Raw genomic sequence first — 72,089 nt, 5'->3', positions numbered from 1 at the left:
CAACATTGTTGCAAGCTTTCTTGGACAACTCCTCTCACAGCTTCATAGCCATGGTGGTGCAACTCAATATCCTGCAAGCACACTCACACACTCTCTCTCTATCACACACACTAGGAAGAGGATAAGAGAACAAGAGGCACACAAGAGCTCTAAGATTGCACAAGGGAAGTGTGTGTTCTCATTCCTTACATTGTTATTTATACAAAAATTATAAGTGGTTGGGCACCTAAACTTGGGTAGCTATTGTGTAAAAATGAGAACTGTGTGTGTATCTCTACACCTACTAGTGTACATGTGTATGTGATGCTGACATTACACTTAGCTTGGACATCCCTTGTTTACATCGTGATGCGCTTATTTGATTAGAAAAAGTCCGTAAAATGTTACATGAAGTGCTGAAAAAACCCGCTCAAGTAGTTCAAAAATTACAAGTGACTCTTTTGAATAGCTTGACAACCACTTGCTTTGCTTAGAAGGCCTTTGAAAAATATGTTGGTGGGCATGCCTAAGCCAATTGCCTAGTTAACCGTCGCCATTGGAAATGCGGTTAACAATGGGATTGATCATGGTGATTATTAGCAACATAGATTACACATAAACTAAGGTGGGTTATACCACACCAAGAACTCCATGTGTGGGTGTGTGTGAGAGAGAGAGAGAGAGAGTAGCACACTAAACACACAATCTCTATTACATATGCTATTATGAACCATACAAATGAAAGGCTTCTGATATAGATAGCCATTGACCCAATCTCCTTTACAAATCATCATGCCATGTGGCAATCTCTATCCAACATCTTCTTGTGTGACTCTCATAAATCACATCCCACATTATATCTTATCTCACACATAAGATGTTTTCCCACATAAACATAAGCATAAACATAAACTCACACATCAAAATCTGATGCAATATTACATTGCACATTTAAACACTGAGATCCGCATAGAGGAGGGTGCATTTTCGTCATACCGAGGATGTAGTGCATCAAGTAGGATTGCGGACTGGAGTGCCTGCAAAGCAATCCACAGAGATTGCTAATCTCCTCAAGGACCTCAAGCCGCTGAGCTTTGCTCTACTCACCAGAGGGGGATTACAGGGGACTTGGTTCTTTATTTGGAGTCAAAGCAGTCAGCCTTTGCAAAGCAAAGGGGGCAGCCTCTTTGTGGCTTGCATGTCGTGATAGAGAATTCTAGTAGTAGAGGTGCAATTCCAAGGTATGGCTCCTTGGAGTTCTTCAATTTTCATATCCTCATCACTACCTCATTAATGAAAGAGCCGCCTCACAAAGTTTTCCTTTTCTTGTTGGGGGTTTTGCCATTTTAAAGCTTTGTTGAAAATCCAGTCAAGATGTTCACATCGGCTTGAGTTGTCTTGTATGGTTTGTAGAATGATAGATATGTATATATAAGGCTTTTGCTAGTGGTCTTGAAGTTGTCACTCTTCTTAAGCCAGGGTGTTGATCTTTTTGTCCGAGTCCTTGTTCATTGTTGGTAGATTTAGCACCTACTAGATTAGATCTAGTGTGATCTTGATAAGATGTTTTTCTACTTCTATTTTCAAAAGAACTTATGGCCACACATTTTGTTATTCTGGTTGTAAGTGGCAATTGCCTCGCAACACCTTTAAAGGTCCATGCCCCATGGTGGAAACTCTAAGATAGGCAACATTCCTATCTTGTCCAAAGCTTGCATTGTCTACTAGTTCTCAAGTGCTAGTTTCTTGCACTCTAGTGTAGGCACACAACATACATAGTTGAGATGGGTGAGGGGATCCCAAAAGTGGAATGTGAGGATGTTGCCCCCCACCGCTTATTATAAGCTTTCTTTGTCTATGTAACTCTCCTTGGTTTCAATGAGTTACATAATGCTGTAAGGTTCTACATTGGATTCCTAGAGCTTCTTTTTCCCCTTTTGGGGTGTGGGCCGGATCCCAAGGCCGTAGTGTGGGGATTTGTAATCCTTAATCATACAATACAATGCAATCTTCTTTGACTCACCTACAAATTAATTTCTAATTGCCAAGGCATGCAACCTACAACTTCCTTTGCTGATTCAATGCAAATACCCTTTTCAAATATTGGTCTGTAGATAAGAATTTGGCTTGTAACTGCTCAATCCTTGCCAGACATGTAATAGGATGGCAATGCAACACAATGTTTACTGCTGCAAGAAGAATTTCAAGCGCATTTTTATTAGAATGTAATGCACTCGCTATCTTGCAATACCATTACTGTAATTATGATTCCTACACACTGCGCAGTAGCCCAACTAAACTTTATGACCAAGTGAAAATCGTGAAAAAACTCCTTTCCCTTCCGAGGTATAAATTAATTTGTCTAATTCCTCAATCAGAGTGCAGTATGCACTGTACTTATTGCTACGAGGACCCCACCCCTATATACAATAAAATAAATCTTCCCAAAGTATGGTAATGAGACGTCTACAGGTAGAGAGTCCCACCAAGCAGCATCATACAAATTGCTCTCTCCTTCCCAATAAAACTTTCTTTAAGCTTGCTTTGAAAATTGATTTCTCTTTCCTAATAAAGCTTGTAAAATCTACATACTTTCTTTCCGCCAACAATTCTTAAGAAATCTCCAAACAACACAAGTGCTTGCTCCTCCCAAAGGAAACACCAAAAGCTCTTATAGATCCCCTCCTTGAGAAACCCTAACCCTAGAAGGCACATGCAAGACAAGAGACATGGAGGAGAGGAAGAAGATTGAAGATACCTCTCAAAGATATGGAATACTTTGTTTAACCAACCAACCATATATACACCAGTGAACCTAGGCATCCAATGTGAACCTTATTTGTCTCCCCACCACTAGTACCCTCATGCTACACATCACTACGTCTTTGGCCTAGAAAGAAGACACTTGTAAATACTCTATGATTTCTGAAAATTCGGTCTATCATGCCATTAAAAGTAGCTAGAGGATTGGTGAGACCGAAAGGCATAACCAAGTACTCATAGAGAGACCAAAAGAAGTGTGAAAAGCCATTTTCGTGATAATCCATCTAATTTGTCCAAGATATCATCTATCCTCAAAATTAAAAACCGATTTTTGATGGTTATATTGTTTAATGCCCTGTAATCCACACACATACAACAATGACACAACAATACTAGAAAACAAGGGACTTAATTTAAAAAATTAATTACAAAGATTCAAATCCAATTATAGCCAGATCCAGGCTCTCTTATTCTATGTTTTATTATGCCAATGATCTAGAATTCGGCCCTCCAGTCTCCATAGACTAGGCCATCCCTACAAGACCATACACCTCGTCGTTTAGTAGCCGACGAGGACTCAAGCCAACCTGTTGCCCTCTTAGGCTCCATCTCGCTTGATCCTCGCGCTCCTCAAAGTGATAACTACGCATTAGGGTGGGCTTATTTACCGCACTAGCTTGGGCCCGCAGAACTAGACAACATCCATAGTTCTCATCAAACTGGCGAGTTCCAATTTCCCAATAATATGAGGGATACCTTGGTCTGACTCGCTAATGTCATTGCCCGGCTACACAAGCACACAGAAACGAGGTTAGCATCAAGGCGGGAAAAAGATGTACATGTACTTTAATTTAAGCAAGATAGCAATATAATAGTTTAATTTAAGCAAGATAAACAAAATGTATAATAGTTTAATCCAAACGAGAAACCACATTATCTTTTAAGAAAGCAACAATTCTACAAGAGATTTGATATTTTCAAAATAAGGAAAAAAAATAGCATCTTTTATCTTTCTTAATTAATGCTAACATCAAGGATTAATCCAAAAACCTCTTTTTAAATGATTTTTAAGCTTACTTGGCTATTTCCTCCATGAGGGACTCCCAAGGGAAGAGTTGGGGTCGCCTTTGGAGCATTCTTGCTTGTGTCGTTATTGTGCACGTTTCTCGAGGTAATATTTGGGTGTCTTCAAAGAGGACCCATACTTTCCACCCTCTCATAGCTCGTGTAAATGAACTCAACGCTCCATACACCGATCGCGATTTGGAGTCCGTTTGCTCACTTCATGAGAGCAAAAGACTCTTCCGTAGAAACCACCTCTTAGAGCAAAAGTGTGCTTGCTTAAGTCTCTTTATATGGGGGGAGGGTAAATAGTATAGTGTCCTTGAGCTAAGAGAAAAGCTAGCTATTTAAAACAAAACCAGAGGGGGGGAGAAGGAGGGTTCCCCCTTAAGTCTATTCAACCGGAGAAGGGGTTCCCCCTTAAGTCTATTCAACCAGTGGGGGGGGGAGAGAGAGAGAGTAGTATAGGACACCCCCTCCACAAGACTAGAGGGCTGGTTGTGAGGGCTTGGCTAGAGAGGGATGCTGGATAGAACTTGGCTGTAGAGAGCCATGGGGAGAGCCTACACGCATAGAGGCGGTTGTCGGGCATAGGGGGTGCTGGGGGGTTTATATAGCGGCTGGTACGGGTACAGCTAAGGAGGGAGCAAAGAGGGGTGGAAAGGACGGTGTAAGTGAAAAGTACAGCGACCTATAGTTGCTGCATTGGGTCTATAGAAAGAGTGGTACCTGTCTCAATGGGCCAAAGGTGGGATATGCATGTAGCTTCCAAGCTAGTGGTCGCATGGGTGTCCACGTGGGCGAAAGAAAGGACCTTATGTTAGGGCGGCAACCTTCAATCCGTATGTGACCGTTTGTGTGGGTGCCTTGGTATGTGTACATTCCAAGGAGGCATCTTTTTAGGGCAAGGACCCCTTTTTGGGGCACCGGCCTTGATATGTGTGCCATCGCGTCCAATGGCTGCCGAAATTTTTTTTTTTGGTAAAATTGTCTGGGGTGTTTTCTTGGTCGGCAGGGGGGCATTCCGTTGCTTATTTCGGTGTCTGTTTTAAGTGCTGTAAAATCCTTTATAGGGTGAAATCGCACGTAGATTTTAAATTTGGACTCATAATTTTAAGATTCCAAGTAGAAATAGATTAATTATTAAATGGTTTGATTTTTTCACTCTATAAAAAAGACCATAATTTCATTTATTAAATGGGCATATATGTTGGCCGTGGACCCACCAGACTGCCATAGCTCACCGCCGCCCTGCCGCCGTCGCACCGAGTGTCAAAGGTCGCCAGATGTCAGTCGACGCACTTTATCACTAAGGAATCATAGTACCAATGGATACTGCAAGCAAGCACTATAAAAGGATGTAATTTGAACTTTACAAGGCCGGTTACCAATTATATCATAGGTTCTCCTTGGAATAAAGCAAGACTGTCTCTTTTTGTTCTCTCTGTATGTGTGTCATTACGTTGTGTCTCTGTATATTCATTTCTGTTCACGTATTATTTCTAGTGGAGTTACTTGTTAAGTCTCTGGTGTCTTCTTCTTCTTATTTTAGCAGGCGGGATTGCTAGCACAGTTAAATCCTTTAGGTAGTTATCCGTAGCCTGTGGGCTGTGTCTGTGTTGCGTCTGTTTCGTATCCACCTAGTGTATGTTACGCGCATAACCAAAGACCGTCCACTCAACTACAACATGCTACCACAATCAACTGTCATTGTGAAGTATCCCAAGTTCTCTGAGAAATCCTAGGAGGATGCGAATGCTCTCATCATGTTGTTTGACAATGCTTGGCACGTTAATGTACCTGGCCCAGCACCTCAAAAAGGTCGTGTTTGTCCCAACCTTACAGAAGAGTGTTGCTCTATGGGTTGCTTAGTATAAGTACATCTATTTCCCCACTTATGACACCATCTGTGATGCATTCCTTCAATGGTTCAGAGAAGACAAGACCTCCGTGCATGTTCTGGATAAGCTGTGTGCCGGATGAACCAAAAGAGCCTGACAGTGGAGAATTATGCTGCAAAATTTCATAATCTTTTCCGTCGGTTGGATGCAACCAATTGGCGCATGGAGGAAATCCTAAATTCTTATTTCATGAAGGACCTCAGTAAGCAGGTCAAATGGTCTGTTTGCTGCCATCACTATGGAGCAGCTCGTAGAATCAGCTCTCAGGGTAGGAGCGGGTGCTAGTAGGCTCCATCAAAGACAAAGGCAAGTCAAAGAGTAAAAGGAAGTCCAAGAAGTCCTCTTCCGCATCTTCGGAGGAGAAGGATGATTCCAATGATTCCACGGCAAGTGAGGAATCTGAGGAGGAGGAGACAGATCGCAAGGCACGGTCAAAGAGCAAGAAGGCAGGGAAGGAACTGGTTGCAACCATGGCTACGATGACTAGTGAAGGTGCGAAGTCCACCCCAACCGTCCGGTTAGGCACTTGATGTACAAGGTGTCGGACTCATGAACATGGAACCGAGGAATACGGCTTGAATGAACTCTAGTGCACCATTTGTAGAGTGGCCATACACACCACTTAAGCCTGTCGTTACAATGGGAGGCAAGCCCCTCAGCAAAACCGGTGATCCAAGCTCCCTTTGTGGCTGCCGTCCAGCCCGCCCAATCGATAGCTCTGCTGGATATGTACCGAAGGCCCCAATTCCGCCGCCCAAGGGGGAACTTTCCTCTTTGGGATGTGGCCGAGCTCAAAGGCTTGCCTTCACATGCTTTTATTGCCATGTACAAGGCCACCGAAAGTCGGAGTGTGAGATCTGGAGAAAGCATAGGGCAAAAGTAAAGGGAGCCTAGGCTTCATCGTCCGATCCCCGCGGCAGTGAATGCAGTAGAGATCCAAGCCCTAGATGAGCAGGCAGTTGTCCGGCCGACCACAAAGGCTGCCAAATCATCAGTCATGGCAGTGACAAGATCTATGCAACCCAAGACTCTCGAGGTGGGGAAAGAACCCACCTCAAAAAAGAGGGGGAAGAAAAAAGAGATCACTTGGCAGGAACAACACAAAGTCTAGAAGAAAGTGTTCGATTAGGTGGAAAAGTAGCAGGCCAGAGAGGCACTGTAGAAAATGGGGCCAGAAAGGCCCAAGCCAAATTATCGGCAAAACCTCGAAGTCCCGTTGTTGAACCTGGAGGAGGATGGGGAAGTGTTCTCGTGTATGGAGATACATAGGCCAAAGCAAGGTGCGAAGACACCACGGCCAGAAGGATGTGCAAAAGCACAAAAGTGAGTGGACAACCCGAGTAGGCTCACAAAAGCCAAACACTAGCTATATGATCTATGGGAAGATCTGAAGCGGCAACCGATTCACATGTCGGTGTGGAACAACTCCTCACATCAGTGCCAACTTTCAGGGAGCAGCTCATGGGTTGCTTGATGTCTCAGGAAGAGACGACGCCACCCTTACAGCAGCCGCTTGGACACCCTAAATATCAAGAAGGCAGACACTCCACCAAGGGAAGCCCCAATATATGATGAAGCCATCCCAATGATCTAGGTCAAGTTGACCGGAATGGATATCGTAGAGGTTCTTCTCAATGGAGGCTCAGGGGTCAGCATCCTATCAAAAACAACCTGCCAAATGCTCGGGTTGAGCAAATGGGATCCCGCTCTGTTCGCTGTCAAAATGGCAGATCAGCGAAGGGTGCAACCACTCGTCCGTGAGCTCACCCTGGAAGTATTCAGATTCAATTTCCAGATTGCAGTTGTGCTGCTTCAGATGGAGGATATCAAAGGTGCTTACCCGATGCTTCTCGACAGACCATTGCTCCGGCAAGCATAGATCAAGCAAGATTGGGACATGGATATGATCACTATCCGGGTGGGAAGAAGAAAGTAAGGATTTTCGTTGCCAATAGATGGAAAGTGGAGAAACTGTTTCGGCGGGAAGCAGTCGAGGTAGTCAACATTCTAGAAGGGCTAAACCTCGATAAGGAGGAAGAGTATCTCTAGCAAAATGCAAACCTGATCAACTTGTTTGAGGTTGACGTAGTCCGGATAACCAAGTCCACCACACAAGGATGAAGTCACCAAGGATCAATCCGATCCGCAAAACCCAAGGAGAAGTCTAGATGAAGCTAAAGATTTTTACGAGGCTCTAGTCGATGATGGCAGTACCCTGAGCCTACAGCAGATCATTGCAGCGGAAAATGCTTTTGACAGGGACCTCAAGCACTCCAAGTGGTTCAAGGAAGATGAATTGAGGGAGATGAATCTAGGAACTGATGTTGATCCAAAAATGGTTTTGGTGAGTGCCAAATTGGATGTCCAATTCCAGGAAAAAGCCGAGTGTTGCTCACATCCTTCAAGGATGTGTTTGCATGGAGCTCCACTGAGATGAAATGGATTGATCCACAGTTCTACCAACATTGCGACATCCTTCTTAATTTTTGAACCTTCCCCTTTAAAGGAGGGAGGTTGCATCTCTTTGAGTAGGAGCTTCTTCTCCTATGTGTCTGCTAACTAGAATCTTCATCGGATTCTGAGTGATCATCATCATCACCTTCGTCGTCCTCTTCACTTCCTTCCACCGATATCGCATTGGGGGGAGGAAATCGATCGTCCTAGCCATTATTGCAAGATCTTAATTTTTGAACCTTCCCCTTTAAAGGAGGGAGGTTGCATCTCTTTGAGTAGGAGCTTCTTCTCCTATTTGTCTGTGTATATCGCATTGGGGGGAGGAAATTAATTGTCCTAGCCATCATTGCAAGATTAAATTTAGGATCATAAGACTTATACTTTACACTACGCTCATGATATAAAAGTTAAACCTTGAAATCATTTTATTTCTCAATTCAAATATTTACAGACAAGATTGATTACAAGGATTTGAGACTAATGTATTTAGTCTTGTTCATCATAAAAGAGACTTCTAGGCTTAACCAGGGCATAAGACTCGAGTGGTTCACGTAGGTGAAATATGGGGGTTTCGTCGTGGTTTCTACAATACGGAAAATTGATGGTAGGGGAGGTAGACTATGGATCGTATTGCGTTACTTAGTCATACACCCAATGGATATGGTTCCCTTCTATAGTCATGTAACTTTGTGGCCTAGGGGTAGCCATGAACCAAAATAAGCAAACCATCTTTAGCTTCTCGATCCAGCGAACCTGCTTCAACTCGATGGTGAGATTCCCAATTCGATCTAATGATAAAGTATCTTTGGCTATGATTCCAAAAGTGGTCTCTGTTGAAATATACAAGTGAATAGGGTGTGTGCGGGAACAAGCCCTTGGTTAGAGGCTATAAAAGAGAAGATGTAAATGTGAAAGAACCTGTGAAAAGGTGAGAAGAATCTACTAGGAGAGAATAAAGGGTAGCATGAGAAGATTTAGGAAGTGTGGAGATATTCTGGGAAAAGTGAAGAGGTGGAGAGAATCAGGGAAAAGAGGTGGAGTGAATCATGGAGAAATCAGTGGGATTTGATGCCAAAAGTGGTCTCTGTTGAAATATACAAGTGAATAGGGTGTGTGCGAGAACAAGCCCTTGGTTAGAGGCTATAAAAGAGAAGATGTAAATGTGAAAGAACCTGTGAAAAGGTGAGAAGAATCTACTAGGAGAGAATAAAGGGTAGTATGAGAAGATTTAGGAAGTGTGGAGATATTCTGGGAAAAGTGAAGAGGTGGAGAGAATCAGGGAAAAGAGGTGGAGTGAATCATGGAGAAATCAGTGGGATTTGATGCTTGATGTAAACTCTATAAATTGAGGCATTGCCCTAATGAGAATTTGCTGGTTTTTGAGTATCCATGTCTACATTAATCTATTTGCTAATTACTCACTAATTACCCCCTAATTATGCCACTATAAATCGAAGCATTGCCCTAATGAGAATTTGCTGGTTTTTGAGTATCCATGCCTACATTAATTATTTGCTGGTTTTTGAGTATCCATGCCTACATTAATTATTTGCTAATCACTTTGTTAATGATGTTGATTCTAGTGTTTGATCCACCATAGCTCATCACAATGCTCAAATTTCAACATGGTATCAGAGCCATGCCTAGAATCCATCAGGTTTATGAGCCCATTATCTAATTAATTAGGATTAGTAGATAATTAGAAAATAATCAAAATTTTAGTTAGTTTTCAACTCACCTCTGTACCCCCAGCCAGTGGAGGAACTCATTCACCTTGCACACATAAAATTAGGTCAAACCCTTCTAGCACATGGTAGCCGACCCATAGCTCTTCAAGCCTATCCAAACAAAAGCGCAAACTGTCAAGCAACGAGGGAGAAATCGCGAAATTACCAGGCGCCATTTTTCTGAAGAGGATTGGAGATTTCTTCTTGCTCAGTTCAAATGCCTCTAATTCCTCTTAGCCCAAGGTGTTTTCAAGCATGCTCTACAAGTTGGTGAAGACAGAATTCAATTTCATCAAGTCTACAGTGAGATCCAAGCTCTTCATCAAATCTGCAGGTGACTTTGGTAAAACAGAGATTAAGCTTTCAATATTTGGTCAAATCTTGTGTTTCTTGGCTTAATCCTCTACTAGACCCATTGCCTTTGAAAGAATTTGAGCTCATTTGAAGTCTAAGGCACCAGATCTTGACTCCCCGCACTCTGTTTTCTGCACATAAAACAGTGGATTAACTAATCAGTGATTAATCAATACTAATCACTATATTTTGGTGCAATTGAGGGTTCAAATTAACCATTAGGTATTTGATACAAATCCCTATAACTTCAGATTGCAATTCGGAGTTGGTTTGATACTCCAACCATTTCCGTACAAATTGGTTACCCTTGATTTAATGTAATTTCTGGTGATTTTATGCTGATAAATTTGTTGTAATCATCTCTTAAACACCAGATTGAGTTGTAAAAGGGTAGACACTGCCCTTGAATCTTGAAATTGGGTCAAGAGGTAAGACCGCCTTCACATCACCATGAGTTCAGCACAAGAAATAGCCAAATTTAATGGGGAGCAGTTTTATACATAACCATGTATTTGGTCATGAGGAAAAATCTGTGGGGATTAGTTGAAGGGAGAGATGAATGCCTAGAGAGAGGGAAAAATGAGTGGAAGAGAAGGAATGAAAAAGCATTGGGACTTATTGCACTCAGTTTAAATGATGAAAGCATTCATCACATCACAGGGATACAATGGGCAAAAGATGCATGGGATGAACTCAATAAATTATTTGGTACACAAGTAAAAAATTCAAAGATGCAATTCTACAAATTGGACATGAAGGAAAGTGAACCTTTAATCACACACTTGAACAAATATAAAAGCATTAAGCAACAGCTGGCAGCTATTGGCAAAAAGGTAGAAGATGATGAGGCACTAGCAGTGCTTCTGAAGAGTGTGGATAAAGGTGATTATGAAAACATTGTAGCAACACTAAAGAATGTACCTGAATTGAAGCTACACGAGATAGAAGCAACTCTACTAGAGCAAGAGAGCAGAGGCAAAGAGAAGAAATGGCTCAACTCAACAGCAGGAGAAGAAAAAGCATTCTTCACCCGAGGAGGATTCTCTCAAGGACGAGGACGAGGAAGAGGCAGAGTAGGAGGAAGGACCTTCACTTGCCACAAATGTGGAAAGCCAGGACACATGGCGAGAGACTGCTACAGCAAACCCAGTGGAGAAGGAACGACATCGGCAAACTTCATGGAGGCTCCAAAGGAAGTGGAGTCGGATCATCTTTTCTGAGAGAGAGAGAGAGAGAGAGACCCCACAACCCAATGTAACCTGTCCCAACAAAGTAAAATCACCTCTAAGCCACCGATGATGTAGGCCACGTGGTAGATGTATGTGTGAGCACTTTAGTCAAGGTTGCGGCGGGCACTTATAGTAGCCTTGGACACATAGAGAGAGAGAGAGAGAGTGTCAAGGACTATGGAGTTTAGGGACTTGAGGCACTGGTCGGGGGCTATCAAGTAAGAGGGAAACTTGGTATAGGGTCCAGGTGTGCTAGAGAGTATTCACTTGAGGGGAGGTGTTGAAATATACAAGTGAATAGGGTGTGTGCGGGAACAAGCCCTTGGTTAGAGGCTGTAAAAGAGAAGATGTAAATGTGAACTAACTTGTGAAAAGGTGAGAAGAATCTACTGCGAGAGAATAAAGGGTAGCATGAGAAGATTTAGGAAGTGTGGAGATATTCTGGGAAAAGTGAAGAGGTGGAGAGAATCAGGGAAAAGAGGTGGAGTGAATCATGAAGAAATCAGTGGGATTTGATGCTTGATGTAAACTCTATAAATTGAGGCATTGCCCTAATGAGAATTTGCTGGTTTTTGAGTATCCATGCCTACATTAATCTATTTGCTAATTACCTACTAATTATTTGCTAATCACTTTGTTAATGATATTGATTCTAGTGTTTGATCCACCATAGCTCATCACAATGCTCAAATTTCAACAGTCTCTACCCCACCCTCTTGGATATGAGAGGGATGAGAAAGAGACAACTTCTCAAGTATTTGCATCATTGTATCGTGGAATTCAAATATCGAGGAACCACAAGCTGTCTCGAACATGCATTGGAAGACTAGGAATCTAGAATAAGCATCTTCTTCCTCCTACAATCATTTATTCACCAATCAAGTTGTACTAGTAAGGTATTTTATCAAGCAACATCTAATTGAGGTATAATATATATTTCAAAACAATCCTAAATAACAAATCCTAGGAACTAAGACCTGGCTCTGATACCAACTGTAAGGTCCCCCAACCTAAAAGGGGAATCCTTAAGATAATCTACTAAGTCTAAAAAAATTTCCTATTCATTGACACCTCGAGCGAGTAGAGATACGAGGATACGACTACTAGGTAAGACCTAGTTCTATCCTGTAGGGGGAGCATGGTCTCCTAAACGATTCTTAAAATCGAATCACCCATAGAGTGATCGACCTATCTTGGGCAATCTCTATTCTTGATTCCTAGAAATAACACCTTTTCTCCCATCCATGCAAGGCACGGTTGCTGACCTAGTCCTCTAGAGTGGAATTGCCCATGGACTTACTTGCCTAGTGTAGTGTGATTGATTAATTTTGTTGGAAAATTATGTGAGTAATCAGTTCCACCCATCCATAGGATGGCGCTGTTAGGGCGTTCTATCCTCCCACTTTGCACCTAACTGACATGTCATTTTTGTTTTCTAATTAATCCTACCACATTGTGTGACATATATAGACAGTTCATTAATTAGGAATCTTACACAGTGTTCATTAAAATAGCCACTTAACTTAAAACAATATTAGAAAACAAGGGACATAATTTAAAAAATTAATTACAAAGGTTCAAATCCAATTATAGCCAGATCCAGGCTCTCTTATTCTATGTTTTTTTCCACCGATGATCTAGAATTTGGTCTTCTAATCTCCATAGACTAGGCAATCCTTTACAGGACCATACACCTCGTCATCGGTAGTAGCTGGCAAGGACTCAAGTTGGTCTGTCGCCCTCTCAGGCTCTGTCGCTTGATCCTCTCGCTCTCCCGGAGGGATGTCTACGTGTTAGGGTGGGCTTATTTACCGCACTAGCCCGGGCCGGTAGAACTCGGCAGCAAACATAGTTCTCACTAAACCAATGAGTTCTAATTTCCCAATGGTATAAGGGATACCTTGCGCTGGCGCTGGGCCTTGCTAATGTCGCTACCCGGCTACACAAGCATAAGAACAAGGTTACTATCAAGGCGAGAATAAGATGTACCTGCACTTTAATTTAAGCAAGATAATAACATAATAGTTCAATCCAACCTTATAAGATACGAGAAACCACATTATCTTTTCGAGAAAGCAACAATTCTTTGATATTTTCAAAACTAGGAAAAAAACAACATCCTTTAACTTTCTTAATTAATGCTAACATAAAGGATTAATCCAAAAATCTCTTTTTAAATGATTTTTAAGCTAACCTGACCATTTCCTCCATGAGGGACTCCCAAGGGAAGAGTTGGGGTTGTGTCGGGAACATTCTCTCTTGTATTGTTGTCGTGCACGCTTCCCAAAGTAGTATTCTAGCGTCTTCAAGGAGAAGCCATACTGTCCACCCTCTCGTAGCTCACGTAATCGCGAACTCAATGCTTTAGACGGATCATGATTTGGAGTCTGTTTGCTCACTCTATGAGCAAAGGACTCTTCCGTGGTGGAAACCACCTCTTTATAGGGGGGGTAAATATTAGAGTGTCCTTAAGCTGAGAGCAAGGCTAGCTGTTAGAAACAAGACCATAGGGGGGAGGAGGAGGGTTCCCCCTTAAGTCTATGCACATTGCAGAAGGGGGGGGGAGAGTAAATAGTAGACCCCTATTTAAGGTTTAAAAATCAAATAACATATATTGATGTTATACATGTGACAAGTTGCAGTCCATGTAAGTAAAATGGATGTAAGTGCTAGAAGCACAAAGACCTACATGTACTCTCCAAAAATTGTTCCATGTGTGGTTAGCTTAAAAGAGTAGTAAACTAATCAAGTTCTTAAACTACACCACTAGATCACATATTATAAACTACAAGAAGAAACAAAACCTCTACTTTCATTCCCCCCTACTCCCTTGTCCCCCCCTGCCCGTGCCCCTGACCCCCTAACTTATAAGCTTAAGCCCCCCCTTCCGAAAACCCCCCTCCCTTACACTCAAACGATAACATAAGATATGGCTTGTGAATAATCAGGTCCTTATGGACGGACGCATGGTATGTGCACGGTCTAGGGTGGGATCCCTTTTTTAGGGCATTGGCCTCGATATACGTGCCGACGCGTCCAACGGTTGTCGAAATATTGTTCGGTGAAATTGTTCGAGGTGTTTTTTTTGGTCGCAGCAAGTCCGTTCGTCAATCGAACACCCAGACATGAAAGTTTACCGTAATTTAACTAAAAATTTACATAAAGGCTTATTTTAGTGTCCGTTTTGAGTGCTGTAAAATCCTTTATTAGGATAAAATCACACGTAGATTTTAAATTTGGACTCAAAATTTGAAGATTCCAAGTAGGAATAGCTCAATTATTAAAATGTTAATTTTTACATGATAAAAAAGATCATAATTTCATCTATTAAATGGGCATATATTATTATTGAAGATGGGCATAAGAGTTAAGGTTCATTGTAGAGCACAAGAAGATTGATGTGTTGTTAGAAATGCTACAAAAAAATAGCTTCACACTTCCTATGTAGATTTCTTTTATACTTAAGCTTGTCAGAAATCAATTTTCATTTAAAAAAGAATGCATATATAATATTATTTCTAGTGCAATTTCATGTGTATATTTGCATGTAAAAAAACGTTTAAAGCAGGTAGAAGGGGTAAAATTGCATATCAAAAATCAAACGTGTGAACCATACTTATGTAGTTAATTTACTTACCTTATGAAGACATAAACCAATTGGGGCTTTGGAATGTTTCTCCTCTGAATCTCCACATGTTCATAATCCCTCTAATTTTACGCTATAGCTTACATTCATGTAAAAGAGGAAACCCACATCAAACTTATCTTCTTATTGCAAGAACAAGAGCGTTGAGTGTTCAGACGGGGGCCGTATGGCCATTGGAACAATTTGGTCCCCGTCCACAAGGACCTTTTGTGACACGATTGCCACAGCTGCCACTTCAAGCCTTTCCCCCTCTCTCCACCCGAGTTCTCAAGTCCCACCGTCGGTCGTATATTGTTGCCGTCGGTCGTATATTGTTGCCCTCTCTGTCTCTGTATCCAATTCGCATTCACAAACCTCCAGCTTCGCGCAGCCAAAGCCCCCCTCCTCTGTATCGCATAGGGTTTTGTTCTCTGCTTTTTGCTCTCTTGTTGCAGAGAAGCGTCTCTTGCTTCTGGGCTCACTCATGGCGGTGCACCCTGGGACGGCCGAGATGGTGGGCACTGTGGCGGACGCCCCCGCGGCTTCTGCCGTAGATGATATGGCCAAGAAGGTGAGAAAGCCCTACACCATCACTAAATCGAGGGAGAGCTGGACCGAGCAGGAGCATGACAAATTTCTGGAAGCCCTACAGCTGTAAATGCCCTCACCATCTTGCTCTTACGTGTATGATTTAGGGTTTGTACAGATTTTAAAATTTGCAGACAATATGTCGAAACCATTTCACCAATTTTTTTTGCTCTTTCAACGCATTTTGATAAGCAGAAAAGCCTCTCTTCTGCCCTTACTTTAGGTTGAAATGATAGCCTGCACATTTCGTTGGCCGATCGAAGAAGCTTAAATGGGAAGATTTTCCAACACAGAAGGGCATGTTTTTGTCATTTTATGTGAAGTTTTCATCCTCTGTCTGAAATGCAAGAAAAAGTGAGTCATGTGGTATGGTCCAGCGGAGTGATTCATGAAGTCCGTGGTTCATTTTTCTGGTGAGCTCTTTGACAGAGCTTCATCCAGCAGAGAAAGGGCAATCTTTGAGCATGAAGTGCAGTTAGTGCCATCAAGGCAAAAATCCTTTTCCTTCCTATAATCAAACTCGGACAAAGGAACCAAAGGTAGATCAGACATTCAAGCTCCCTTCATAGGAGCTTAGGTTTTGAGCTTTAGACCGACTTGGATTCATTTAACCCTCATTAGATCTTCTCTCTCTTGGCTGTTCCAGAAAGTCTTGAAGAGGACATGCAGAATGGGAAGTAAGGGTTCCTACTTATATTGAAAATCAATAACTCCAATCAGCCTTGCAAGCCCAAAAGTATTGTCATAAAAGTCACTTAATGCATTCATACTGAGCTTGAAAAGGTGCTTAGCCAGGCTGGTTTACAACATGCTTAGGCGGTCAAAATGTGCACAGATGAAGCTATATATTAATACAAATCTCCCTATGTGGAAGTGTGAATGAAAGCATGCAATAGACAAGATAGATGTAGACATAATCTATTGTCTATTACTAACATGAATAAATATTTGCAAACGATTGCTGATGATGAGAACTTGATGATGCTCACGGTATGTGGGGTGTGGCCTTATCTTGCCTGGTCACCAGAGTCTCCAGAGTCCAAGCACATGCCTAAACAAATGAATGACCACATGCCTCAACATTGCATTTTGGCCTCCTTTTCTAGACAAAAAAGAAACTCGTATTCTGATTGAGGGGTAAGTTTTTTCCCTTGATAATATCAACGGCTCTTCATCTTAAAATATTACCCTCCTTTTGCTACTCAAGAAAGTAGCAGAATTCAGTCCAGACTAGCAGTACAGTTAATGCACATAAGGAGTCTAGATCTTGCAAATATCTTTGTAAATATCAATCATCTAATACATGTAGTAGTTTAGGTTGAGAAAGCAAGTCTTCTACTGTTATCTCTCTTCTTCTTTACCTATTCTCTATTTATATGTTCAAATTTACGCATATTAGTAGTCTAATATAGTATGCTTGCATTAGTGTACATTTGCCATGTTTGCGTAGGGTTTTGTAATAAATCCATGCGGTAGCTTTTGTTGGAAATATTGTTCATCCCCATATGGACTCCCTACACGCTTGTATCTGGCCCATTTATAAGGCCCTGCACTCCATATTTTCTCTGCGATTTTACACCATTTTTTGGAGCCCTTTTTAGCATTTTTCAGCATTTTATGGATTTTTTGTTCGGATCGGCTTGCAAGACCTGGCCGACCAGCTCATGAGGACCTATATAATAGGTGCCTCAGCCCACATCATTTTCATCTCTGATTTCAGCTGTGACTTGTACATACCAGCACTCACGGGCTTCTTGCGCTTTAGCCAATCTGTCTTTTTACTGACTCTAAAATCTCCTGGTAAGACTCCGTCACTCTGTTTGCTTCAGGTACTGAAGACGAGGTCCTGGTCAACAATGACTGGAAAGGTCTTCCAAATGTTGCCTCATATGGAGTCGTGCCAATAGCTGAAGAAAAAGAATCATTCAAAACAGCTTGAACTAAAGGCAAATATGATTCCCACTTACCTTGCTGATCGTGGACATAACACTTCAGCACATCAAAGGCCAACTGGTTGTATATCTCTGTCTGGCCGTCCGTCTGTGGGTGGAATGCATTGGAAAAATTCAACTTAGTACCAAAGATATCAGACAATGCCCTCCAAAAATGACTAGTAAACTTGGCATCTTGGTCTGACACAATGGTCCTAGGAATCCCGCCAATCGGGTATCAATGCCAAATGAACAACTGGGCAACATCCTCGGCGGTCACATTGGCCCTGCAAGGAATAAGCACAACAAATTTGCTAAACCTATCCTTCGAGGGATAGGAGTCACTCCGAAAGGGATAGTCCACCGGCGTCTAAACACCAACCATACGAGCGAGAAAAAAATTCTTGTTTCTTTGCTGAATCTTTGTACTTGAAGTAGGCTCTAATACCACTCTAACGTGCGGAAGCTTCGGAGAAGAATCGGTAACTTCAATACTCAGAAATCAGCACTCTTTTCGCGACGGAAATTAACACACAAACTGAAAGGAGATGTGCAGAAAATAGAGAGAGGGAGAGAGAGATGGAGAGGACACAGTATTGGGTCCCAAATACCCTCTGTAGGGCCCCCACCGCGGATGGTGTATTTGCTTTATTAGAATGATGTAAATCTGAAAGAAAATACAGAAATCTTGGACCTTTCTTGGCTGGAAATTCCCTGTCCTTGACCTGAAATCCTTCACCCCTTTGCTTAGCACCTTCTTGGCTTGTCTAGCCTCTTTATGCTTGAGCTCTTGGTGAAAAAATGAGATGAAATGATGGGATTGTGGGCTCTCCCTTTTATAGTACTCCTACTACAGTAGTCGCCCAGCATAAAGCCAGGCGGCCAGCATTTAATGCTCCCACGACTGAAAATTCCAACATAAAATGCTGAAAAAATCACATTAAATGCTGCGTTTTTTTCCTAACAAGCTGGGCATGATGCGCTTGCTTCTGATTGGCTGGACAGGGCCTTTGCAAACCTCATGAGGGCTGGGCAGCCTGTATGGGCTGCCCCATACCTGCCCTACAGCCATGAAAATGCTGTATTCTCCTGAAATTTGCCTTAAGCTTGCCCCTAGGGTTGTCCTTCAGCCCCTCCATGGCTGGTGGGCTCAGCCAGGGCTTTCTTGGCCCTCATGGGGGTGGTTTCACACCATCCCCATGCCCACCCAAAGACCCGGGGTAACCCTATGGGCTGGCCCCTTGTTCTAAACACTAACTACTTAGTGATCTGGCATCCGGTACCATACCAGATACACAGAATCACTGACATCATTCCAGAGGGAGACTCACAGCGCGGACTGGCACTGTTTCATGTGCAGGACAGTGCACACTTGACCTTAGACTACTGTGCAGGACAATGCACACCTGACTTCGGACAACTGAGATGGATCCCTGGCTGACTCGCCCCAGACTGGGCTCACATGGGACTAGTTTACCATCCCAGGTCCTGCACGTTCTGTATAGAAATGTCTACGTGGCATCCAAGTGCGGGATGCACGTGACACTCTCTCTCTCTCTTCTCTCTCTTCTGTATGCGTTTTGCATCAAGCATGTTCCAAGATGGTGTTTAGGGCTGAAAGAAGACTCACAGAGCTTTCGCATGTAACAGGAGGATTCTGCGTTTGGAGGATATGGCTTATGGAGATCAATATTCTAACTTCTTTGGACTTCTTTTCTCTTCCCAGGGAATCCTATCCCCTACTTCTTAGGCTACCGCTTCATCCGTACCCTCTCCCTCCATCCCTTTGGTGGTTCCCCCATCCTTTCATGCAACCACTTCTTCTCTTTTTTCTTCCCTTCCACAAAACCTCTCCACTTCTTTCTCTCATGTTCCATCCTACACTCCTCCCCAAATCAGTGATTCCATGAAGCTTACAGCCACCAATTATTATACTTGGTCTTTTTATTACCAGTTGCTACTGGAAGGTGCTGGTGTTTGGACATCAGTTATGACACTTGGCTTGGTGGATCTAGCTTTACGAGGAGTTTTGGATGCTCGTGCATGTCTCATTATCATTCGTTGCATGACTCCCGCCATACATGCACAATTTATTTCTACAAGGAGTAATTCCTAACAGATGTGGCTTGAGATTCAGAGGAGGTTTGGTGCTGTTTCTTCCGTGAATATTGCTAAGGTGGAGGCAGATCTTGAGAAGATTTCCATCAGTGAGTCTAATAGTATCACTGATAAGATTGGAGACTTTACTCGCATCAAGCAGCAACTCTAAGAATATGGGAGCGCAATCAACAACCCGATCCACAAGCTGCGTGGTAAATTATCTCCCTCTTTTGATTCCTTCAAAGATCATATTTACTTTTGCCAGCCTCTTTCATCTTTTGAAGAAGTTGTTGTTGGAGTATGCACAGGTGGAAGCGTAGACAAAACAAGAGGGAGAAGAGGGAGCAAAGGAGAGAGCTTGTGGACAAGATCACCTTTTATAACCGCATGGAGCTTCATAATGGCAATAGCTTGCAAGAGAAGTGTTGCACTGTGCTTGGAATGGTTGACTGACAAGTGAATATGAGAAGCCCCTTTTATAGTGAAGAGAGGGAGCAGGCCGACTGCTCATGACTTCCTAAAATAGGAGAAAATAGATAAAATTCCATAAAATAGGAAAATCCTTATAACACTGAGATGCACAATTTCTAACACTCCCTCTGTAGCTCATAGTGTGCAAGAGTTTGAAGAAGATAAGCCGATGAAGATGCAACCATAGTTTTTTTCGTACGCGTACGGTTGGAATTCCAGACGTCTGCCCAGGTCTGAAAGTATTTTCTGTATGATGTTCTAAAATTTGGGGCTTTTTTGAAATGTTTCGTTTTTGGGCTGTGCGTGTTGCTCAAGGACCGTGCTGCCAATTTGACGTGCGCAGTCGCTGTTGTTGCTATACACGACAGTTTTGAGGCCCTTAGGCAAAGCAAAGCAAGTGTCCACTGCTAAGCACTTAAGCCTTAAGGTAAGCAAAGCAAGCACGCTACACACTACATAGTTTTTTTGCCTCGAGGCTGGACCCCACCTTCACTCTCTCGTGAGTCTTGAAACTTGAAAGTTTCAACCTTGTGTGTATGTGCGCACTTGCTACTGTGTGTAGTTTGTCAAGTGTGTGCCTTCCCCCTCTTCATACTTCAAGACTCAACTTTCAAGTTTGTTCAATTTTGTGCCCTTATCAATGGGATGGAGGCCAACTCGCATTCGGGCACACATGTTGGGCTTGGTTGGCCATGGTGTGGAGCCTTGCGCAAATGTATCAGAAGAGGTTCAAGATGTTTGCAAGAGGTTGCATGCAGATAGTTGTAGCAGTGTTCATGGCCAAGAGGCTTTTGTGGATGCTTTGGTGGATGATTTGGGTGGAGATGTATCTTAGGGTGCAATGGGCATACAGGGAAGTACACAAGTCAGCAGTAGTGCAAATGTTGGGTCATCATGTAAGAAGCGAAAGATTCTAAAGGAAAGGGGGATTTGGCAAATGCATGGAACATACTAATATCCAAAAAAGGTCCATCGAGAATAGGCAAAGGCTGTAGCAACCCAGCTTGCTTCAAGTGTGAAACCTTCACTTTTTGGCAAATGTGAGCAAGCAACCATTGTAGTGCGCAGATTCTTTTATGCGGAGGACATTTCCCAGTGGAAAGTGAGGAGTCCTTACTTGGTGAAGGCAATTGGACATGCCGGTCCTTCTTATGTACCTCCATCTTACCATTTGCTTGCGCACCACTGAGTTAGTGGATGAGGTCAAATGCATTGATCATGAGATCATGGGTGTGCGCGAGAAAAGGAAAAAATATGGATGCACCATTGTTTATGATGGATGGTCAGGCACTAGGCGCATGTCTATCATAAATTTTCTTGCATGCTGCATCCTGCATTCATGGCACTGTATTCTTGAAATATGTGGATACATCTGGGGAGTTTATTTTCTAGCATTTAAAGCTGATTATCATTGAGGTTGGCCCAGCAAATGTTGTGCAGGTATGCATGGATAACGCATCGAATTGCGTTCGGGTTGGAAAACTGGTTGAACAGGAGTGGCCGACCATTTTCTACACTAGATGTGCATGCCATTGCTTGGACCTCTTGTTTGAGGACATTGGCAAAATTTCTTGGGTTGCGAAAGTGCTAAACCAAGCAACTCAAGTTGTCACGTTTGTAACAAGGAAGTCCATAGTGTTGGCATTGTTTAGAAAACTCAACAAGAAGGACTTGGTGAAGCCTTCTCGGTTTGCATACTTTTTTATTATGTTGGTTACTCTCTTGGATGAGAGATGTATGCAGGGTGTGCGCAAGCTGGTGGTTGATGATAAATTTGTAAAAATGAAGGCATCAAAGACCCCTCAAGCAATTGAGGTGTCAGACATTGTGTTCTTGCATCTTTTTGGCAAGAGGCAAGAACCATTGTTAAGATATGCGCTCCCATTTTGAAGATTCTCCGCTTGGCTGACAGGGAAGGAGCCACCATGGGCCTCATGTATGAGCTTAAAGATCGTATGGTAGAGCAAGTGCAAAACATTCAAGGCATTGAGGCCAATAAGATGAAAGAGATCGAAGACCTATGCATTGGTAGATGGGAAATGATGCGCACACCATTGCATGTTGTGGGCTATATCTTGCACCCTATGTGGAAAGAAAAAGAGCAAGATAGTGACTCAGAGGTGCATGATGGATGGATGACATTGTTGGAGAAATACACTAAGGGTGATTTGGCCTTGCAAGGAGATCTCTGTTACGACCTTGTGTTTTTTTCCTCTGGACAACAAGCATGTGGGCACGCGCACGGGATGGACAGTGTGAAAGGCATCAGTTTGGATATGAAAAGGTGTCCCATGTATGTGGCCAGCCCAAGTGTGAAGGGGACAAAGGTTTTAAAGAAAGGGACAAAAGGAATTTTAAGTTTATAAGGTTTTTAAAACCTTTGATGACTTAAAAATATTATTTTACTGGAAGCATGCGTTCTTGGTATCTGCTTTTGCTTTTGGCGTTTTTGAGAAAAGCGAATTGCCTCTTTATAAAGGGCGAAGGGTGGCGGATTTGAGAGCAGGTCGCTAGGTGGTCATCGTTGAGACGTCGAGTGGCTTTATGTGCTTCTCTCGGTTTGTGGTTGTGACTATGGTGAGCCATGGTGGTGTGGTCGTCAGGTGGTTTACGCGGGCGCATCACTTCGAGAGCAGGTCACGTGTGCCTCACCTTGGCGCCAGGCGGGTTGCAGCTAGCAAGGAGCGCTAGGTAGGCTGCACATGGGTTGCAGCCAGCAAGGAGCGTCAGGCAGGCTGTGCATGGGCTACAGCTAGCAAAGGGGCGTTGCTGTGCGTATGGCTACAGCCAAGCGGGAGACTCTTGGTGATCGGGCGGGCAGCAACGGGCAGGCGTCAGGTAGTTGCAGCCAGTCGGGCAAATTGCAGGCGAAATAGGGCGGAGGTGTTGTTGGACAGAGACAGCCGACCACTGTATAACCTCTCTCTTCATCATAAGGGCCCGGTGTGTTTTCTCTTTTGTGTATCATGGAAGTACGAGAGACTTTGAACAGGAGAACAAGCTATAGATGCACGGTACAATGTTCATGGGAGAGATGGTGTGATTTCTCTTCGTGTCGAACTTATATGTGCTCAGGGATTTGCTTATAGGTTCTCTATTTTTCTCTCACTTGGTGCTATGGAAAACAACCCTGGGTTTTTGGCACCATGATTGGATGGTGCATATGTGGATTTTTCTCATGGAAACAGAACATTGGTTTTTTCGAGAGGAAACAGGACTTTGGTATGGAGGAAACAGGCCTATGGTTTATAAGATACAGGTTTTTGGTTTATCGCATACAGGTCTTGGTTTCATGTGGAAAGCATGTCTCTGGATTCATGTGAACTGGTTGTAGTTTTCTTGAGGTTACATGCAAGCTGTGACTATAGGGAAGGACATATGGTTTGGTACAGTCCTATTGCTACTTGGGAAAGGGTTTGAGGGATCCATGTTAGCGATGGAGAAGACCTTTTCAAGCAGGGAGGTGTTGGGCAGGTGTGCCTTCTCTGTGGAATGCTTTGCTGTAATAACGAGAGTTCTTAATTGAAAGTCTTGGGTGAAAGCTTCGAGGGATCCTATTGGTAGAGGATTCTACAAGTTGTACTTTGTACTCAAATTTTGATCAAGTAAAGAAATACCCCAAGGGGTGCCACTGCGTTTTGGGGCCAATCGGTGTCCTTGTACTATTTTCAAGAGTGCTCTAGCTCCCCCTGTTTGTTTCCTTTTCCAGGTTCCCATGGGTGATGAAGTATTTTGTGTGCGAGTGTTTGTTTCAACGCCCGTCAGATTTCTGAAGGCCGGTTTCATGGTTCCATTGTCGGGATATCGTCGACTTTCTCAAGGAGGCAAGCACGTGGTTGTCACAGCAAAAGCTTCAACATGTGGAAAGTGAAAAGGAAGTGAAGGAGGCAGTGCAAGATTGTGTGTCTTTGCCTGTATGAGGTGAAGAGCAAAAGATAAAGATGAAGCTCAGGAGAAAAGACACCAAGGACAGGAAGTAGTCAGCCAGGAATTAAAAGGAGTTGAAGTGTTATGGTGCAAAAGATGGATTGAAGGCTATGGCTTTCAACACTTTGTCACCGGTGGTATCTACGGAGCTTCATGGGTTCGGAAGACAGTTTCTTTCTATGTTTAGCAGTGGTGATCTACTATGCTTCATTGGGGACTTGTGCTTACCACTTGGGTGGAGTGCAAGCAGGTTTTGGGTGCCTATGGATATATCAGGTGAGGCTCAGTTGGAAGTTGAGGAACTTGATGAGGTTCTTATTCCAGAGCAGATACGTGCACATAAGGAAAGAAAGGTACAAGGTAAAGTTTGTTGTCGCTATCTTGTGAAGTTTAAAGAACTATTCATCGATGGATGCGAAGCGGATGGAGGAGGGTGACTTAGTAGATTCACCTAAGGTATTGCAGCTTTATCTTGATGCCTTTGAGTTGGAGCCGACTCTTGCTCATTCAGGTTCAACAGAGCATGGGTATGGAGCATTGCCTGATGCTCAAGAGGGGGGTAGCACCTCCGCTCCCTTGTTATAGACAGTCTCTGTTTTCATCTAGAAGTCGCTTGGTGACATCTTTGTATTCACCCGAGGTACTGAGGCTGACAGTACATCTGCTTATGGGACTTCTATGATATTGTGTTCTAGTCACATAAGATGATACTATTTCTGGAGTTGGTCTCCTTTGGAATGGCCTAGAGTTGGTCAGGCTTAGTTCCGTACGTCGTACGGATCAGATCGTACGTACGATTCGTACCGTACGTATCCGTACGATCAGGTACGATTTTGCCTTGTTTCTGCCCGTTGGAAGTAGCCGTTTTTCTGCCCATTTTTTCTGACCGTTTTCTGCCCGTTTTTTTGGTTGTTTTCCTTTCATCTCTCCTGTGTCCTTCTATAAAAGCCTCAAGGACCAAGCCTCTCCTCCACCACCCTCCATCTACTCCAAGCCTCAAGGACCAAGCCTCTACTCCAAGCCTCTCCTCCACCCTCCTCCAAGCTCCTTCCATCCCACTTGAGCCTCTACTCCAAGTTCTTCCCATAGTTCATCTTCTCTACGCTCTCTCCTCTACTCCACGCTTTAGCCCTTCTCTTATCCATCATGCCTCGGGAGAAGCATGAGGCTTTTGATTTGCATTGCCTCAAGGTGGAGAAGGACACCACAATCTTGCAAGTGTCAATCAACAACCTGATGAGGAGGAGGAGGCAATCTTCATGGAGCTCTATAGTGAGATTGTGGCAGCAGATACTCGCGGCACCAGGAGTCAGCATGGACGGGACCGAGCAGTTGGAGTTCATAGGCCTCTGCCTTCGACACTCTGCCTTCGACATCGGCAGAGGGTGGCCTTCGCACATGTGTGAGGCGGGGATCCTTGAGCTCCAATCCCCGCCTTCATGATGATATTCCATTGCCCCCTCATGATGATACCCCACTGCCTAGAGAGCCCTTGTTTGATGATGACGGCAACCTACTTAGCGAGAATGATCCTCAGAGTGTCTCGTCCACCTTCGAAGAGTCCTCTTCAGAGAACTCTCTTGATGGACACTCTAGTAGTGATCATGTTGATGATCATGCAGATGTTGGTGATGATGTAGACTTTTGATATGTTATAGCTCTCTAGGCATTGGGCATCTATCTCCTTCTAGCCCATTGATGATGTATTGTAGTATGTAGTATCATGTATGTACGCATGTTGGCGGTCGCCCATGCCATGAGTTTTTTGGCCTATCCTTTTGTAGTAATTTTGTACTCTAATGGCATGATGACATTATGTTCATGGTTCTACTATTTTGTAACTTCTTGTCTACAATTTTTAAGTTTAGGAAGTATTTTTTCTTAAAAAAAACGTACTAATATCGTACCGTACCTCAAAAAATTTTAAGGTACCAATTAGTACCGTATTTTATTGTACCGTACCGTATCGTACCTTTCGTACTAACTAAGCTTGGAGTTGGTTTAGTTCAAAGTCTGCAGCAACCTGAGCTAACACTTCGAGACTCTATGGAGGGCATAAGTCTTGCCAGCAGTTCTAGAGTTGGTTTGGTTCATATATGGATTGAACTCTATTTGTGCATGTATTTATACACTTTCTGAGGTATTATTGTATTCTGGTGCGCCATTGGATCCTGGTACCCTTGGGAATACATTGGATAATACTTTGGATGTCTCAGGATGAGATGCATGTATATTGATATGATACATCAAGTACTTTATTGTGTTCATGGATGCATCACTGAGTGTGACTCCTACGGGATGGCCATGTGCAGAGTGGGTAAAGCATCAAGAGGGACATATGTGGGAAGTAGTTAGTGGATGTATTGTTTGGATGCATTGAGTGCTTTCATATGCTCATGTTGTACCTTCAGTCGTGGGTCCTGCAGGGATATTCATGGGTGTAAGGCTTGCGAGCAACCCTGAGACTGTTATTTTGGAGTAGGTGGAGCATCTTGAGGAGCATATTGTTTGCGAATGCATATATGTGTCATGCATATGTTTGTTATATGTAGAATGATGCATGGTTTTGTTTTTGGCTAACACAAGTAACGTGTCTCCACTTGTTTTAAGACTTTTGCTGCAGTTTCTGAAGGAACAAGGAAGAGTTGTCTGTCACTTCGATGTGACAGTGTGGCCTTATTGTCTGGGATGATTGTTTCATCACCGACATGCACTGGAGGGGCATTGTTTTGGTCATATGGGGACTCTTTCTTCATTTGATGCTTACTATGTTCTTGAGTGCAATCGAGGATGCTTGCTATTTTTCAAGAGGGCGGTATATTACGACCCTGTGTTTTCCCTTTGGACAACAAGTAGGTGGGCACGTGCACGGGATGGATAGTGTGAAAGGCATCAGTTTGGATATGAAAAGGTGTCCCATGTATGTGGCCAGCCCAAGTGTGAAGGGGACAAAGGTTTTAAAGAAAGGGACAAAAGGATTTTTAAGTTACAAGGTTTTTAAAACCTTTGATGACTTAAAAATATTATTTTATTGGAAGCATGCGTTCTTGGTATCTGCTTTTGCTTTTGGCGTTTTTGAGAAAAGCGAATCGCCTCTTTATAAAGGGCAAAGGGTGGCAGATTCGAGAGGAGGTCGTCGGGTGGTCATCGTTGAGACGTCGAGTGGCTTTAGGCGCTTCTCTCGGTTTGTGGTCGTGACTATGGTGGGCCATGGTGGTGTGGTCGTTAGGTGGTTTACGCGGGCGCATCACTTCGAGAGCAGGTCACGTGTGCCTCAACTTGGCGCCAGGCGGGCTGCAGCCAACAAGGAGCGCTAGGCAGGCTGCGCATGGGCTGCAGCCAACAAGGAGCGTCAGGCAGGCTGCGCATGGGCTACAGCCAGGTGGGCTATAGCCAGCAAAAAGGGGCGCTGCTACTGTGTATGGACTACAGCCAGCATAGGGGCGTTGCTGTGCATATGGCCACAGCCAGGCGGGAGACTCTTGGCGATCAGGCGGGCAGCAACGGGCAGCCAGGCAGGCGTCCGGCAGTTGCAGCCAATCGGGCAGATTGCAGGCGAAACAGGGGGGAGCCGTTGTTGGACACAGACAGCTGACCACTGTATAACCTCTCTTTCATCATAAGGGCCCGGTGTGTTTTCTCTTTTGTGTACCATGGAAGTACGAGAGACTTTGAACAAGAGAACAAGCTATAGATGCACGGGACAATGTTCATGGGAGAGATGGTGTGATTTCTCTTCGTGTCGAACTTATATGTGCTTAGGGATTTGCTTACAGGTACTCTATTTTTCTCTCACTTGGTGCTATGGAAAACAACCCTGGGTTTTTGGCACTGTGATTGGATGGTGCATATGTGGATTTTTCTCATGGAAACAGGACATTGGTTTTTTCGAGAGGAAACAGGACTTTGGTATGGAGGAAACAAACCTATGGTTTATCAGATACAAGTCTTTGGTTTATCGGATATAGGTCTTGGTTTCATGTGGAAAGCATGTCCTAGATTCATGTGAACAGGTTGTAGTTTTCTCGAGGTTACATGCAAGCTGTGACTATAGGGAAGGACATTCTTATTCCAGAGCAAATACGGGCACATAAGGAAAGAAAGGTACAAGGTAAAGTTTCCCGTCGCTATCTTGTGAAATTTAAAGAACTATTCACCGATGGATGCGAAGTGGATGGACGAGAGTGACTTAGCAGATTCACCTAAGGTATTGCAGCTTTATCTTGATGCCTTTGAGTTGGGGCCAACTCTTGCGACGGCTCATTCAGGTTCAACAGAGCATGGGTCTGGAGCATTGCCTGATGCTCAAGAGGGGGGTAGCACCTCCGCTCCCTTGTTATAGACAGGCTCAGTTTTCATCTAGAAGTCACTTAGTGACATCTTTGTATTTACCCGAGGTACTGAGGCTGCCAGTACATCTGCTTATGGGACTTCTATGATATTGTGTTCTAGTCACATGAGATGATGCTATTTTTGGAGTTGGTCTCCTTTGGAATGGCCTAGAGTTGGTTTAGTTTAAAGTCTGCAGCAACCTGAGCTAACACTTCGAGACTCTATGGAGGGCATAAGTCTTGCGAGCAGTCCTAGAGTTTATTTGGTTCATTTATGGATTGAACTCTATTTGTGCATGTATTTATACACTTTCTGAGGTATTATTGTATTCTAGTGCGCCATTGGATCCTGGTACCCTTGGGAATACATTGGGTAATACTTTGGATGTGTCAGGATGAGATGCGATATGATACATCAAGTACTTTATTATGTTCATGGATGCATCACTGAGTGTGACTCCTGTGGGATGGCCATGTGCAGAGTGGGTAAGTCATCAAGAGGGACATATGTGGGAAGTACTTAGTGTGGGGTGTCATGTGAGTAGTAGCACTGCTATCCATAATCCACGACTACGACTGAGAAGTCACAAGAGCAAGTACACGACGAGTACCTTCTAATAGAAGAATACCATCATCCTTCTTGGTCTGAGACATTGCTGTAGAGGAAGAGTTCTTTGCTTCTTCATCCCGCTTCTTCTTGTGACATTGGGGCGATTTATGACCCTTCTTGCGAGAATAATGACACCGCTGGAAGCAAGGGTGGGAGGGGTGGCATTGGCAGGTGTAACAAGCCAATCCCAGAGATCCACGCCACGCAAGGCTGATTTCACCTTCACCTTCACCTTCACCTTCACCTTCCACAAAGTGTAGTTGGAGCCACTTTGTAGACTTAGAGAATATATAAAGTGTAGTCGGGGCAGCCATCACAAGAGCTTGGGCTCAATCTCAGAAAAAATGCACAATCTCGGAAGGAGTTGTCAGAATATGCAGCGGAGATGAAGACAAGATCTGAAAAACACTAGAGCAAGTGGACAGCAGAAAAACGTAGAAATGAGAGAGAGAGAGAGAGAGAGAGAGAGAGAGAGAGAGAGAGAGAGAAGCGTATAACTTTGCTATATACACAAGAAAATCCCGGATACAAGATGAGAAGTGTGGGGGGGCAAGGGCCATTTTATATGGCCCTAGATGACCAGTCGGTTTGCTGAAAACCAACCGACAGCCATCAGATGTGCACACGACCTGCTCTCCTCCAGTCGGCCAGCAATAATCGGTCGGCTAGCTACAGATCATGTCAGCCAGCTTTAGGGGACAGCTTGGGAGCAGTAGAGTCCAGTCGGTCAACATCTGGAACACCCGACAGGCACAGGACAGCCTCCCACCCCAAGGAAAAATAGGGAAAAATATGGAGAGTGGAGAAAAATGAGAAAAAACACCTAAAATCAGGCGGGCATGAATGGGAGAGTTAATTAGGGTTAGAGTTCATGTGGGAGACATACACAGAGAAGAAGGGAGAGAGAGAGAGAGAGTTGTGGGGATAAGTCAACTCACCAAGATGTGAGAGTGTGACTCCCCTATCACACATGTATATTGCATTGGTACACACAGTGCACTTAGTACATTAAAAGTACTAAGTGTACTATGTACTATAACTTATGGGCTTGTACACACTATAAGGGTGGGCATAATGCCTTTATCCCAACAACCTCCCACTTAAAGGCAAAGTGCCCTTAAATGAAAGAAAAGAAAAAACAGCATGTACATGATAATATACAAGGCCATATCAAGGCTGAAACTGGCCTCATCCAATGCCCATCAAGTGTCTGCAATGAGCAAACCGCTCCGGAGGCAAACTCTTTGTCAACAGATCAACCGGGTTGTCATCCGTGTGAATCTTAACAAGCTGAATTTGCTTTTTCTCTGTCACCTCTCTGATGAAGTGATACTTCACATCCACATGCTTCGTCTTTGCATGAAAGACAGGGTTCTTTGCCAACTGGATGGCACTCTGACTGTCACAATGCAACAATGGAATATCCCCTGTATAACCCAAATCAACCACTAACCGAGATAGCCATAATGCCTCCTTGCAAGCCTGTGTGGCTGCAATATACTCGGCCTCTGTAGTAGATAAGGCAGTGCACTTCTGCATCCTGGATATCCATGACACAGCACCTCCTGTGAATGTAAACACATAACCGGTAGTAGACTTCCGGTTATCTGGATGACCGGCATAATCCGAATCCGTGTAACCATGCACTAATGCATCCTGTTTGCCAAAACAAATGCACATATCCTGTGTGCCCTTCAGGTATCTCATGACACCTTTCACTGCTTCCCAATGCTTCTTGCCAGGGTTGGCCATGTATCTAGAAACCACTCCCACTGCAAATGCAATGTCTGGCCTAGTAGCAACCATGGCATACATGAGACTGCCACAAGCTGAAGCATACGGAATCTTGGCCATATTAGCCCTGCCACTGTCTGACTGTGGGCTGTCCATAGCACTAAGTTTCACATATGGAGGCAAAGGAGTACTAGTCTTCTTCCCCCCGTCCATATTGAACCTCTGCAAGACTTTGCCAATGTATTCCTTCTGAGACAAATACAACACATGCTGATTTCTGTCCCGAAGTATCCGCATACCCAAAATGTGATTTGCATCATCCAAATCCTTCATATCAAAGGTTTGATGCAGCCTCTTCTTGAAGGCATCCATCTCTTTACGAGATTTTCCGGCAATCAACATATCATCAACATACAAGATGAGGATCAATAGACTGCCATCCAAAGCTTTCTTGGTGTATAAGCAATGATCCATGTCACTTCTCCTGAAATTCTGGGATTTCATGAATGTATCAAATTTATGATACCATTCCCTTGGTGCCTCCCGGCCTTTCGACCGTTGGCCAGGTAAGGCCTCAAAACCTCCGCGGCTCCGCCCTGTGGAGGATTCGTGAATCTTTCCTGCTGGTCCAATATCATGGGCACAAGCTCCTCCCATGTGATCGTGTTGAGCCTGCCACTGGTAATCAATGAAGAGTAAAAAGCTGAGTACTGAGAGGGTAAATGTGACAACAACGTTATGGCCGTATCCTCCGATGATCTCTCTTTCCCAGCTTGGAGAACTTCCTGTTGAAGAGCGTGCAGCTTGTTGATGTGCTCCCGCATTGTCGACGACTTTGTAGGATTCATCACTCGCATCTAAACTTCCAAGGAGATCCTCTTCATGGGCGATACCCTGTTGTAGAGAGAAGCCAAATGTTGCCATTACCTCTGGCCAGCTTCATATGCTTGATACGATTGATTACCTGTGGTGTGCAATTGAGGAAAATGAAAGAACAGACTCTGGCATTGACACGATCCCATAACTGTGCCTGTGCCTCTCGTTCCTTCTGAATAGAGGGTAACTCCCCTTCCTCTTAACTCCGGCCGTGGAACCCCAACAACAATGAAATTAGCAAGGTCATAAGACTCCAAAACGGATTCCATCATTACCTTTGATATGCCGTAGTTGTTCCCGTCCAACTAACGGTCCATTGGGAACGTGGGCAAGTGTCGGGATCTTCACGTGCTTCTCAGCCATCTCAAGTAAATCTGCCATTGCGGGGGTGTAAGTGAAAAAGGGAGGGTGGGTGGGAAAAATGAAGAACTAAACTTGCAAGTGGCTTTCCAGCAACAAGGCCCGCCTTTCGCTTGCTTCTCCTCTTTCCGTACGGCCCAAAACAGTCCTCCAATCAGCAACACAAACAACCCCCTTCTTGCTCACATAGTTCCCAAGATCTTCCAAGAGCCTAGAGCTCTGATACCATGTCAGAATATGCAGCTGAGATGAAGACAAGATCGGAGCAAGTGCACAATAGAAAAACGCAGAAATGAGAATGAGAGAGAGAGAGAGAGAGAGAGAGAGAGAGAGAGAGAGAGAGAGAGAGAAGCGTATGACTCTGCTATATACACAAGAAACTCCCGGATACAAGATGAGAAGTGTGGGGGGGCAAGGGGCCATTTTATATGGCCCCAGATGACCAGTCGGCCTGCTGAAAACGAGCCGACAGCCTTTAGACGTGCACACGACCTGCTCTCCTCCAGTTGGCCAGCTACAGATCATGTCGGCCAGCTACAGGGGACCGCCTGGGAGCAGTAGAGTCCAGTCGTCCAGCATCTGGAACAACCGACAGGCACAGGACAGCCTCCCACACCAAGGATAAATAGGGAAAAATATGGAGAGGGGAAAAATGAGAAAACACCTAAATCGGGCGGGCACACCCACAACAGAGGTCCTGGTGTAAATATACAGACAGGAGATGACTGCTAACAGGAGTGTCCACCACCACAGGTACCAAAAGCCACCAATCCTCAACTCAGAACACCAAAAACTGCGAGAGCCACCTGTAGGGAAGAAAACGCAGCAAGATAGATGCTGCAGCCCTGAAAAGGAGCAGCCTACAGGTGAAAAAGGGGGATCTCAGAGATCAAACCAGTGAGGGAAGACCTGAATCTGCAGTGGAGAGGCGCCGAAAGAAGCCAGCCGACCAGCAGCATACTGAGAAGAAAACACAGATGTTAAGGTGCTGAAAACTGAGGCAAATCTGGGGCAGAAAAGTTAACACTGATTGGGGCAGCAGATTAACACTGAACTGGGAGCTCTGATACCATGAGTGAGTGCAGAAAGCGGAAGCAAACAAGCACTAGAGTGTGCTGAGCAGAGAGTGCAAGAGAGAGAGAGATATGAAGCAACTATGCTGAATATACTGAAGTGATAGTCCCAAGCAAGAGACATGAACAGCCTCATAAGTGAGGGAGCAAAAGGAAGACTAGACTATGAGAAAAGAGGGAGGCCAGCTGTTACGACCCTGTGTTTTTCTCTGGATAATATGCAGGTGTGCACGGGGACATGGTGGACAGTGTGAATGGCATCAGGCGGGAGTGAAGATGGAAGCCCATGTGTGGATAACCCCATGTGTGAAAGGGGGCAAAGGAATTTTAACTTAAAAGGTTTTAAAAACCTTTAAAGTAATTTTTAATGCCATTTATGAAGAAAAATGTGGCCCATAAGCTATATTGGGGCCACGTGTGCTTTTTGGGGAAAAGGAGGGGCTACCAGGAAAAGGAGGCGCCTATCCCTAGAGGAAAAAACGTGTGCGCGCTTTTCTGGAGAGAGGTGGACTGCATGCTGGCTGCGCATGGATGGGCCTGTGCAGGTAGTGTACGGCTGCTGTCTGCAGGTACAGCCCACGTGGCAGGTCTGACTGCTGCAGGTGCAGATTCAGGCGATGCAGGTACAGGTGGCGCAGTCAGGTACAGCTACAGGAAGTCTGCGCTGCTGGTCATATCATGCTTTTTGGAAGGACTGCAGGCGGGCTAGGCTACAGAAGCTACAGGCGCAAGTGAATAGCTCCTTAGGCATGCTTTTTGGAGACTAAAGGGCTGGCTGCTGTGCTGTGCTTCAGAACAGAGACACAGGCTTCCTTTCTCTCTCTCTCTCCCCCTCTGCTGAAGAGTTGACAAGGGTTGGTTTCTCTTGATACAAAGGTGGACAGAGGTTGGATATCCATGAACATAGACATCATGTCGATGGCGTTCAACTGATGGAACTTTCAGCTTCTCTATGCTTTGGTTCGGGACTGTTTTGGGACAGTTTATGGGCTGTTTTTGTTTGGTCGCAAATTCAGCTTTGTACTTGGGTTTTTGGCTGCAAGTACAGGTCTTTTGGTTATGTTTCTTGGCATGGGAGTGATGCAAGCTCGCATGGCTGCGTGCTCATGGAGCAGATTGTTTTCTTCCTGCTAGAAAGGAACAGTGGGACCTACAGATATGGACATCTCTATGTTGCCAGATGTTTCATGAGGGAACAGGTAACTAGATGTATAGGAAACAGGACAAAAGTTTCAAAGGGAAACAGGCCTAAGGGTTTCATGTGGAAACAGGTCGTAGGTTTTCTCGAAGAAACATGTTTTTGGGTTTCTCCAGGAGATAGGTCACATGCAGGCAGAAGGTACAGGAATGGACACATGTATGGTACAGCCTTGCTACTGATAGGACAGGGGACAGGAAATCCATGACAGAGATGGATAGTACCCTTGGAAGATAGAGAGGGTTTGTACAGGTGTGTCGACTGTATGGTATGCTGTGCTGTGATACGAGTTCTCTTTTGAGAGACAGTTTGGGAGTTTGTGTTGTGATACAGGAGCACTGGATGTGTTAGGGTGTGATGCTGTTCATAGTGTGAGAGGCTATGGATGGTTGTGACAGCCTTGATCATGGGAGAAAGCTTCTGTATGCAAGCTCAATGTGAGAAGAGTCTTTCGATATGAACAATGGCTGGACTTGTTTGTGGATGCCGTGTGGACAAGAAGCTAGATGCAGGTTCTTTGCAGGCTTCAGGAGTTCTACTGGGACGGCTGAATTACCAGCTTTATATTGTAATCAAAGCTCTTATAATCAATTAAAGAAATACCGCAAGGGGCGCCACTGCGATTTGGGGCCAATCGGTGTCCGTGTACTATTTGCAGGAGCACTCTAGCTCCCCTTGTTTGTTTTCCTTTTCTAGGTCCTCAATGGTGTTGAAGTGTTTTATGTGCAAATGTTTGTTCCACCGCCCTTTGCTCTCTGAAGGCCGGTTTACAAGGTTCCGTTGTTGGGACACATCGTCGACTTTCTCAAGGAGGCGAGTCCGTGGTTGCTTTGGTCGGGACAATCGCCAACTTTCCTAAGGGGGGCAAGCTCGTGGTTGTCTCATGAGAGTCCCATCAAAAGCTTCAACATGAGAAAAGTGAAAAGGAAGTGCAGGATACAGTGCAGGATTTTGTGTCTTTGCCTATATGAGGTGAAGAGCAAGAGCTGAAGATGAAGCTCAGGAGAAAAGACACCAAGGACGAGAAGTAGTCGGCCAGGAACAAGAAGCAATTGAAGTGTTATGGTGCAGGAGATGCGTTGAAGGCTATGGCTTTCGACAGTTTGTCACCGGTGGTATCTTCATAGAGGCTTCATGGGTTCGGAAGACAGTTTCTTTCTATGTTTAGCAATGGTGATCTACTATGCTTCATCGAGGACTTGTGCTTACCACTTGGGTGGAGTGCAAGTCGGTTTTGGGTGCCTGAGGATGTATCAGATGAGGCTCAGACGGAAGCGGAGGAACTTGACGAGGTTCTTATTCCCGAGCAGATACTAGCACATTAGGTACAGGGTAAAGTTTCCCATCGCTATCCTGTGAAGTTCAAGAGCTGTTCACTGCTGGATACGAAGTGGATGGAGGAGGTTCACTGATGGATGCGAAGTGGATGGAGGAGGGTGACTTAGCAGATTCACCTCAGGAGTTGCAGCTTTATCTTGATGCCTATGAGTTGGAGACGACTCTTGTTACGACTCATTCAGGCTCAGTAGAGCATAGGTCTGGAGCATTGCCTGATGCTCAAGAGGGGGGTAGCACCTCCGCTCCCTTGTTACTGACAAGCTCATTTGTTATCTAGGAGTCGCTTGGTGACATCTTGGTATTCACCCGAAGGTACTGAGGTTGACAGTACATTTGCTTATGGGACTTCTATGATATTGTGTACTAGTCACAGGAGATGGTGGTTGAGTAAGGTTCACAGTCGCGCGCACCTTGAACTATAACTGCAACTATGGATAACTCTATGGAGGACATAAGTCTTGCGAGCAGTCCTAGAGTTGGTTTGGTTCATGGAAATATGGATCGACCTCTGTTTGTGCATGTATGATTTCACTTTTTGAGGTAGAGGTATTTTTGTATTCTGGTGCCATTGGATCCTGGTACCATTGAGAATACATTGGGAAATACTCTGCATTGTGTTGAGTGCTGCATGTATGTTGGTATGATACATCAATTGCTTTATTATGTTCATGGATGCACCACCGGGTGTAACTCCTGCGGGATGGCCATGAGACATATGTGGGAAAGTACTTGGTAGATGTAGTGTTTAGATGCATTGAGTGCTTTCATATGCTCATGTTTTACCATCAGTCGTGGGTCCTGCGGGATGCCCATGGGCGTAAGGCTTGCGAGCAGCCCTTAGACTGTTACTTTGGAGTAGGTAGAGCATTTTGAGGAGCATATTGTTTGCGAATGCATATGTGTGTCATATGTAGAATGATGCATGGTTTTGTTTTTGGCTAACACAGGTAACGTGTTTCCATTTGGTTTTAGACTTTTGCTGTAGGTTCTGAAGGAACAAGCAAGAGGACAGTGTGGCTTATTGTGCAGGATGATTGTTTTTATCATCCAGATGCATTGGAGAGCCATTGTTTTTGCCATATGGGGTATCTTTGCTCATGAGATGCTTTACTGTGCCATTGAGTGCAATCGAGGACGCTTGCCATTTTTCAAGAGGGGGGTATGTTACGACCCTGTGTTTTTCTCTGGATAATATGCAGGTGTGCACGGGGACATGGTGGACAGTGTGAATGGCATCAGGTGGGAGTGAAGATGGAAGCCCATGTGTGGATAACCCCATGTGTGAAAGGGGGCAAAGGAATTTTAACTTAAAAGGTTTTAAAAACCTTTAAAGTAATTTTTAATGCCATTTATGAAGAAAAACGTGGCCCATAAGCTATATTGGGGCCACTTGTGCTTTTTGGGGAAAAGGAGGGGCTGCCAGGAAAAGGAGGCGCCTATCCCTAGAGGAAAAAACGTGTGTGCGCTTTTCTGGAGAGAGGTGGACTGCATGCTGGCTGCGCATGGATGGGCCTGTGCAGGTAGTGTACGGCTGCTGTCTGCAGGTACAGCCCACGTGGCAGGTCTGACTGCTGCAGGTGCAGATTCAGGCGATGCAGGTACAGGTGGCGCAGTCAGGTACAGCTACAGGAAGTCTGCGCTGCTGGTCATATCATGCTTTTTGGAAGGACTGCAGGCGGGCTATGCTACAGAAGCTACAGGCGCAAGTGAATAGGTCCTTAGGCATGCTTTTTGGAGACTAAAGGGCTGGCTGCTGTGCTGTGCTTCAGAACAGAGACACAGGCTTCCTTTCTCTCTCTTTCTCTCTCCCTCTGCTGAAGAGTTGACAAGGGTTGGTTTCTCTTGATACAAAGGTGGACAGAGGTTGGATATCCATGAACATAGACATCATGTCGATGGCGTTCAACTGATGGAACTTTCAGCTTCTCTATGCTTTGGTTCGGGACTGTTTTGGGACAGTTTATGGGCTGTTTTTGTTTGGTCGCAAATTCAGCTTTGTACTTGGGTTTTTGGCTGCAAGTACAGGTCTTTTGGTTATGTTTCTTGGCATGGGAGTGATGCAAGCTCGCATGGCTGCGTGCTCATGGAGCAGATTGTTTTCTTCCTGCTAGAAAGGAACAGTGGGACCTACAGATATGGACATCTCTATGTTGCCAGATGTTTCATGAGGGAACAGGTAACTAGATGTATAGGAAACAGGACAGAAGTTTCAAAGGGAAACAAGCCTAAGGGTTTCATGTGGAAACAGGTCGTAGGTTTTCTCGAAGAAACATGTTTTTGGGTTTCTCCAGGAGATAGGTCACATGCAGGCAGAAGGTACAGGAATGGACACATGTATGGTACAGCCTTGCTACTGATAGGACAGGGGATAGCAAATCCATGACAGAGATGGATAGTACCCTTGGAAGGTAGAGAGGGTTTGTACAGGTGTGTCGACTGTATGGTATGCTGTGCTGTGATACGAGTTCTCTTTTGAGAGACAGTTTGGGAGTCTGTGTTGTGATACAGGAGCACTGGATGTGTTAGGGTGTGATGCTGTTCATAGTGTGAGAGGCTATGGATGGTTGTGACAGCCTTGATCATGGGAGAAAGCTTCTGTATGCAGGCTCAATGTGAGAAGAGTCTTTCGATATGAACAATGGCTGGACTTGTTTGTGGATGCCATGTGGACAAGAAGCTAGATGCAGGTTCTTTGCAGGCTTCAGGAGTTCTACTGGGACGGCTGAATTACCAGCTTTATATTGTAATCAAAGCTCTTATAATCAATTAAAGAAATACCGCAAGGGGCGCCACTGCGATTTGGGGCCAATCGGTGTCCGTGTACTATTTGCAGGAGCACTCTAGCTCCCCCTGTTTGTTTTCCTTTTCTAGGTCCTCAATGGTGTTGAAGTGTTTTATGTGCAAATGTTTGTTCCACCGCCCTTTGCTCTCTGAAGGCCGGTTTACACCAGCCCACCTATTTATAGGTAAGAGGGGTTGGCCGACTGGACATTTGAACCTGGCCGACTGGACATGGGGCAATTGGCCGACTGGGAAAAAGGTACCCGACTTGGGAAAAATGCGAGAAAAATACACAAAAATAGGCTGGCCAGCCCACAACCAAGGGCCATGAAAAGGGACCAAAAAGGAAACTCCAATGATGAGTAGAATCTGGGGATGAATTTGCTAACAAGGACAACCTTGCAGACCTCTTCACCAAACCGCTTCCTTGTGCTTCTTTGGAGGCCTTACTTCAGGGTGCCGGCGTTGGTCCACCCACATTACGCTGAAGAGGTGTTGGAAATATTGTTCACCCCCAGATGGACTCCCTGCATGCTTGTATATTTTCTTTGCTATTTTTGCACCATTTTTTGGAGCCCTTTTTGGCAATTTTCAGCATTTTATGGATTTTTTGTCCTGGTCGGTGTGTAGGACTTGGCCGACCAGCTCATGAGGACCTATATAATAGGTGCCTCAACCCACATCATTTTCATCTGTGATTTCAGCCGTGACTTGTACATACCAGCACTCATGTGCCTCCCTCGTGCTGTACCTTCATTCATATTCAGGTTCTTGATCATCCTACACATATATGTTGTTTTATTCTCTGTTTTCAGATTTACTGCAGTAGCACACATTTCTCACAGTTTTGCATGCGGGTTTGCTAGAGTCGAGGTCTAGGTAGCAAGTTACTGTTAACTCTTCCTAAATTCGATATTTGATTGATACTAGCAAGAGCTTGTGGTTCGGGAGGAATGGTACCATTGGGAATGTTAAGAATGCAAGGAATGCAAAGCCAGATACAAACGGGAAGACGAAGAAAGTATGGCACATGAAGAGAGAACACAAAGCATGGGAAGAGAAATAATGCAAAGTGTGGGAGGATGCGTTAACATCTTTGGCAAAAGTAGGACAATGTTTGTAGGGCCAACACAAGGACAAGAGTTAGTATCAAAGAATAAGCTGAACCCAAAGTTGGAGGCAACACTCAAAGATCCTTCTTGAGAAGGATGCATAGTTTTTTGGTTTCGAGATTTTCACCATAAATAGTATCCCAGAGGTAGCAAAGTGAAAACCATCAGAGGAAGAAGAGGCGAAAGGGGGCAAGTTGTACCTACGCTTGGGTTTGATGGGGAGTGGAGCAAATGTGAATCATGTTCCCTTGTGCTCCAAGTTTAGTAGTAGTGGATGCCATGTGTATTACGAAGAGGGATGCCACATGTACATTTTCATCTGGCCTAGAGAAAATTTCAGAGGCTGGATAGGCACTATTCAGGAGGCCTAGTGAAAGATCCCTGCCCGCTCCGCGCAACGAATTCCGGGGCACTAGCAGCGGAAGTAGCACTTCTTTTGCGCAGGGCAGAGCCTCTCACTCGGGGCCTCACCCACGGATATCCGGACAAGAGACTAATCCCTCGGTTCTTCCAAAATTGAACCCGGAAAAACTTCCCTCGCCCAGCAGACATCGGCGATTTCTCCAGGATATTTTATTCTAACGTAGGCAAGGTCTTAACTAACCAAACTGATCTGACCGAATCTGCAAGTCTCATGGTCAGATCAAGGAAGAGACTTGCACTTGGATCATAGAGACCAACGCTTTTTTTCTCGTCAAGAGGCACAGCCGTTGATTCTTTTTCATAGAACAAGGACTATCTGGGATTTACTTCGTCTATAGTAACATAACAGAATTGAGTCTCATTTTAGGGATCCATCAGTCCAGCCTAACCCCATTTAATCCCATGGGTTAGTCAACTGCCCAATCACTGTAGTGATAGGATCCATTTAAGAATTTGGTTATGTTTTGCCCCGGGTACCAGGGAAAAGAGTTCCCCGGCTCTTTGGTCGGCGCTTCAAGCAAACTTCAAGATAGTCACACCACCTTATACACCCAATATGAAATTGCTTGTTTCATAGATTCAGCTGTCTTTAAAACAATCTTTTAATGAAACCATAGTATCACTGATCATAATCTTCCAAAATATCCAGCTTGAATTCTAATTTCCAATCTCCAAGAGGAGTTGTAGAGAGAGAGAGAGAGAGAGAGCTCCAAGCTCCCAAGAGAGAAAAATTTAAGAGAATATAGAAAATATGATTATTTTAATGTAATATAGGCATGGTATAGCTCCAATATTTTTTTTACAAATGATCAAGAGTCTATTTATAGGTGAGGGAGGCCACTAACCAAGTCCAACTGGGTTCTAGAATTTTTCAGGTTCAGTTTGACTCAATTTGGATATGATTTGGACCAGTTTGGCTTCCTTTTTGATTTGGTTTGATCCAGGAGTAAAAATATGATAATTTTTTTGAATTAAAAACCCTTCCATACATGTGAAAGAGACGTCTACCTCGAGTCTCTTTTTTCTTACCAAGGTGTCAAAAATGCATCATTATTTCAAAATATCTTTTTTTTTTGGTAATATCTTATAATTTTTAACTAATAAACCTTGTACTTAGTAAACTCTTCATCTTACGTGAGTATTTACTCATTTTTGGGTATTTTCTTTTATTCTTTGGATTTATCTCATCCCAACACTTGGATTAATTCAATTGGTCCATTGGAACCTTGATTGGACCATAATTCAATTTTTTTTGAAAATGTAGACCTTTAGACTAAGGTCTCTTATATCATTTTCAATTAATTCCTAATGCACATTGGAAAGTTCATTTTGAACTTTTGTTTCATGGGAATCCATTTTATACACTAGGAGGATTTTTATATCCAAAGATATCTCAATTTAGGATTATCTCTCTCTAGACATTTTCTCTCTCTAGGCCAAAATAGGATAAAACAAGATCTTTCTTCTATTTCAGAGAGGAGAATAATTACAAAAACAGAAGGGGAGGTTCTTACACCTTTACACCTCAAAAGCTGAAGGGAAGAATCTTACACCTAGAAGTTGTCTAGACATCCCAAGACCATCCGCCTAGGTGCAGAGTAGATGCTCGGGTGTGAATAGACAGTTGAGGGGAAGATGAAGGCATGTAAGGATCCCATACTAGATTTGTAGAGTTCAAGTTAGGAGTAGCAATAGGTGAGTTGTGCATTAGGAGAAGGCATTCTGCATGAGCAAGATCTATGACAGCCAAATAATCACCTTTTTCAGATGTTGCGTTAACTTACATAGGATAGGAGTCAAGATCTGAGTCTAGATCCCAGTTTATCATTGTATATAATCATCTTTGCAGCATGAAATTGATTAATGTTCATTAGCATTTAATTAGCATAATCTAACATGCTTTCCCAACGCATGTTACATCTTTTCCATCACATCAGTATATCATTATTGTTCTCTATGTGTGTTATCATGCAATTTGATGTTGAAGTTTCGTGTTGTGAAAGATTCCACTTCTTATGCGTGTTGCTTGCACACATCACAAGTTGTATCCTTACATAAATTTTTTGTGATGTTTGTTTTTTTGACCTTGTTTTTGTACTTACAGGTTTGATCGGGACTGGAAAAAGATCGAAGCTTTTGTCGGTTCAAAAACTGTTATTCAAGTGAGTTTAATGATTCCTAGTAATTTAGGGGAATACAATCATAGTTGGCACAATGGCTCTTTTTAAGGGTCCCAATGCCATTCTCATGTATGCAAAGACACCTTTCAACTTGCTAGCCAAGAGACGCCAGTTCCATTTTCAGACAACGAATCCCAATGTCTTTGTCATGCAACTTGGGATTTTTCATTCTCTTCTCAATCAAATGCATTTGACACTAGTCTTTGCAATCTTCCTACACACACCTAGGTAATAATGTTTGTAGTTCTTCTTGAGAATGTTGTATTGAAAAATACATCACATGTTCTCATAAAAAAAGATAAAATGTATCCTAATATGACGTGACATAATGATGTGGCATTGGGATCCTTTTGTGCTTTCATTTTTTACCGTTTTTGAAAACATATGGAGGGTTGCATTCTAATTGCTTTTGAACATTTTGACAATTATGAACAGAATCCATGGTTGTTCTGAGCCCCAATGGGTAGCTGCCGCATGCTCTTAACTCTTTATGGAAATGGAGCTTTATTGACAAGGATCAATGTTTGGATGCTTTGTAGATTCGAAGTCATGCTCAAAAGTACTTCTTGAAAGTACAGAAAAATGGTACAGGGGAGCATGTACCTCCTCCACGACCGAAGCGTAAATCAGCACAACCTTATCCACAAAAGGCTACTAAATCTGGTTTGAGTTTGACCCTTAATCTAGGGTCGTATCTGATTTTCCTTTATTGCTTTTACCTGATTTGTACTTTTTGTCACATAACAATTTTGAATTTGCTTTTTACAGCACTTGCCACACAGCAAATGCCCACATGCGTAAGCCAAGCAGAGTCTGCCTACACTCTTGTGATAGAACCATGTGCAACCACCCCGGTCTCCTCTGCTTCAGCTATTCCTGCTTGGGTACATCACATGGCTCCTCCAGGAAGCGTTGGGTTTGTGAAGAAAGGTAATATTGAGGTTTTCTAAGTGTGTAGCTGTTGCTGCCTGCTGAGAATGTGTTTTTGCGCAGACTTGATATTCTTGTAGGCAACACATATGTAGGCTTTGGAAGTTTATGCCTTGACTCCTTTTCCAGGTATTGCAGCTACAGGGGTTGGGTCTATGGGTGTTGTTCGTAATAAGGGTCAAATTGGTAGCAACGGAGAAAGCCCTTCTTTGATTCTTGAACATCAATTAGTACCAATGAGCCAAGGGAATGGGGATGTTGTTCTTCGAGGTGTGGTTGCACTAAAATTTTATTTTCTTTTTTGTTTTATGTAATGTGTGGAAGACTTTGATTGAAGGTAAGTTAATTAGGCATGATAACGAAGCATTTGAACATACTCCCTCTCTCTCTTATGGCCATAGAAAAGGGCATATCTAGTTTTGTAGTCAAGCTAGAAGAATCTTTAGGAGTTCAAGGCATTTTTTCTCATTGGAAAGCTCCTATTTTGAGAAAGGCCTCTGAGAAACTCACGAAATTCTGTTCAAAGAGTACTCCCTCTGTTAGCAATTCTTTATCTTCTAGTGATTTAGTTGCTCTCAAGAAATTTAATCGAGATTTTGTTATTTCCTACGTAGACAAATGTTCTAACAATTTTGTTTTTACTTGTGAAAAGTTTTACTTGAAATGCTTGTTAATTCTTCCTCTTAGACTTATTCTAGCTGTTCATTTTCTTCTCAAGACATTATTTTGAAACACCAAGATTTTTGTAAATCGTTTGGTTTGAAGTGCAATCCAACTTTGCCTTTTTTGTATACAGTTTGGAAGTTTCATAAGAATCCTATAAAGCCCGGGTTCATAGCTGCTTCTTGCAATACATCTCTGACAGATGTTTCTAAATGGCTTAGTCATTGCTTTAAAGCCATTTTACCTAGTGTTCATGACCTTTTGAAAAATCCTCTTAAAGATGCTGACGTGCCTACAGACACAAGTTGGGTCTTAAAAGACTCTGTAGGAGTAGTTCCCGTCTTGAAATTCTTAAACTCCTCTCGGAGCCTGGCTGAAAAGTCGTCTCCTTTATGTCTACAAACCTTCGACTTCACGACCTTATACACCAAACTAGACTTAGAAGACTTACGTGTAAGGATTAGATCCCTTATGACGAAACTATAGATTAGAAAAGGATAGATGCAAGGCTTTATTAGTAGAAGAGTCAGCTTTGCATTTTGATTTTTCTTGGTTAAAAAGTAAAAATCAAGATGTAGATAAGAGAAAGAAAAGATTCACCAAAATTGTAGACAAAGATGACATTTGTACTTGGTTAGATTTTCTCCTAGATAACCTTTATATATCCTTAGGTGATTCTTTATTTAAGCAAGCAATTGGTATTCCCATGGATACCAATTGTGCCGTCTTTTTTGCTAATTTTGATCTTTTTACTTATGAGTTTGATTTTATGGAACACCTTATTTTTGCTAATACTTGTCCAGTCTTTCTTCACAAACTTTGTAATGTGAGACATTTTGTAGATGACCTCTTCGCTCCCGACATTCCTTCCTTTCAAGAGTTTTTGTATATCAATCCAAATTCCTTAGGCGGAGTGATCCATCTCAAGGAATTTTGCGAACTTAACTGCACCTCGAATAGTGATAGTTGTGCTTTTGTAGACCTTAAGATCACTCAATCATCTTCAAGCTTCATAGTAGATATTTATGACAAATACTTACAACCTGAATATGCTAACTTAAAGATCATTCAGATGCCACACTTTTATTCCTATATTTCTGATACAGCTAAGTATGGTGTTATTTGCTCTCAACTTTTTAGATTCTCTCGTCTTTGCTCTGCTAAATTTGCCTTTAACTCCCAATCTTGCCACATCTTATTTTGTTGCTTATTGAAAAAGGTTATAGTTTCAATAAGATTTAAATGATAAGGAGTAAGTTTTATAGAAGTGGGGAGCTGAAAAGCCCACTTAATTCATAATTCAATGCTCTTTTTTGTAAAAATATCTTGTTCTAGCTTGTTGTTTTAACTTAGAGTAGGCCTTGTTTAGTCTTTTTCTAATTCTTTCTCGCTCTAGCTTAATATAGACTTAGTTTGGTTCTTTCCTATGTTTTGTGATTCTTTGTTGTTATACCTTAGAGGAGACTTTGAGTGCTAGTCTCTATCATGGCTGAGTATGCCCATCACCTCCGGAGAGTGATAGAAACTCAGTTCGCTGGTTTTATAAAGCATGTTCTTTTGGACTAACCTTCTACAAACCTGCACCTACTCTTGGACACTAATGACGTGAGTAGGGATGTCATAGCTTATTGTCCACGCTATGCATGGTAGAGTTGATGATCCTACACTTCATGTTCGGACAGACATTGGTGTTAATGGTTGCACTTTTGAGTTGAAGTCTTTTTTAAAGTTTAGCTTAATGTTTGGTTCTGGCTCTTAAGTGCTTTAGGTCTAGAGTTACAGTTCTCTATTTTGCTATTTTGTGTTGTTGTTTAGTACTCAGCTCAAAAGGTTTAAGTTCTTATTAAGAATAAGTATGTGTATGCTTTTTTGTGTGTGTTTTTATTTTTATTTTTATTTTTTAAAGTTTCTTTCATTCATGTAATTGTTTTGTTTTGTTTTCTTATTTCTTGTTTTTTGTTTTTTTGTTTGTTTTGTTTTGTTTTGTTTGTTTTTTTTGTTAATGTCTTAATTAAAAGTCTTCGTTTGATATTATCTTTTGATTTCCTCTCCTTAATAGCTAGGTTTGTTAGTTTATTTATTTTTGATCTTTCAAATGCTTTGGTTTTGTCTTTGTCCTGCGTCACTATTATTTCTTTCTCAAATCTCTCAATTCGTAAGTTCAGATTTTTTTGACCTTATGAAGGTATATATACTCCCTCTCTCTCTCCCTCACACACACACACACACACACCCACGCATGCACACCGGCATGCATTCATGTGCATGTACACAAGTATTCATAAGAGTGGAGTATTTGAGAGTCATTGTTAGAGAAGGCATAACATGACTCGTAGAGCAAGCCTATATTTATCAGTTTGGTTAGACCGGCAGCTATGGAGCATAGATTATAGTACAAGATAGAGCTTCCCTTGTTTTAGCTCGACATCTTCTCCTTATTTACACAGGCCATTTTTTTTGAGAAGAGATAACCATGTGCTTTCCAAAGAAAGTGCATAATTATTCAAAATAGTTCATTAAGCTACCACCAAACAAAATAATGTCTTCACAACAAGACCATTGTCAAGCCTTCCGAGTCTCAAGCAAGGATAAGTATTTGTGTGTCATGTGCAAGACATGCACTGACTGACCTCAGAGCTAATCCTGAGGAGAGCAACTGGATAAAGAAAGATCAGAACAAGAGATTAGGAGCAGAGATTAGGAGCAGTTGTTGCTGTTTGGGCAGGGGATTTGACTAATTGTGGACTAGGAGGGGCTGTCGGCTAGCATATACACTGTACAGAGTGTTCTCCAGTCGGCCGCAGCAAAGGTCCAATGTTTGTATAGTTTGCTGGCCAACCAGCAGTCGGCCAGTTGGTTGTGTCATATCCAGCCTATAAATAGCATTGTTGCTCAACGGTTTAGGCATTCATCCCCTTTGCTTGGCTAGATCATAGATTAGGCCTAGACTAGGGTTGACACCTTCTCATTCAAGGTAGCAAGATAGATGTACCTTTTTGTACCATATGAATATACTGAATACCTAGCTATCTCTCTCTCTCTCTCTTCTCTCTCTTCTGCATGCGTTTTACATCAGCATGTTCCCAGACAGTGTTTAGGGCTAGAAGAGGACTCCCAGAGCTTCCGCATGTAACATTGGTATCAGAGCTTCAGGCTCAACAAGGCTAAACATTGATTTAGTCCCAGATGAAGGTGCACAAGTCCAAGGCACATGAAAGTGCATAGTTACGAGGCCCAGGCAAGGAACACAAGACATGAAAGAATTCCAAGGAGGTTGGTAGGTGGTGTTCCACAAAGCCGAAGGGGATGGTAGTCCTGTGAGTCGGGTGCCACTTAGGGCACACCAGGAAAGGCTTTCAGGCAACGGTTCCAGGGAAGGTTGATCCTCCAAGGGGTGGAGTGAGAGTGCCAGACTCATTTCTCAAGAAAGAAGACCAGAGACTGTGTTCAGGGACAGGGCAGGAACGGAATGGGGACTGGATGGAACAGATGCATAGATCTTCATGGTCGCGGTTTTTTAGACCAATGACCACCATGTCCTTCCTAGTCCGTCCGGGAATAGAAGGGGATGATGACAGTGATCCAAGAAACGGATTGGAATCCCGTCATCAAGTTTAGCAGAGGGGGATGTCATGTGCAAGACATGCACTGGCTGACCTCAAAGTTAATCGTGAGGAGAGCAACCAGATAAAGAAAGATCAGAACCAGAGACTAGGAGCAGGTGTTGCTGTTTGGGCAGGAGATTTGACTAATTGTGGACTAGGAGGGGCTGTCGGCCAGCATATACAGAGTGTTCTCCAGTCAGCTGCAGCAAAGGTCCAATATTTGTCTAGTTTGCTGGCCGACTAGCAGTCGGTCCGTTGGTTGTGTCATATCCAGCCTATAAATAGCATTATTGCTCAACGTTATAGGCATTCAGTCTCTTTGCTTGGCTGGATCATAGATTAGGCCTAGACTAGGGTTTACACCTTTTCATTGAAGGCAGCCTACGACTGCAAGATAGATGTACCTTTTTGTACCATATGAATATATTGAATACTCAGCTATCTCTCTATCTCTCGTCTCTCTCTTCTACATGCGTTTTGCATCAACATGTTCCCGGATGGTGTTTAGGACGGAAAGAAGACTCCCAAAGCTTCCGTATGTAACATTGTGAGATTGTAAAAGATAGTGTTGAATAATTGGAAGCTCTCTTCCAGCTATTAGTGGACATGCAAATTTCACATCGTGAAGTTTTCATCCAAGTTGCGACTAGTTGATAGTGTTAATTCTTTCTATCTTTAGTGGTGCATATGTCCTATCAACTACGTTTTTGCTGTAATAATTCTTTCTATTTGTTATGATTGTTAGTGCTAGGCTGCATTATGGCTTGAGTCTGTCTTGTATCTTCGGAGCTCTGATAGAAATAAGGCCTTTGTATGAATGTATGCTCATGTGTGTGTGTGTGTGTGTGTGTGAGCATATATTGATACGAAGTTCTACATCCACTATTGGGCACTGATGACGTTAGTGGGAATGTCGTAGTATCTAGTCCATACTATGCATGATGGAGTTGATGGTTTATTGTCTTATGGATGACTACCATGAGGTTATAAATTGACTACCACGAGGTTATAAATTGCACTTTCTTATAAGGTGAATTTGGGCATGTTCTTGGATTCATCTAGATATATCTTTATGCTGTATTATGGGACATGCAAATTTCACATTGTGAAGTTTTCGTCCAAGTTGCTTCTAGTTGATATTGTGTAATTCTTTCTATCTTTAGTGGTGCATATGCCCTATCAACTACCTTTTTGTTGTAATAATTCCTTCTATTTGTTATGATCCTTAGTGCTAGGCTTCATTATGGCCGAGTCTGCCTTGCATCTCCGAAGCTCTGAAATAAACTCAGTACAAAGACCTTTGTATGAATGCCAAAAGGAGGAGCAATAAAAGGCACCTATCTAAAGTGACTTAATGTTGCATGCGTGGAAGCCTTGTTGTATTAATCCACAATCCTAAGCGTGATTAAGAACAAGATGTTGATGTGAACATGATTAAGACAAAGAAGAGAGAAAAGAGAAAGAGAGAAAGAAAGAAGAAAGAAAGATATATTAACGTCTACGAGAGGCCAAAGTCGGCCTATGAGACAAAAAATAATACAACTGTGTTCTTCCGGTCATCGGAAGAAAAGGAAAAGAAAGAAAAGAAAAAGTGTGCATGTGTCTGGATACAATTGTGAATCATCATGGATCGGTGGAGCCCATATACAAACAATATAAAGGGGGGTGGGGATGTGGATGGAGTGCTAAGGCAAGATGCATCTCTATATGCTGAAGGGGTAGTACAAGCATGCTATGCAGATCTATGTCTAACTCCATCCACCAGCGCCATAAGAGGGATATAAGATATCATACATCGCCGATGCTGAGGCTGTGAGTGGCGTGAATATGTACCCTGAGTCTGAATGAAAGCGAGCTAGCCTCTCCTGTGTCTCCATCTGGTGGCTCATCCGGATAGCTGCTATCTCTCGGTGACGGAGTCGGAGTGCTCTGTGTCCAGTCTGTCTAGGTCTCCTCCTGGCTCTCAATTCCTCTGCTCTCTGTGCGGTCACCCCACGTGGTACATCAGGTGGCATTGGCATAGCTCTCTGGAAGAAATATGTGAGCTGGGACTGTCTCCCACCCCTAGTGGGAGCGGGTGTCTGGAGGAGTCTCTCTCTCGAGAACTATGAAGCTCTAGTAGTAGTCTGCCAAGCTGTCGCTGGTCCGAGGCCTCTATCAACTGATGTAGTGAAGAGTGCTCCTCAAACAATCCTGCATAACTATCTTTGACCCCTGGTGGACTCTACATCTACATACAAAGTGATCCTCAATCTCCACCTCCTCGCGGCACAATTTGCATATCCGCTCGGCTCTGAGAACCCGTGCCGCTCTCCCAGCCTCTATCTCTAGCTGATGTGATGAGACTCGTAGCTGTCCAATAGCAACGCGAGAGCTGTGTGGCATGTATACATCCATATACCGCGGTCGTTGTATAAACCCATCCCCTGAGATGCTCATAAAGTGGTCTCTGTAATACAGCATCTTCGGTGGTAGTGGGCTCTCTGGTGCTGTCCATGTCTCCTATATGTAGCGCTGCCATATGTCCTGTCTCATCACTTTGTTCCTCTCATTGAGAGAGAGGTAACCCCGTGGAGGAGACTGATCATACTGAAAAGGTGGCAACCGCTCAATGTCTATCCCATGATGAGAGAACCACTGTAGCATCTGTGCATACCAAGATCCAGTGTGTCCAGCCTCGGCCAGCTGTCTGGATGCCTCAAAATCTCGGCGGGATAATCTCTCCGTGGGCATCTCCCTCATCTTGTATATAAAGGAGATCGTCTGGAACAATGCCTCCATTGCCATAGGTGGTGCAGCAAACTCAGCTCGAACGATGTCGTGCGGGACGGATGGTTTGCTGCGTATCATCCTTGAGAGCATCAAGATCTGTGGTCTCTCCAGCTGCCTCCATGTGGAGGCTGCAAGCCCTGGTGCCCAAACCGCTGCTGCATACATCAAGGCTGGTGTCACTAATGTATCAAAGAGCCACCCCTTCGTGCGGGGTTCCTGAAAATGTGCCTGATGACACTGACGCTCAAGGCCAGCAAGAGCTGCATACCCCCGGGTCACTCTGTCTCGGACTGCCTGAGCCATGGAGAAGCGTCTAGCTGAGCTAGTAAATGTGATGCCAAGGTAAACATAAGAGCCACCTCGACCCGCCCTCCTGCTAATGTGAGAGTAGTGTGGCTCCTGACTGCGGGTGAGGTGTGGAAGATCATAACCTCGGTTTTCCCAAGGTTCACTGTGAGACCCTGCTGTGCGCAGAAGTCATCAAGAGCCACAAGGTGTCTTTGAAGCCCAACCTGTGTGTCGGATACCAAGACGATGTCATCAGCATAAAGCATAACATGGACAGTAATACCTGATAGCTCAACTCCAGAGCCTTCTCCCTGTGTGATGTAATCGACCACCTCATCAATATAGAGCCCAAAGAGCGTGGGGGAGAGCGGGCACAAAAAGGTGGTGTAATGAATGTACATGGTTGAGCCCTTGGTTAGTCCCAGAGGGGTTGACCTGTGGCCTTTACATAATGACTGTTGACTTCTACAATGATAGAAATGATCAATGACCGACTCGGTTGAACTAATTTTTGGCTGAATACTTATATATATGGGTTGAGAGCTGGTCGGCCAGCTACAGGAGCAGTCGGCCAGTTGTATGGACAAAATTCATGATATTATTCCTTCCATGTTGTGCTTTGCCTTCAATACTGCCCACACCTTTTGCCAAGCCTCTAGCACTTGGCCGCCTGCTGTTTGGACACCTCTACTGGCTGTCGACAAGGTGCCAAGTACTCCCATGATGCTTATGATGATGAAGATGGTGATGGTGATATTGCTGGTGATACTGCTGCTGTTGATGATGATGATGATACTATTGCAGATGTTGATGCTATTGAAGCTGCTGATGGTAATGGAGATGATGCTACCAATGCTAAATGCGGACTTAATCAAGGATTAATGGTGTTCATGCTAAACATTAACCATGGCACAAGCATGCACGTGACATCGCCTCTTGCCAAACTTGATCATGGGATGGACACTCTGTCATCCTTCCTCCTTGGACTATTGACTTTGATTTGCTACTTTAATTGATTTTGACTTTGATTGATATTTTGTTTGAACACCTTCCACTCATCATCTCCACTTCCAAGTATTTCTGAAGAATTGAGCAGCCGTTCCACTACTGTCCCCATGCCGGCTTTTCCCTCACCCTTAACACAGTGGTGGGTCACGCCGGAATTGATCCTTCGTATTGCTAGGCCTTTGGAATTGATTTGAGAGCTTAATGATGTATTGGTTTTGCGTACATACCCTCAAGGAATGCTTCCTCTAGCTTCGCCTGTTTGCAAACCACTCCATCTGCTACCCTCCCAGCATTCTTCTGTTGTTGGAACTGTACACCTTCCTTGGGACTATGCTTAGTGGGCTGAGCCTGAATGCTCTGATACTAATGTTGCATGTGCAGGAGCCTTGCTGTATTGATCCACAGTCCTAAGCTTGATTAAGAACAAGATATTGATGTAAACATGATTAAGACAGAGGAGATAGAAAAGAGAGAGATTGGTGTTAGGGTTTTTCTTGCATTTTATATTGTACAAAAAAGGCGGCTTAATGAATGTACATGGTTGAGCCCTTGGTCAGCCCGAGAGGGGTTGACCTCTGGTCTTTACATAATGATTGCCGACTTCTACAATGATAGAAATGATGAAGGACTGATTTGGTGGAACTGATTTATGGTTGAATGCTTATATATATGGGTTGAGAGTTGGTCTGCCAGCTATAGAGTCGGTTGTTGTATGGACAAGATTTATGATAGTATTTCTTCCATGTTGCACTTTTCCTTCAATGCTACGCACACCTTCTGCTAAGCCTCTAGCACTTGGCCGCTTGCTGCTTGGACACATGTGCTAGCTGTCGATAGCAACTTGTTGGTTGTCGATAGGGTGCTAAGCACTCCCATGATGCTTACGATGATGAAGATGGTGATGGTGATGGTGATACTACTGATGATGTGCTTGTTGATGATGATGATGGTGATGATGATGATGGTAATGGAGATGATGCTAAATATTGACTTGATCAAGGATTAATGTTGCTCATGTTGGACATTAGCCATGGCACGAGCATGCACATGACATCTCCTCCTGCTAAACTTGATGACGGGGTGGACACTCTTGTCATCCTTCCTCCTTGGACTATTGACTTTGACGTTGATTTGCAACTTCAACTGACTTTGATGGATATTTTTGTTTCAACACCTTCAACTCGTAATCTCCACTTCCAAGTGTTGCTGAAGAACTGAGCATCTGTTCCATTGCTGTCCCTATGCCTGCTTTTCTCTTACCCTTAACACATCGGTGGGTCGGAACTGATCATGGCTGTTGCTAGGCCTTTGGAACTGATCTGAGAGCTTAATGATGTACTGGTTTTGCGTACGTACCCTCAGGGAATGCTTCCTTTAGCTTCACCTATTGTAGACCACACCATTTGCTACCCTGTTGCATTCTTCTATTGGAACTGTGCACCTTCCCTAGGACTATACTTAGTGGGCTGAGCCTGAATGCTTTGATACCAATGTTGCATGCGCAGAAGCCTTGCTGTACTGATCCACAGTCCTAAGCTTTATTAAGAACAAGATGTTGATGTAAACATGATTAAGACAAAGGAAAGAGGAAAGAGCGAGAGAGATTGGTGTCAGGGTTTTTCTTGTATTTTATATTGTACAAAAAGGTGGCTTAATGAATGTATATGGCTTAGCCCTTGGTCAGCCCCAAAGGGGTTGACCTCTTGTCTTTACGTAACGATTGTTGACTTCTACAATGATAGAAATGATGAATGATTGACTTGGTGGAATTGATTTATGGCTGAATGCTTATAAATATGGGTTGAGAGCTGGTCGGCCAGCTACTATAGGAGCACTCGGCCTTCTGTATGGACAAAATTCATGATAGTTGCACTTTGCCTTCAATGCTGCCCACACATTTTGGCAAGCCTTTGGCCGCTTGTTGCTTGGACACCTCTGTTGGCTGCTGATAGGGTGCCAAGCACTCCCATGATGCTTATGGTGATGGTGATGGTGGTAATGGAGATGATGCTACTGATGCTAAATGCTGACTTAATCAAGGATTAATGTTGTTCATGCTGAACATTAGCCATGGCATGCTACTAATGCTAAATGTTGACTTAATCAGGGATTAATGCTGTTCATGCCGAACATTAGCCGTGCACGTGACATCCCCTCCTGCTAAAGTTGATGACGGGGTGGACACTCTGTCAGCCTTCCTCCTTGGACTACTGACTTTGACTTTGATTTGCTACTTTAATTGACTTTGACTTTGACTTATATTTTTGTTTGAACACCTTCCAGTCCTGATCTCCACTTCTAAGTCTTGCTGAAGAACTGAGCATCTGTTCCACTGCTATCCCCATGGCTGCTTTTTCCTTACCCTTAACACAGTGATGGGTCATTTGCCGGAACTAATCATGTGTGTTGCTAGGCCTTTGGAATTGTTCTGAGAGCTTAATGATGTACTGGTTCTGCGTACATACCCTCAGGGAATGCTTCCTCTAGCTTTGCCTGTTGCAGACCACTCCATCTGCTACCCTGCTGCATTCTTTTGCTGGAGTTGTGCACCTTCCTTGGGACTATGCTTAGTGGGCTGAGCCTGAATGCTCTGATACCAATGTTGCATGCGTAGAAGCCTTGCTGTACTGATGCACAGTCCTAAGCTTGATTAAGAACAAGATTTTGATGTAAACATGATTACGACAGAGGAGAGAGAAAAGAGCGAGAGATTGGTGTTAGGGTTTTTCTTGTATTTTATATTGTACAAAAAGGTGGCTTAATGAATGTACATGGTTGAGCCCTTGATCAGCCCCAGAGGATTAACCTCTAGCTTTACATAATGATTGTTGACTTCTACAATGATAGAAATGATGAATGACTGCCTTGGTGGAACTGATTTATGGCTGAATGCTTATATATATGGGTTGAGAGCTTGTCGGCCAGCTACAGGAGCAGTCGGCCTGCTGTATGGACAAGATTAATGATATTATTCCGTCCATGCTGCGCTTTGCCTTCAATGCTGCCCACACCTTTTGCCAAGCCTCTTGCACCTGGCTGCCTGCTGCTTGGACACCTCTGCTGGCTGCCGACAGGGTGCCAAGCACTCCCATGATGCTTATGATGATGAAGATGGTGATGGTAACGTTGATGGTGATGGTGATACTTCTGGTGATGATGATGATGTGCTGCTGCTGATGATAATAATACTATTGCTGATGCTGATGCTACTGATGCTAATGGAGATGATGCTACTGATGCTAAATGCTGACTTAATCAGGGATTAATGCTGTTCATGCCGAAGATTAGCCATGGCACGGGTGTGCACGTGACACTTAAGGGCACACCGTGTGAGGCTATTTGACATGAGGTCTAAGAGATCATCTTGATAACCATTATCTTGTGCGCATTACACTGAGCCAACAAGCTTGTGGAGTTGTACTCTCAGCATCAAGGGCAAGCAAAGAAGGAAAACGCACCATAGCAAGAGGGCGACCAGGTCATGCTTGTGCAGAAGTGGCTTCAGCCCAATAATGCACAGCTTCACATTGTCAAAACGCAATGGCGCAGGTTAATGCATCGTAGTAGGCGCTCAGAATAGCAGCATAACACATCAAGGAGGTGCCCTTCTAGGGGTGTTTCAGGCCGGCCAGCACGTGCAAACAAGGGCGACCACAGGGCAGCAAAACGGACAGCAGGAGGGCACACAAATCATCCCTGAATCAAGGTCCAATTCTATCCCAGAATGTCTCAGTCCAGTGCAGTCCCATGGACAGCACTTTCAGTCATTGTACCTACTACCTCTTCATTCTCGTGCAATAAATGAAGCAAATACACCGGTGAGTGGTGGGGGTCTTTGAGAGGGTACTTGAGACCCAACACCGTGTCCTTGCGCACCTAATCTCTGTGCGTATTCAGTTCTCAGCAAGTGTGATTGCATCATTAGTCTTGACTCTTATCTTAGAAATGCTTCCGCATAAGTGCATGTTACTATTGGAAATATGGTACTGGCGAATGTGTAAAAATAATAGGTGTTAGAATAAATAAAAGTGCTAGGGGTAGTGTTCTTATTTAAGCACACATTAAATGAAAGGGGTTAGGAACCTTAGTCTAGCACTTATAGGACAAGTAGTAGCATAGATGACACCTATGGGACACTTGGCACGTGGCAGCTATGTAATGGTGTATGAGCCTATGATTATAAAAGAGGCATGTGCCTAAAACTCCTCCCAACCTGTTGCAAACAACCTGTTGCAAACATATTATTACCCTCCTTTAGCTGAAGCACACTCCTTGCTGCTGTTGGATTTGAAATTCAATCCTGCTCAACACTTGTGCTGATTGATAAGGGTTTTGGGACTCAACCTTGACAGTCCTTGTTAGGAAATAGAACTCTAGTCAGCTGACACAGCTTTTTCGTAAAACAAAGTGATTCAGAGGAGGTGCGGGTTGGTAGGCCACGAGTCTGCAGTGTTGTAGGTGCAAGAGAGAAGGCGAATCACATAGGGGATGAATCAATGGTTTACAACTTCCTATTTTCATGCAATAAAGTTTCACATTTCTTATCTGGTTGGCTGTCTGTACGTTTTTTTATTTGGGGTTGGGGGGAATGGTCGACAAAGGTCAGCCTATAGCTGCCTTCAGTGAATTTAAATTTCAAAACTAGCATGTGCTGATATTATCTGAATAAACACTCGGAGTGGGTGCTTAAGAAACTGAATGCTTTATGCCAGCTATGCCGGACTTCACAGAGGTGTACAGCTTTCTTGGCAGCATGTTTGATCCAACCACAAATGGCCACCTGGAAAGAATGCGAGAGATGGCACCCATCGATCGTGAAACTGTAAGGGCATCACAAATTGGTCATGATTTGTTTTTTCTCTTATGCTACATTTTAACGAAGCTTTTTTTTTGGGGTTTTTTTTTTGTTTTTTTGGCAGGTTATACTTCTAATGAGGAATTTGTCCATTAACCTTTCCAGTGCTGATTTTGAGGAACATGTACGTCTTCTTGCCCTGCTAGTCCTGGAAGAATTTGTGAATTGGGATTAGGACAGGCATGTCTAGTTTGTAGCAAGCTAGACGACTCCTCTTTGGAGCAAATTTGTTCAGGGGAGAGGTTAAATTTGGTTTACCGTATAGATAGCATATCAAGCCGTCCATGTGATTATCCATGTGATTACTTTATGAAGTAATGGGACAACTAGATCAGAGGGTGTTTATTGTATACATGCATGCACCCATTCGTACATACATATGTGCGATCACAAATACATACATGTAAAAATCTAGTGTTTTATTTTTGCAGAAGCTTTTTCTGTCGGTGTATGATATGGATCCAGAAAATACATTGCCTGGAGCAGAAAATGATATAAAAAGCCAGCCGGATGCCCCAGATGTGGCTTCACAACCACCTTTGGTATGAATGTTCAAGTCATTGAATATCAACAAGGTGTTGGTTGTGCAAGGTCTCATTATGTATTGCATGTAAATTGAGGTATAGAGGGGGTTACTTTCAATGCTACCAGTATGTTAATTCACAAAATTGAAGTGTGCGGAGTATTTGCTTTGCTTCTACCAATAGCTATAGTTGTTTACTGACTACAGGATAGTGGAGATGGCACACTTGTTTCAGGCCACAGCGAGTTAGGACGAGTGAGTGACAGCAGGGAGGTGACTGGTGAATCCGAAGCTGGAGAAGGAAAATTACTACTACAATCCGACCCTGATGAGACGGCCAAGCTTCCACTGCAGTGCCATACAGAGGGAGGTGAACTAAGAAGCAGTGCAGCTACACCTTTGTTGTTGGAAGAATGCGTACTAGGAACACATGCAATGGTTAATTTTCCTTTGGGTTCTGAGGTTTGGACCACAAGTTGATTCATACGATTGAGCAGAGGAATCAGATGATGGTAAAGGTGAAGGTGAAGTTGTGGCTATGTGGTGGTCATGAGGTTGAGCTCCATATCCTATGTATCGGTGGGAGGGTTCTCTGTACATTTTTCGAAGAGAGATGTTCCTTATGCATAGTGTTATATTAACTAGTCTGTATTATAGCCTGTTTTTTTCGGATATATTTGTGGCGTACTTGGCCACTTGGAGAGTGTTCTATGGTATGCGGCTCAACACAGGAAGTTTTCTTAATCTGGTTCCTCAAGCAGGCCAGATTTCTTAATGATATGTATTGTAGGACTGCATATTGTACAGTTGAAATTTTCCATGATATAGGGTGATAGGCTGAAAGCTGTTATATATCATTCACATCAAGAATCTTGCATTTCCAAGAGTTTTCTTGTATGAATTCTATCAATGATAAAAGAGTCGTTGCAAAATTGCTTCAGTCATGTCGAACCATTCTCTTATTTATTTTCAAAACATCTCCAGGGTAAAACCTAGATGGATATTACTTTGTACTCTCTCAAGTTTTTAGTACCTCAACTACAGTACAGTTAGTCACTTTGTGCCTGAGAGCGTGGTGCTGCTAGCTATATTCAGAACGTGATCAAAATTGGCATGAAAACTTTTCCCTTCAAGAATTTCACGATTCTGCAAGCTTTGTTAGCACTTCAATTACTAAAGACTTAATAACCACCCAAGACCCAGTGAGCAACTTGAGTTTGTGTGCTGATGAGAACAGAAGTATTGCTTGGCTTACTAAGTTTTTCTCTCCCTCACATGCTAAACCCCCTTGTGGATCCATGCTCCAAATAGTCGGTATGATGACGAATGTTGGACCAATCGTGGTGCCCAAGGCCATGAGGGATTATTGTTGGAGCATATTGCACATGCAAGTTCCCTCTCTTCACACATGTTTAATAGAGCTTCATGCATGGTTTCCTACCCTCCTTGTCAGCTAACACCATCGCTCCCATCCTTTTAAAGCCTTGGACGACTCACATCTAGGGATCTATAGTACTATCATGATTGGCCCACACCTTGGGTAAGCTTTTTTGTATGTGTGTTGTCAAAGCGTAGCTCCTTGGCTGTTACTTGCATGCCATCAAGCGGGGTGGTGTGGACATATTCATACCATGTAGCCACTTTAGAGGGTGTGATTGAGTCTTGGTCAATTTTGGATTTTTAGGGTTGGCATGCCAACCAAGCTTAAAGGCCTACCAAGTAACCCAAATTTGGATATTCGTATTATTATTTTCATCACATTTGGATATTCATATTATTATTTTTAGGGTTGGCAACCAACCAAGCCTAAAAGCTTGCCAACTAACCCATAAGACACTATGAATAGAGAACAAGGACTGAGAGTAATTCATGTTGAGCTACGTGTGCTCCAATTCCAGTTGCACATGGGTTATTACCTTAATGGAGATTGATGCATAAACACAAGTTAAGCTACATATTAACACATCTCCCTATGCAAAAGTGCAAATGAAAAATGCAATAGACAAGAAGACAAATATTGATCTAATATATTGCAAGTTAGGTGAGGCCTTAGCTTTGTTGCCCACCTCTATCTTCAAGCACACACAACTCATCATGAATATGGCTCTCAATCCTTGCCATCTATTTATAGCATCCTACAGGCTAGTGGCTAGCCTTTACGATAGATCGACTACCAACCCTAAAAACAATAATACGAATGTCCAAATATAATAAAAGTGTCCACGCTTGGCTACTCATTGGGCACCTAGACAAAATAGACAAAGTACAAAGAATATCCAAATATAATAAAAGTGTTCACACTATGTTGCTCACTGGGCGCTTGGAAAAAATACAATGGAATGGTTGAAAAGCTCTAAAATTCATCAAGATTCGGTTACGAACATGTCATATGAAGTGGCTAAATGGTATGGACATGTCCATGTCACATCATTGAAAGGTGTGCACAAGACATTCCCTCTTGCTTAGCTTGGAGCAAGTGGTGATGTCATGTGCTTACCTTCCAGCGGTGTGCGTGGACATGTCCATACCATTTAGCCACTTTAGAGGGCGTGCCCGTGGTCGAGTCTCTTATACCTAACACGATCCCCCATCTAGAAACACACGTGGGTAGTTGTCGATGATGAAGCTTAATGTGGGTGCTTGAGATATCAGTGCATGTCTACTAGAAACAGAGCACATGTATATATTGGAGGTGTTGTGGCATGGACATTGGGTAAAATGTGGGCTCGTGTAAAAGCTCCTCAAGTGAAAATGCCAACACACCGCTTTCTTCGATACTTATTTTTATGCTTTCTTTGACTCTCATACATGGGGAATTGAGTGTTGATATATAGCAAGGCTAGCCGATATATAAGGTGGATGTGAAAGAGGTTGAGTTGTCCATAAGAATGAAAGAATTTAGGACACCTAGTATGGCATGTATGTTGGTAAATTACGAGCAATGGGTGCTTGTCTAACAATGCCAACCGTGGGATGTGACTTCACAGCAGTGACTTGGGTATCTCTATCTCGTTTGTTTAGCATGGTTATGGGCATGTTTTGCGCCTTGTGGAGGGAGATAGGGAACCTAGTAAAATCTTGGGATTTTGTCAGCTTTGGTTGCATTGCTGATGCTTCTTCCCATTTAAGCTCTCTTCTTGGGGGAGGTTTTCATGTGCCCTCTCTCGCCCTCTTTCTCTCTCTCTATCTGTCTCTTTCTCTCCTTTTCTCTTTTCTCTTGCCCTCTTTCTCTCTCTCTCTCTTTCTTTTTCTTTCTAAAAAGAGATCCTTCTATTAGTTGCCAAGAAAAACAACCATAATGGCTAAGCACAAACTTAGCTCCACAGAGGAGAGTCAAGAATCTGAAAAGGGGGAAGGATGCTCTTCTCCTCCGGATGGCAATTCTAAGGTAAGAGAAGCCTCTCATACAATTGGGGGGGGGGGGGGGGGACAATCTCATAGGTGGTCTATGGTGCCAAGTGGGTTCATATAATTCTCCTTGCATTATGTTAACCTATGATGGACATTGAGACGTATTATGTTTTACGTCATTAATTTAAATATTCTGAGTCATGGGTCGGGCTTGTCGGCACCATATGTTAAGGATGAAGGGATTGGGTGATCGCCGATGAGAGGCGCACCTTGAATATCAGTAGGATAAGGGTTAGGGTCGGCCGGCCATGTATGGGCGCCCAAGTGTGAATGGCCAAGTCACCTATAAGAGTCAAATGTAACCCTAAAATCCTCATTCTCATGTGTGGTGAATACAAGAGTGCTCTTGCCTTATCTCCTTGGTTTCCTTCTCCTGCGTGTGTGTGAGAGAGAGAGAGAGAGAGAGTGAGAGAGCGATCGAGCGCACTGTGTAGCGGCACGGCGACGGCGGCGAGGCGGTAGAGCGGCGACGGCGGCTCTTCCTTCACGGCTGCGATGCGGGAATCCTTCAAGGCGGCAGTTAAGCGGTGAGTGACACACCTTTTGCATTCTGTTTTGAGCTTGCCTTCCTGGTTGTATGCTTGCAGCCATTCGTGGCTCGCATACGGTGTCCGGCAAGTCCCCAGCTACGACCTGTGCGGCAAAAGCGCACATTTTTAGCGCCGCTGCCGGGGAGTTGCCCTGCACCAAGCTCCAGTTTGCAGCTCGGCTGGCTGCGTGAAGTTTAATCTACACTGTAGGAAAGCGACTGTGTGTTTGTTGTTAAGGTGTTTCTGTGTTTTGCAATCTGTTTCTGCAATTTGTCTGCTGCATTTCTGTTTCTTTTGTTATATTTTCTCTCCGCGTGTGGGCGTGCGTTCTGTTATCTGGTTTCTGTGTGAGGGGGATTTCTGAATCCCCAGATCTGTGCTGTGTGTGCGAACTGCGCCGCGGCCAAGGCTGAACCCTAAGGAAACCCTAGAAAACTTATCTCACAAAAAAAAAACAGAAAATAAAAAATAAAAAAATTATAAAAAATAAAAAAGAAAAAATTAAATTTTATTTTCAAAGAAAGAACCGAACGTGTGGAGAGGAAAGAAAGAAAGAACCGAACGTGTGGAGAGGAAAGATTTTCTAATTGGAGAAAAAAATTTTGAAAAGAAAGAACCCCAATTGACCCACGACCCACGACCCACGACCCCGGTCTCGGTCTTTTGATATATTTATATAGGAGAGTGAGCCTCCATAGCTTTCTTTCAAGTGAGAGCTTATGGGAAGTTGTGCCCTATATGTAGCCCACTCCTCAAGGAGTAAAGTGAGTATGTGGGATAAAGCCCTCACCCTTTCCTCCACAAGCAAATAGGCTTTTGCCCCTTCCCCCCAAGGGAAACGGACTGTTTTGAGGACTGCAGGAGCTCTAGATAGGCGAACACGGTGCTGTAAAGCACACTAGGATCCTTTGAATGATACGCTCGTTTCGAGCTATCACACGTCCTAGTCCAAGTTCGACCGTAAGTAAGGGGGTCAAAAACGGGTTAAAAACAACACAAAAACAAGTAAAAACGGGGTGCGAAACACCTAAGAAACCACTTGTGTGAGTTTCAAGGGTAGTTACCAACGCACGTAGGGTACCCACGTCACATGCATCTACGCTCTGGTCGGGTGCTGGAGTCTGAGCCACTAGAAAGCGTTTCAGTCTACGCAGGCTCACACCATCCCTCCACGTTAGCATCTTGGCCTTCGGCTAGAACCCAAGGGAGTGCAACCCAAGATCCACGAATAGTGGATAGTGACTCATCTTCTAACTCAGAAGCCATGGAAGGACACCCTACCAAGAACCCTGAGGAGACAAGCCAAAACATGCCAGTGTGGGCCCCACAACCTGGATCTAGCATGTTTAGTTGTCTAATAGAGACTTTTAGTAGAGCTACACGCTCTGAACATGCGACAAGCGAAGTAAATGAAGAAGGAGGGGTAGTGGATTCGCCATTCACATCTTATGTAGACCCTACCCTCCCAAAGAGTGTCCATGTGGATATTCTACCCACTTCGTTTAATGAGGGCTCTACTGAGCTACCACCTTCCGATACTCTTCCTAAAGTAGAGGTCCCTAGAAGCCAATCCATAAGAAGTGACATTGCATCCACTTCAAGAGAGCCGTTTGGCACACCAAGTCTAGATGGGATATTTCTCAATGAAAATTGGGAATATGATCTACACACAGAGACTCTAACGGACCTATACACGGGTTACACATACCATGTAGGTTGGTTAGAAGTCCTACGATCTACATCTAGCGCCACTAATCTAGAAGAGCAACAGCAAATGATATGTGATGTTATTCATAGAATTATCCAAATTGAGAGGCAAAATAGGGGAGTGGACCTAGTTTCCACTGGCCCTATGAGGTTTTTGGATACGGGCAAGGCCAAACAACCAACCCTATCACAATTGGAGACTCCCTCGGTGAGTCCCATAGACCCTTCATATGTTGTTTTGCCTAGAGTCTCAATGCAGGTTGAGCCCACGAGTAGTAACTTTAGCTTTCCAACCTTGGCTCAACTTTCCATTAGGGAATCCGCAATGCCTACCCCAATGATGAGCATAGCTGAAAGTGCACCTGTTACCGCTGTAGTTAGTACAACACCGCTACCTAGTGGAATAGTACCTACAATAGTGCGTGCCAGTGCCTATCGACCCTATGTACCTATCGCTACTCATGCTCAGGTAGCTCCTATGCCTCTTAGTATGCCAATGGCGTATGCTCCACGACCGCCTTATCACCACCCTTATCCAAGAGGAGCTAGGCCTAGCCACATATCATATCCTACGTCATTTGCCAACCTACTCAGACCAACGCCAACTCCTATCAGCCAGGCTATCCCGGAAGTGCCTCCACCAGCTATGCCTGCTCACCTAGGTGATCTCGCAGCGTTTGCTCAGACGATTGGATGATCTATTGCGGAAAACATGCGGGGTATGCCTGAGAGAGAACCTAGAAGCAAGGCAGTACAAGTGGCTAAGCTCACTCAAAACTTCAGTGGTAACGAGGATGTTAGGAAGCACATTGAAGTCTTTGAACACGTGTGTGATTCCTTGGAAAAGCACAATGAGCTGCATAAGTGTAAAGCCTTAGGCTTAACCTTGAGTGGGAAGGCCGGAGATTGGTATCGAACCTTAAGGGTTGAAGAGCGCACTCACTACCCCACTCTCAAGAGATTGTTCTTGAAAGAATACATACGTGAGGGTGTGCTTTGGGGAGTAGCATCTCAACTCCAAAAAGCTGAACGCGAGGAAGGGGAGTCAGTGAGAGACTTTATAAGTCGATTGAAGCATCTAAATTCTCGCTGCACTCCCGATGAACGCTTCAATAACAACCAACTCCTCGATAGATTCATCTGAGGATTGCGCCACGAGGACATTTACAATGGCCTAGTCATTAGAGGTCTTACAACGTGGGAAGCAGTCACTGCCAATGCAATCCAGTTAGAAGACAACTTGATGATTGCAGGTAAAAAGGTGTCTTCAGAAACAAAATCCGTTAGTTCGCAAGTATCTGGGCACGAGCCAATGACGGTAAAACCAATTGCCAAGGAGCCCAAGATATCTGAAATGTCTGTGACCGACCTTACTAAGGCTCTCCAAGAATACTTTAGGGGTAATCGAGCTCCTCAGAATAGCCATATGTACCCAAGGAGAGAGCAACAATGGTGTTCGGTGTGCTTAGGACCACATAGCACGAGTGAATGTCCCACATTCAGAGTCAAATTCAATGGGAATTGCAATGCATGTGGTAAGTATGGTCATCAATCTAAAGATTGCCTAGTACTTAAGCGAATGTTGGCAAATCAGGCACCACTAGCCTGGTCAAACACACCTCAAGTACCCGCGCTAATGCCTGCACAACCTGTCGAGCAACCGTCACAGCACATAGTTCCAAGGAATCCGAATGTAGTCTAGTCTGTGCCGTTACCACCGCCAGTGCTAGGACCACAACCTCCACATCCAAGGATAACCCCAATAAACCAGATGGGTTGTGAGTCACATAGTGCATGTGGGGATTATGAAGAGGAGATAGACCCTACTGCTCCATACGGGATTGATACGTTTGAAATGATTCCCAAGTACTACATGGAGGATCATTTCGGGCAAGTCAAGCCTGTATATCAAGCGGCTGCTCTTGCCACAAGAGGGCAAAACCTTAATACCATGGTGAGGAGACCACCTCTTCAATGTTACGAGTGTGGTGGACCGCATCGTGTAGCGGAGTGCCCTAATAGGTTACAAAAGATCGCTACTCAGATGCAACCAAATCAAGGGAGCACATCGGGAATGCCGGTACTTACATGTAATCGTTGTGGATAGATCATTTGATTGCTCAATGTCCACATAATCCTAATGCACCCAAGATTACGCCATTGAATTTGGTTGAGGTCACCAACCAAGCACGAGGAACCACACCCGTTGTACCCGCGAATGTAGTTACACGGTCAATGCTTCAAAATCAAAACTACATTCTTGAAGAGAGGGATACTGCATCAATCGCTCAGGCAAAGAAAAAGAAAACACGGCGAAAGAGATCGCTTAATGCCACGAGCTCCAAGCCCAGTTCAAAGACTAACATAGGGACAGGAGATGACCCAATGTATATGAATGATCCTGAAGATGATTCTGATTCAATAGAAACCATGGGGACCAAAGCCACTATCTTAAGGGAGGAACCCACTCGGGAGCTCAATGAAGGAGAATCAAGCGAGTACATAAATAAGGGAAAACATAAGGAAACTTCCTCGGTCCCACAACCAAGTCAGTTAATGCCCTCTCGACCACCCAAACTGACTGCTGAGACTCCCCAAGACAAGCCACGTGGGCCAAAAACCCTCAAGAAAAAGATTGGAACTTACCCAAACCCAGTTGAGGAGATTGAACAAGTGCAACACTTAAGGGGTTTGGTGGAAGAAACACAAAGAGAACTGGAGCCAAACCCGAGAAAAATCAAAATTCCAGACACAGTGTTTCCTACGCAAGTTCAGCCTCACCGGAACCATAAACCGTTAGCTATACCTAGTATCATTCGGGAAGAAAGTGAGGATAGGACATCCGGAAGTGGGCAAACACCCTTCTTGCTGGAAAGAATGTTTAGTGAGGGAATGCCTGACCCCATTGAAGAGGAAGTGATTCCATCTTCACCAGTCCCTAGTCAAGGGGCGATGTCTCGAAAAGTACCGTTGAATGTGTCTAAGCTAATGGATTTCATGTCCTCTGAGATCAGAACCACGATCATATCCAAATTATACGGAGATACTGAGCTATTCTTAGCTCTTCGGGCATTTCTCAATGGAGAACTAAAGGCGGGGTTACCACAATTTGCAAATATGGATAGACCCGACACGCTTCAAGATGAAGGGGAGCATTGGGATCTACAACCCAACTTTGATGAAGATTCGGTCGTGGAAATACCTGTGAACAAGTTGGGACAGTACTTTGAAGGTGACGAATCTAATGCCACCCTCCCCATTACTACCAAGGGATTAACTCTAAAGGGAATCCTTGATGGTGGTGCTGGAGTGAGCATTGTGACTAAAAACTGTTGGGAATCTATGGGAAGGCCTCACCTCGAAGTCACAAACATAGTGGTTAAGATGGCAAACGGAACTATTGCTAAACCTATTGGAATGTTAAGGGACCTTAAGATCAAGGTCCTGGGATACAAGGTAAAACATACCTTCATTGTAATGGATTTCTCCAAGCATCCTATGTCATATCAAATGATCTTAGGACGTCCTTTCATGAGGGAAGCACAAATGGTGCATGACTGGTCGAAAAACCATGTCTATCTACAATTCCAGGACTCTGTCATTCGAGTTGATCTTGAGAATGGTCGTGCACATCCTTTAGGAAGCAAGGTTATCATTGATAATCGATCGGATACCACTATTCACTCCGCCCCATTAAGATATTGCTATACATGCAAAAAAGAGACTGATGATGGGAAGGATTCTCCTTACATGGATGTCCTACCGGGTATGACTGAGTCGGATAACGTGGATTGGGTACACCTAGCGGCAACCATAGACACATGGGGAAATAGAGGCACAAGTTGGGTAACACCTGAGGGGCAAGATATGCCACCATTAGTGCCAATAAACATGATATGTGTTATGCACTTGACTCCTGATGGCAAGAAAGTGGCGAACTCCACTGACACTGACAGTAGTGAAGACTCAGACCAATGCAACTCTGAGTATGAATCTCAAGAAGAAACTGACTCTGAGCCTGATGGGGAAAATGAATCAAATATTCACCCAAATGTGGAAGCAAGGTGCTCAAGGCCTAGGACAGTGGCCTCCTGCAGTTCATCCGAAAGTGAAGATCGACCAAGTGAGTCCGAATCTGATAGAAACAAAAATCAAAAACTTGGTAAGAAGAAAACGAGACATAAGCGTCAACGCTATCGAGCTAATGTACGCACTGCAATAAACAAGGAAAGATCCACTGCAGAATGGCTTAGTTATGTAGGAGCCATTGATGCTCATCGGAAGTTAGCGGATAATTGGGGACAATACCTCCAAAGTGTCATGTGGTGTATTCCGCAACCTCATGACGTTGCCCAATTAGAAATTGATGAGAAGCCAAAACTAAGTCGTACGGCAAGAAGGCGGCAAAACCAAGAGTTGGCTCAGCAGCAAAAGGAAGCGGAATTGAAAGAAAAAATCCTGGCACAACAAGAACCAGCAAACTTACACCCCGCACCCGAGCATTTCAAATCATTCACCACAGGGGAACGTAAAGTAGTCTACACAAAAGCCCAACGAACGCCTACCAATGGGAGTAGCGGTGTCTACGATGGCCCTGCCGTAGTTAAGGAGATAGACTTAGCAGATCCGGGTGAGGAGTCTAAACCAGTTTTTATTGCTCAAGACCTCACCAAGGCGGAAGAAGCTGCACTTACGAAGCTTCTTAAAGAATTCAAGGACATATTTGCTTGGACATATCATGATATGAAGGGTGTTCCACCCTCGGTGGTGCAACACACGATTCCAATGATTAGCACTGCTAAACCAGTCCAGCAACGTCCCTACCCAATGAATCCTAAGTACGCAAAGATTGTACAAGAGGAAATTGAAAAGCTTGTAAAATGTGGATTCATATACCCTATTGAGCACTCAGAATGGGTTTCTCCGATAGTCATCGTACCAAAGAAGAATGGGAAACTCAGAGTGTGCGTTGATCTCAAAAAGGTTAATGCAGCCACCAGAAGGGATCACTACCCCTTGCCATATTCTGAACATGTGCTTGAAAGAGTGGCAGGCAAGGAGGCATATAGCTTTTTAGATGGGTACTCGGGTTACAATCAGATCACAATTGCAGTCGAGGACCAAGCTAAAACAGCATTTATCACGGAGTTTGGAGTGTTTGCCTTTCGCGTCATGGCTTTTGGCTTGACCAATGCACCTGCAACATTCCAACGATTGATAAACACGGCGTTTAAGGAATATCTAAGGGACTTCTGTGAAGCTTTCTTAGATGATCTTTGTGTTCATTCCTCTTGGGATGAGCACTTGATGTGTTTACGAAAAATATTTGAAAGGTGTAGATTATATCGCATCTCATTGAATCCTTTCAAATGCCAATTCTGGGTTAAACACAGAGTTATCTTAGGGCATATAGTGTCCAAAAATGGGATTTCCACAGACGAGAGTAAAATCAAGGTCATTCTGGAATTGCCACCACCCACCAACTACAAGGGAGTCCAACGCTTTATGGGCCATGTTGGTTATTATCGAAGGTTTATTCTCTTCTTCGCCGAGATAGCTCGACCATTGTATAAACTTCTCATCGAGTTTATTTGGACCGAAGAATGTGACCGTGCCTATGAGCTATTAAAGAAGGCCTTGGCGAGTGCTCCAATCTTGAGAATGCCTAACTGGGATTTACTCTTCCATGTGCATATTGATGCATCAAACTTTGCTATTGGGTGTGTGTTAACTCAACCTGGAGAACACAAACTAGACTATCCCATTAGCTTTGCTAGTCGCCAGTTGAATGATGCTGAGATGAACTACACCACTACGGAGCAAGAAGGGTTGGCAATGATATATGCAGTAAGGAAATTTCGTTATTACCTCCTTGCCACCAAGTTTGTTTTCTATGTGGATCATCAAGCATTGTTGTATCTGGTAAACAAACCATGCTCCACAGGAAGAATCACACGATGGCTATTGATTCTTCTTGAGTTTGATTTCACTGTTGTTGTGAGACCTGGCAAAAAACATGTTATGGCTGATCATTTGTCTCGCATACCTAATGGTGAGGCTCCTACGGGGGTTGATGATGACTTACCGGACACTTCCCTGTTCATGGTGGAGACAATGCCTGAATGGAGTGAGAAGATTGTTAACTTTTTGGTTAATGGCTTTCCACCCAAGGAGCTTCGTAAAGATCTAGCTCGAAAGCTAATCAAAGAATGCGAACCCTATTGCCTGATAGTTGGGACTCTTTATAAAAGAGGAAAGGATGACGTTCTTAGGCGTTGTGCCCGAGAGGATGAGTATCTATACATTTTGCAAGAGGCACATATGGGCGTAGCCGGTGGTCACTTCTCAGGAGACTTAACTGCGCGAAAGATCTTACAATCAGGGTATTGGTGGCCCACTATGTTCCAAGATGCATCACTCTTTGTGAAGGGTTGCGATGAATGCCAACGATATAAGAAACCCCAGAGGAAAGATCAGATGCCCCTACATCCAATCAAAGTAAACCAACCATTTGAAAAGTGGGGTTTAGACTTTGTAGGTCCAATTAGCCCAGTGGCCCGAAACACACAATCTCGCTATATTATTGTGGCCACTGACTATATGACCAAATGGGCTGAAGCGAAAGCGACACGTAAGGCAGATGCGAGGACAACAGCTAAGTTCCTCTTTGAAAATATAATCACACGCTTCGGTTGTCCTTTTGAACTTGTGAGCGACAATGGTACGCATTTTATAAATGAAGTGATTAACGAGCTCACAACAAATTTCATGATATCCCAACATAAATCTACTCCTTATTATCCGCAAGCGAATGGCCAAGCCGAGAGTACAAACAAGACATTAATCTCTGTTTTGACAAAGACAGTTGAAGCTCATCGCACGGATTGGGATCTAAAGCTCACGACAGCTTTATGGGCCTATCGTACTGCGTACAAAGTGGCTATTAATTGCACACCATTCAAAATGGTATATGGCCAAGAAGCAGTCATGCCGTGGGAATTTGTCATTCCTAGTCTTCGTGTTGCTACTCAAGAGGGTTGGGATGGTAATCCCTTAGTAGAGCGTCTATATATCCTTGAGCGGCTAAACGAAGAAAGACAATTGGCTGTATACAATGCCCTTGTGGAGAAGGATAGAAGGAAAAAATGGTTTGATCGCCATCTAAAGGACAAGGACATCAAGGTTGGGGATAAAGTCCTGATGTATGGAGTGCGAAATGAAAAGAAGAAGCTCAAATATGCTGGTAAGGGACCATATAGAGTATGTGAAATTACACCGCAAGGTACCATCAGAGTGGAGACTCTCGACGGAGTTGAAACCATTGGATTCCTTAATGGGAGTAAATTCAAAAGATACTATGACCCCCTGAGCCAGGAGGAGTTACACGCAATCCATCAAAAGAAGGCAGCTAAAGAACAGGCTGAGCTTAAAAAGATACAAGCAAGAGTCGAAGCCAAAGAACGTCAACAGCGTGCTAGGAGACAACGAGAAGCCAACTTGGGAATTACGCAAGTATTTTTCGAGGAAGCAGAGGAGGATGCACTGGAATCTGACCCACCTCTAAGATACCCAATTGAGTTACAGAGTCCTTACGGGGAGGTGCTGTATAATGCATTATTGGATACAGGAGCTCAACACAATTTGCTATCATATGGCGTGTGGTGTCAACTGGGAAAACCACCTTTATCCAAGAGCTCTATCCAAGTTCAAGGAATCAACAAGAAGAAAACCCCTGTCTCAGGAATTTTGCACACTCCGGTTGCTTATGACAAGGGAACCATAATTCAAAGCTTTTTGGTTATGCCTGCTGGTACCATGGAAGGGACTGTAAACTTAGGGCGCAAATGGATGATGGCCACCAAATGCAATATCGATTGGGCAACCAGACGAGTCACGACGCAAGAACCAACACTAGGTCTGACCGCTCAAAATCTCGCTCCTAAGCCATCGACTCTGGACAAAATGATGGATAACGAAAAATCACCAAGTCCAGTGGCAAAACCATCTTTGATTGTTTGCCACCCCTCTAACGCTTCAACGCCAAGAGTGGAAACAGGCAAGGTGGTCCCTAAAAGTTCGCTTACTATGCCAAAGAGTACATACAAATGGGTCCCCAAAGCTTCGTTAACAGCCACTTCCCCTGCTCAATCTCGTTCAGCCACCAAGAAGCCTCGTAAAAGGAAAGCAGCTACCCACCCGAGAAAGGGCAATGTAACATCGCGATGGATCCCTTAAAAATTATTAGTAGCCCAAGGGTACTACGAGGGAAATGACCAGATTTGGGTCCCTAAACATAAGCTGAATCCCTCTACATCACCTGTAAAACCTTGCAAACCAATTGTTGCCACCCCAACGATAATTCAAGATCGTGGTAAGGGAAAGGTAACAGAGTGCTCCACACCACTTCTTCCAGAGTTAGTTTGGATTCCCAAACGATATCGATCATTACCACCTAGCTCAGGAAGGGGGGAGCCACATGAAGCTTCTAGCTCCTCATGCCAGGCACACGCTGATATAGAAGTTTCTACATGCTCTACACCTACTCTTGCTAACACCCAACAAAAAACCGATGAGTCTACGTCTCCCCTTGTAATAGTATCGTCGGAAACCATTTCCTCCATTCGTCAATGGGAGCGTACACTACCATCTCTACAATTGGATGTGGCCACAAGGGTCATAAAAAGCTATCTGCCCACATCACAACCTATGACCCGCTGGACAAATTGGTTCCAAGAGGCTGCAACATCATTGCAAATAATATGATCTACCCAAGGAAAGGGGGAACATGTACTCACGCTCGACATTCTACACAGAAAAACAAAGAAAAGAAAAACAAAAAATAGTAAAAAGAGCAAGAGCACAAAAACAAGAGAAATATCCGTATACAATCAAGAACTAGATTGTCCTGTCATAAACCTACTGATGCTATATCCGTGTTTGCAGATATGGCAGATGCCCGATCATCATACACTTCATCCACTCCTACCTTTGGTGAGAGGTATCATCTGTACCTTTCTCAGATATTCCACATGTGCTATCTTGTAATTGAAACTGAATGGGATCATATAGATGTACTAGCCAGAGAGGAAAATATTGAGGAATTAGAATGGCTAATTCGCCTATTGACCATGACTGTCCCCTACTCCGTAGAGGACATATCCCCGATAGCCCAATGCTTTCCTTTTCCACAAGATGACTATCCTCGCATGGTTACATTTTTGATGAGTTTATGTGGATGGGAAAATGAAAAGGAAATATCTGACAATGATGAATGGACGGATGAAACTCATGGCACTACTGAGGTTGACTTTATTTGTTTGGATGATGCGGATAGAGGCTTAGCCTTAGGGCTAGAGCCAGGACTCTACAACATCCTCTTACCGTATCCTCAGTAGTAGTGTGGTGACTGGTAGGTAGGTTAGTGTTTTTAAGTTTTTTCTAGTTTAGATTCCTTAAACAAGTCTTGAAATTTTCACACTGATGTGCCTCTCGAGGTATAGTGCTTGTTAGTTGATTGTACAGGTTAAAAAAGTTTGAGGTGGGTTCGCTTTCGTCCTGAGACTGCCGCAACGTTCATCAAAATATATCTACATCAAATTGCAAGCTGTCTCATCGAATCAAGGAGATCTCCAATTACAGGTGTAATTCTTCCATACCCACTCTCTTTCGT

General features: G+C 43.7%; 1 protein-coding gene and 1 pseudogene across 1 annotated transcript; both read left to right on the top strand.

Moving 5' to 3' along the window:
* The first annotated feature begins 15,357 nt into the window (after positions 1-15,357).
* On the top strand, positions 15,358-57,711 carry LOC147632255 (protein REVEILLE 8-like). Its single transcript, XM_086807064.1, has 9 exons — positions 15,358-15,748; positions 42,052-42,109; positions 42,667-42,790; positions 42,896-43,057; positions 43,187-43,327; positions 56,106-56,215; positions 56,313-56,372; positions 56,680-56,790; positions 56,979-57,711. The coding sequence occupies exons 1-9, from the start codon at positions 15,579-15,581 to the stop codon at positions 57,249-57,251; spliced, it is 1,209 nt and encodes a 402-aa protein (XP_086663190.1). The 5' UTR covers positions 15,358-15,578; the 3' UTR covers positions 57,252-57,711.
* LOC147632256 (uncharacterized) lies at positions 43,410-44,962 on the top strand (annotated as a pseudogene).
* Positions 57,712-72,089: the final 14,378 nt, after the last annotated feature.

The sequence above is a fragment of the Cibotium barometz genome, chromosome 13 (genome assembly GCF_041138505.1).
Source record: "Cibotium barometz isolate CiBa-2024 chromosome 13, ASM4113850v1, whole genome shotgun sequence".
Classification (NCBI taxonomy): domain Eukaryota; kingdom Viridiplantae; phylum Streptophyta; class Polypodiopsida; order Cyatheales; family Cibotiaceae; genus Cibotium; species Cibotium barometz.
This window is presented reverse-complemented; position numbering and strand designations above follow the sequence as displayed.

What these genes read in the sequence shown, in the direction of transcription:
- LOC147632255 (XM_086807064.1), top strand. Translation starts at nt 15,579, where the DNA reads ATGGCGGTGCACCCTGGGACGGCCGAGATGGTGGGCACTGTGGCGGAC. An exon ending in TTTCTGGAAGCCCTACAGCT is followed by an intron (nt 15,749 to 42,051) that starts GTAAATGCCCTC and finishes TTGTACTTACAG; the next exon opens with GTTTGATCGGGACTGGAAAA. An exon ending in TGGCTTCACAACCACCTTTG is followed by an intron (nt 56,791 to 56,978) that starts GTATGAATGTTC and finishes TACTGACTACAG; the next exon opens with GATAGTGGAGATGGCACACT.